Raw genomic sequence first — 69,404 nt, forward strand, 5'->3', positions numbered from 1 at the left:
TGCGCAGCTCTCCCTGTGCCTGACGGTAAAAGCCACACCTCCGAGGGGAATAGCCACAGCTCCTTCGGGAGAGGGATTTTAAAGAAGCAAAATAAGTTCTCCTAGGAATAAACCACCTTGAGACTGACATCATAAATAACCACTTTCTGGGGACAAAACCCTTCGTGGGCCAGGCTGCAGGGAGGCCAGAAATGTGGGATCCCCACCTAAGGAAACCAGCTCTAGAAGCCTTAGAGGCCAAGCCCTTGGAGGCAGTGTTAACTTAATTCACACTTATGCCCAAGTTCCAGCACATGCAAGCACCTGGGGTTGGAGAGATGATTTGATGTCTCTGCTGGGGAAGAATCAAGCTGGATCTTTTCCTTACCTCTGCAGCTTCCCATGAGTGATGTTACTGCACAGTCTTTGAAAAGACTGATGATATCAACCCCAAGCCTGGAGAAGAAACCTCCTCACTAGGTGAATACTTACTTAGCTGGCTGTAATACCTGTCTGTGATTACACAGAGGAGTGGCACTGCGGGAACAGGAGATTGCTCACAGAGAGCCTTAACCCTCTCAGCACTCACCCAGCCTTCTAAATTATGATGGGGACACATGTGGCTCTGACTGGGCAGTGACAATGCCATTTTTACAAGTGGGTTTTGTAAGTCAGCATCATAGCTTTAAAGAATGGACTCAGTGGATGTCCAAACAGAAACTGCCAGAAATAGGAAGCATATAAGGGATTTTAGTTAAAGAAAATCTGTCTTGCAAATCTCTACAGGAAGCTCAGATCTCATTTTTTATTCTCTTTTCTTGGTGAGAAATTGTACTTTCGCCTATGCAGGATTCCACCTATGACCATCCATCTTTTGGGAAGCTTACCATCAGTTCCTTCCTTCTGGATATTTTCTGTACTTCCCCACCTGAGAACTCCTTGTCTGGGGTTGAAATCAGCCCCCGCTGAGCTCCTGGTATGGATATCAAAGAAGTTTGATGCAGACCATCCTCTGAAAAAGCTCAATGACAACTCACAGGAGAAACCTGGATTTCCACTAGTCCAGGTGCCAATGGATGGGGTGGGATGGAGGGAGGGGGGAGAAGAAGAAGCAGAATCATTTGTGGGAACATGATCTCAGTTGCAAGGAATGGGTGATTTTTCAGGTCCCTAGTTTTGGTCTCTTCCACTTTTTCCCTCCTTCTGGCAGTGGAGGACATCATGCCATCACCAGAGAGTTTGCTCAGCACCCAGAATCAGAACCCATGCCTCATCCCTTTGGTCACATAACTCAAAGGGTGCTTTATAAAGCAAAAGCCACAATCCTGAACAAAATACCTTTATTGGATATAGAGTTTGGTTTCATAATGAGAATATAGATTTCTTTTTTTTTTCCAAAGGGCATTTATCCACTAATATAAAAAAGCCTGTATTAATGGAAAAGGAAAAGGGGGAGGGGGGGGAAAGAAGAAAGAAACATAAAAGGGGGAGGGGGGGAAAGAAGAAAGAAACATTCCTGATTTCTTTTTTTTTACAATGTGCCTGGAATCTTCCTTCTTTAAGAAAAGGGGAGGGGGGGGGGAAGAGGGGGAGAAAAATAAAAGAGAGAAATCTTTAGAAACACAGCTGATGTCTTCCTTTTTTTCCTGGTAGTTGTCTGGGTTGTTAACAAGGCTACTTCAAAAGGCCAAGACTATCTTCCAGCACCCTGCTTCAGGAGTTGTTGGGTTTTTTTGTCAGAAGCAACTGATCCCAGCAAGCCCTGGAAAGCAGCTGCATCTCCACAGTCACAACATGTTTGCTCACCCATCCCCTTCCCTCTGGCCACCTCCATGAGGCAGAAGCACTATCACGACAGTGAGAAGCACAAGCATTAGGCAGGGAACCAGCTTGTCGTCAGTTATCTACAGTTATCTACAGTGATGAGTTAAAGTAAAGGGGGACTGTGAAGAATGAGCCTGGATTGTTAGGTCTCCCCTCATTTTGGCTCTGGTTACCTGCTTTTTACCCACTAGGAAGACTGGGTCAGTTGAGATAACATCAGGAATTATTATCTGCATGGTATTAATAGCAAAACAAACCTCCCCCTGGAATGGAAGGGGTGGGTTTGGGGTTTGTAAAGGATGACAAAGACGAAATTCAGAGAGCTGAAGGGCTCCACAAAAAGCAGGTTTGAGGAACCTGGGGGATACAAAGACTAAAGGTGCAGAGCAAACCCAGCAGGGCTCGGAGGCGAGCGTGGGACATCCCGTCCCCCAACACTGCCTCGGCATCTCCACCACCCATGGGAAAAGAAAAATGGTTTACCTTAACAAGCCGATCTGTTGGGTTTGGGGAGGGGGTCGGGGAGGGGGAGACAATTGATAAGGAGAGCTCCAAAGCAAGCCGTGCCTTGAAAATGCCCTGAAATCCTGAGTCACTTTTGAACATTGCTTATTTGTTTTGGTCTTTACCCGCTTGGTAAGATCTGAGTCCGGTCTCTCCCTCCCGTCGGCATCCCGGGAGCAGCGGCCAGAGACGGGGAGGGAAGGGGGTTAATAATTATAGGGCAACTATTGGAAATTAAGTACAGCCTCGGAGAAGTGGAGGGGGAAGCAGGAGAGGAAAGGGATGCCGATGTGGTAAAGCCTCCCATGTACCTGGGAGTCGAGCATCAGGGAGGCATTGAGGGCCGGGCCGAAGCCACCACTGGCGACCAAGGAGCCACTGAGGCAACCCACGGGGCTCTCCCGGGCCGCCTTAGGGGCTGCCCCAGCGGGGCTCTGCTTCAGCCCCTGGGCGAGGATGCTCTCGATGCTGAAGCTCCTGCCCCGCGGGCCGTTCTTGTGCGATGGGGCGGCGGCGGCTGCGGGGGCAGCCGGGGCAGCGCCGCAACAGGATGGACCCCCGCGAGGAGCCGCTCCCCCTTCCCCGCCCGCTTTGGGAACCCCTCCATCGCCCGAGTCCTCCCCAGTATTCCCCTTGGCCCTTTTGGGCTCGTCGGGGCGAGCGGCCGGCCCCGGTTGCTCCCCGTCTGCGGGGGCAACGCTGCTCTTCACCTCCGCTGGCCCCGGGGCTTTGGGCTTCCTCTTCCTGCGGCGGTAGTTGCCGTTCTCGAACATGTCCAGGCAGCGGGGGTCCAAGGTCCAGTAGCTGCCCTTACCGGGTCGTCCCTTCTCCCGCGGCACCTTGACGAAGCAGTCGTTGAGGGACAGGTTGTGACGGATGCTGTTCTGCCAGCCCTGCTTGTTGTCGTGGTAGAAGGGAAAGCGGTCCATGATGAACTGGTAGATGCCGCTGAGGGTCACCTTCTGCTCCGGAGCTTCTTTGATAGCCATGGCGATGAGGGCGATGTAGCTGTAAGGGGGTTTCTGCGGGGGGTCCTGCCGGGAAATGGTGCCGCCGGGGGCGAAGCTCAAGGCAGCTGGGAGATAGAGCATGGAGGTACTGCCCATGGGGGAGAGGTGGCTGCCGTAGATGTGGCTCATCGCCGGGGGACTCTGAGCTCCGGGGCTTCCCACTTAGAGCCGAGAGAAGGGACGGGGAAGGGTAGAAACCTGGGACGAGTCCACCGGGGAGCGATTTGTGCGAGCTCAGATCCCAGTCCTGCCTGAAGGAGCTCGTTCTGCCTCTGTCCCTGCTTCATAGCTCTTAAGGAAAAAAAAAAAAAAAAAGGGAGAGAAAAAAAAAAAAAAAGACGGGGGGGGGGAGAAAAAAAAAAGTTAAATAATTGTTGTAAGTTTGCTATTATATGTTGACTTAGCACTGGAAAATAAATTGTCTCTGATAAACAGTCGTTTGTGTTCTCAGCCCACCCACATTAATTAAAATTTCATTGCTACAAAACTCCAAGCTCTCTCCACGTGTCTTGCTAGTACCAGCCAATGGTCTCCGGGTTATTCCTTCATTTGTTTATAGAATTAGTCTGTTGATAAGTCTGCCCACCCAAGTCGAATCAAGCTGTGTTTATTTGGAAAAATTTCCGGGCACCCAATATATAAACGCACTGATCTGATGTTTGAAATATCACGTCCACCCTTTGACGCTGCAAACACAGAGAGCAGAGCAGGATGTACGCTGCTGGAGCTCGGGGAGGAGCGGGCAGGGATCCCCGCGGGAAAAGCGGGGCACTGGACAACGTGAAAATTAAATAAATGGAGGGAAATGGCAGGGGGAAAAGGGAGATGGAGGGGAGAGGAGAGGAGAGGAGAGGAGAGGAGAGGAGAGGAGAGGAGAGGAGAGGAGAGGAGAGGAGAGGAGAGGAGAGGAGAGGAGAGGAGAGGAGAGGAGAGGAGAGGAGAGGAGAGGAGAGGAGAGGAGAGGAGAGGAGAGGAGAGGAGAGGAGAGGAGAGGAGAGGAGAGGAGAGGAGAGGAGAGGAGAGGAGAGGAGAGGAGAGGAGAGGAGAGGAGAGGAGAGGAGAGGAGAGGAGAGGAGAGGAGAGGAGAAAAATGGATTGTCTGGAATCCCGAGAAAGAGGGGGCTCAGGTGTGAGTGGGCTCTCTGGCCGGACTTTGCACATCCCGGAGCGGGGATACAGCTTGGGGGAATGTGTATCACCCACCCTCTTCTCCAGCCTTGCACAGCGACAGGCCACCAGAAGCCAGCCCTGGATCCAGCCCCGGGGGCTGCAGCGAGATTCAGAAAAGGGGAATTTGGCAGGAGAGGGAGGAGGGTCAGTATTTGTGGATGCGGGCCTGTTGCTTTATATTATGTACTTTCCTGTTTATACCAACGAGGGGGATTATAACAACTTTACAAGTGCACACAGCTGGCCGGTGCTTACATTAGGAATTTGTGATGCTCTTTTTCTGTATAAACGCCCAGGTTTGGGGCTGTGTTTTCGGGACGGGGCGGGGGGGTAAGGGAAGAGGGGGTGGTGGCTATTGCGTGGGTGGTGGCTATTGCGTGGGGGGGGTTTGTTTTGTTTTGGGGGGTCTACTTATATGTGTTTGGGGGGGTATTATTATTATTATTACTTTATTATTAATTGACTGATGTAAAAACAGCTTTAATTTGAGGCTACCAAAGGATTCCGATTCGGTTGCAAGCATCCGCCGTCTCCCCAGCCTCCCCCTGCACCTCAGACCTGCTTGAGACCCGGTTCCGCAGAGCACCACTTCTCCGGGGAAGGGAGGTCTGAGGGGAATCCCTTCCTCCTTCAGAGAGAAACATCCCATCCCAACTCCCACGACCGTGGTGGGATTTTTATCTGTCAGGGTAAGAGGTAAAAGCCGGGCTCCGGGGTGTCCCCGAGCGATGCACACTCCCAGATCTCCCTGTATGCTCTCCTTCACCTTTCCCCTTCATCAGTGAAGATTCTCCCCCACTTCTGCTCCCATCCTGCAGTTTGCCCAGCAAACCATCGGGCGAAGCGACTTCAACCTCGGGGTAAAAATCAGCTCCGTGTTTGTCGAGCCGCTGATGAATCCTAAAGTTGTCGTGAAAGCCTGGGAAATGCAGCCAGGGAGGGGGAGGGAGGGAAGGAGGTGGCTTCTCGGGCTCTCGGGCTGGGGGATGTCCCCGCTCACTGGCTGGCCCTACTCATGGGAGGGACCCCTTTCCACTCTAACACCGCCCTTGCCTGTAATGTCGCATCTCTCCCCCGCCGTGCACACCCCCGGGAGCTGCGGGACCCATCCGGCGTGCGAGAAATTTAATGAACTCCCAAATAAATCTAAAGGATGGAGGCAGAAGAAGGGTTCGTGATGGGGAAGGAACTCCCATCGTCTCGACAGTGGGGATTAGCACCGCCGGGCTGTCTCCACACCCTCTTAACATCCTCATCGGGGAGGGATGGGGCAGAGCCCGGGTCATCCTCCCGACGCATCCTTGGGCATCCTGTCGGGGGTCAACCCTCTAGCCCCTTCCTCTGCCCACCTCGGGGAATCCCCTGCTTCTTGGACACCCGAATTATTAAAATAATAAATACTCGCGTGTACGGCAGCAGACGGGCAGCACACGGGCTCCTGTTCACTCCCTGAGCTCCCTCCCCCAGTAAAATTCTTGCTTCCTCCTTGTTTTGCCCTCTCGGCGGTAGGAAATCCGTGGAGGCGGGGATGCGGCTTTTCTCTCTGCTCCTTCTTTCCAGCTCATGTCCTGCTTCTTGTCCCAATCCTGCCTGCGGCATCGCGTTATCCACCCGAGAGCAGCCCTCGGAGAGACTCTGACGGCTGCGGGGGAGAGGACGGGAGATGCGAACGGCGCGGCGGAGGTGGGGATTGTGTTCTTGTTATCCTGGCTCTTCCTCTGAATGGGAGAAAAAAAAAACACAACTGCGGAGCAAGCGGTGAAGACGCTCCTGGACGCGTTTCCCCTCCTCTCCAGCTGACAAACCCCTTTTAAAGCAGCAGCGAGGAGAGAGGGGTGGCGCAGGGTGTAGATCCGTGCTCTCCACTCCTTGCTGCATCCCGGCCCCGGGAGGAGGGCGGGTGTAAATCAGTGCTCCCCATTCTTGCTGCATCCCGGCCCTATGGCGGGGAGCAGGGGTGTAAATCAGTACTCCACACTCCTAAAGCTTCCCCAACAGGGAGGGAAGCAGGTGTGTAAATTTGTGGTGCCCTCTCCTGATTTTATCCTCGCCCCGTGGGAGAGGGGGCAAGAACTGTAAATCGGTGCTTCCCGCCCCTCATGCATCCTGGCTGAAAGGGGAGAACAGGGTACAAATCCGTGTTTACCACTCGTGCTGCAGCCCGGCCTGAGTCTCCAGGAGCAATCCCACCCCACCACCCCCCCCCCCTATCCCTCCACGCTGTGCACAGTGCTGCACAGTTTGCAAGGTTGATCGATATCGACCCAGGGTTAGGAAACACGATAGTTTCCAGGGGTTGGGGGCTCCATATTGACCCGGGGTTTGGGAGTCTGTTTCCTTCTCTCCAGCCTTTCAGCCCCTGCTATGAATTTTCTGCAAAGCCCCTTCCGAACTGATAGAAAAGTCAGAGGCCTTCCCCAGAAATACCCTCCTCCTGTGTGGCACATTCCCATAGCACCGCAGAGCTCTGGGGAAGGTGGGATGGCTTGGAAGGGAACACATCAGTAGCCCCATGCCTTGGCTGTACAGAGGCCTGAGGGGGCTTCATAAGAGGTAATGTTTTATTCAAGTCCTGCAGCACCAGAGAGAGGATTCCTTGGTGGGGAGGGGGGGGTGGGGGCAGGACGGGGAACACACAAGACACACTCTGCATAGGGAACTTCCTGGTAAGGATGAGCTGGAAAACCACTGTCGCTTTGCTTCGTGACACACGGAGCTGTCTCAGGTTTTGGACGTGTTTACAAACCCTTAGGTTAATGGCAGTGCACAAAGAAAAGTATGAAATAAAAATTTTAAGAATGAAAAAAAAAACCAAAAAAAACCCCAAAATCCATCTTCACCCACCACCTGGAACCGTGTTGGGTCCCAGTCCGGTGTAATCGGCTATGCAGAGCCCTCAGCCAGCCTCCTGGGACAGAGCTTGCCCCTTCTGATCTGCTCGGGGTGGGGCTTACTCTGGTTCTGCTGCTGCGAGGGTCTGCAGGGCCCGATCCGGCCGTGGCTGTTTGCAGCAGCTACCCTGTGCCTTCCTCCTTGCTTTCTGTCCCGGCTGAAATCACCTCCTATCGCATTATCGACCTCCATGTGTCAGCTTTTAAATACAGCCTCGAAAAGATTCCTCCACACCCTCTTTACTCTCATCTCGTCTTCGAAACCAGCCCGCCCAAAATTAATGGGAGGGTGGAGGGGGGGAGAGTTGTTGCACTTGACACAGAGAGACAGATGTGGTCTGATCCCTCCCGCCCCCCCCAGAATAGGTCACAACAAAGGGACGAGTGTCCCTGACCCGGCTGTGGTTCCCGACCCGTGAGAAGGATTTGATCCTGCAAATTCCTAGAGCCGCACTGTGCTCAGCACCTAATAGAAAGGCTCTTCTTTTTCTGACAAGCTCCTGAAATCCTGGCATCCTGAAAACTTGACAGCTCTGAAGCTGGAGCACAGCAGGGCGAGGAGGGGTAGACGGGTTGAGATCAGCGCCGACCCCAAGCGGGAGCATCCCACCAGGACGAGACAGGAAAAAAGACACCGACAATAGGTTGAGGGACGAGAAGGGACCCCCAACGCTGGGTCAAGCTGCACCCACTCGCACCCAGGAACTGTCCAGCAGCAGCCGGTTGGGGAGCAGCAAAACCCCGGTGGGGTGCTCTCTGCACCCAGCATTTTGACCTGACTGTCCACATCGCGAAGAAGGGCCCTCGGGTGCCCAACGGCTCTAGCCGGCGTGGGAAAGATGTGAGAGCAAGTCGGGATTTCTCGATGCAGGTGGGAAGACTCACAGCAGCCACCTGACTCCAGACTCCTCCAGAGGTGGAGGGAAAGCAAGCACCCACCCGGGACTCCCCTCCAGGAGAAAATCAAGGGGAAAGTGGGAGCTAGACCAGGGAAGGTTTCTCCCCCACTCTTTTACCCAATTTATTTTCTTTTTACCCTTTCCAGTCTATTTATTTCCTTGACCGTTATTTTTTTTTTACCCCTTAACCTGTGTATTTTCCCTCTTAAAAACAGAACTTTGGGTTTGCTGCATTTAAAAAAAGAAACAAAAAACAACAATAATAAAAAAACCCTCTCCACAGAGCCAGGAAAAAAAGGCAAGAGTTTTAAAAGAATGTTCCTTAAAATACAGATCAAGAGAGGCTTAGACTTTTCTTTTTATTATTTAAACACAGAATTTCGATGCTTTTTGCCATTTTTCTAACGCGTGCCGAATTTTCCCAATCAAACCCACTGCCTATCATCGATTCTAACAGGATCTAACCGCTTCTTCAGCCAGCCAGAGTTACAAGGAGTACTGAGAGAGGTGGAAGTGGAGCACAACTGGGAAGTGTCCCCGGGAAATGCTGGATGGCTGACCCTCTGCAGGGTCTTGGGAAAGCCGCCGGCATCCAGCGGCTGGGCTCAAGGAGTCCCCAGGCTCCTAAACTCTGTTTTAGGCTTTACTGGCATTTCCATGCCTTCAGCGTTGCTGCTCCCAATCGCTTCTGGCCTGGGTTAAAGCTTCTCTAACAGGTTAAAGACGACTTAAGAAAAAGGCACTACATCTGTCAGTGACTGGCATTGCGAAAATGAGCTTAAAATCAACAAAGAGGTTGAAAACAGCCAAATCTTCACAAGGGAGAGGATTTAAAAGCTTTAAATGATTCTGTAGTGAGCTTTCCACCTTACTTTTAGACTCCGCAGTGAGCTCGGATTTAAAGATCGCTGTTACTACCCACACCTACTATTAGCCTTTATTTTAAAAGACGGATTTAGTGTGTTTTCTGCCACGGAAGGAGCCGGCTCCGGATTCTGGAACACGCGAAGTATCGCTCGAGGTGCCAGTAGGCGGGGATGCAGCAAGGGGAGCAGGGACACCTCCTCCCCACCGCTTCGTTTTCCCTGTACAGGCCTGAGAAATGTCCCTATATTTCAAGATGGCCAAGGATCTGGGATTGGAGGAATAGCTGGGGCTCAGGGCCGACCTCCCCCTCGGTGTTTTATTTGTTTGCCTTCCCGCAGTTGTTTAATTTGCAGCCCTACAGGTGAATCAAACATTTTATCAGACAAATATCCACTAGGAGAAACACTAGACGAACGACTTCGCTTTAGATTTTCTGCATAAAGGAAGGTGAAGGGAAGGGGGGAAAAAAAGAAAACAAAAACAAAACCACCACACACCTGCAACCCACCCCCCCCACACACACATGTACACAGAGAAGCGCCAGACTTGGAGCAGAAAAAAACAGCATGGATTTATTTTAAGGTAAGTACAACAATTAAGACCACATAAGACAAACGAACTTTGAAGCAGGTTAAAGCAAAAATAGTCCTTAAGAACGGTCACGGTGCAATCTATTTTACAAAAACGTCACACATCGTAAATAAGAAAGAAAAAAAAAGTATCAGATACTTCAGGGTTTTTTTTTGCTTGCAAAACAAAAAATCCACCAGCAAAGAAAAAAAAAAAGAAAAAAAACAAAACAATAAAATAAATTATTTCCTCGTCTTGCACAAAGAACACCTCTAAAAGGAAAGAAATTCTATTGCATAATTGTACATAGAGGAAGAAGAAAAAATCACTTGTCATTAATTTGGAAGTTAGGAATTGTTGGGCGAGACAGAAAAAAAAATAATAATCCAGTGAACTCAACTTTAAATATTATATTAACGGCTCTGAAAAAAAAATGTCAGCCTGATTAGAAATCCACACATTTTTTACAGCACAACAGAGAACTTAAAAAATACCCAGGACATATATTTATATATATATACTTTTTTTTTTTTTTCCTTTTAAAATGTATAAATGGTCGCTGCAATATTGGTCCATAATTTATGGGCTTTTTTTTCTGAGACCCCCTATACTTTAGCATATAAAATTTGCCACTTTTAGATAGACATATATATATATATATAATTATCCCTCTTTTTTCCTTTCTTTTTTTTTTAGTCAGTTTTGGGTGGGTTTTTCTTTGGTTTATTTTGCTGTTTTGGGGTTTATATATATTAGGAGAGATTCCTCCCCCCCCTCCCCCTTTTTTTTTTTCCAGGTAGGTTTTACTTGCCAGGAAATTTCAGGAGGCCCAAAAATGGAGGGTTGGAATCTACAAACTCTGTGGGCCCCAAGTCCACAGGGAAGCTGTCAGATTAGTTTTGTTTCCTGCGTTTGAAGCCTTTGGTGCAGTTTTATTTCTCCTGGTTGTTTTTTTTTAATAATTATTATTAATGATAAAATAGTTGCCTTTTTTTGTTTGTTTGTTCTTTGGTTTTGCTTTAGTTGTTTTTTGGGTTTGGTTGGGTTTTTGTTTTTTTTTTTTGACGGATGGCCCTAGGCTGGAGGGGGTAGGGGGAATCGCGGCTATTCAGTACTTAGTGCAGTCGTAGGAGTAGGGGGTGGCGTGGCGGTATAGGGAGGGCGCGGATCTGTAGGGAATCTGACAGGCGGAGTTGCTGCTCACCTGGTGATCGCTGAGCGAGGAGCTCTCCATCCCCAGCCGGTGCGAGGTGAACATTTCCCGAACGTTGGGGAAAGTCTGCTGTTGAGACCCAAAACTGTGCCCGGACAGGTGGCTCAACTCAGCCCCGTGGTTGAGGTACCAAGAGGCGGTGGGTTGCGCCCCAGCAGCTGCCGCCGCCGCCCCTCCGCCGTGGGGATGCCCGGTACCCAACGTACCCTCCTGCCCCGACGGAAGACTGAGGGTACCGAGGGGCGATGGAGCACCAGTGGGATGCTCGGCCAGCCCTTCCTCCAGCGCTGCGGGGGGCACGCACATGTGGCCCGGCCTCTCGCCGCTGTAGAGGCTCATAGCCCGCATACTGCAGTGGTAGCTCCCACTAGTGTCCAGGGCCTGGCTACACGCCGCGCTGTAGCCCGACGGCTGCCCCGCTGGGTACCCTAGTGCCATACCGGCACCCGTCCTGCCCGAGGCGGCACTCACCGGGCTGAGATCCCCCGCGGGAGAAGTCCGCAGGGTCATGATGCTCTCCACGCTGAAACCTGGGAGTCCGTTCCCGGCGGGATGATGCTCGGGAAGTGAAGCCTCCGGGGAGGCGGCGGCGGCGGGAGGTGAGGCGGTGCTGCGGGGACTGTCCCGCAAAGCCCCGCCACTGGCCGGGCTCAGCGTCTCCACCTTGGTGATCACTGGGAGCTCGGGAGATGCCGTCTCGCTTTTGATCACCACTTTCTTCTCTGAGGCCGGAGCCGAGGCGGAGGAGGAGGAAGAGGAGGAGGAGGCTTCCTTGGAGAGGTCGGTGCCGGGCAGCCCGGAGGGTTTGGGCTGCTCCTTCAGCAGCCGTTCCCGGGCCTCCTCTTTCTCCTTGGAGACATCCTTCTTCTTGAAGCGTCTCCGACGGCGTAAGAAGCTGCCGTTCTCGAACATGTTGTAGGAGTCGGGGTCCAGGGTCCAGTAGCTGCCCTTGCCCGGCTTCTTGTCGTCACGGGGCACCTTGACGAAGCACTCGTTGAGGGAGAGGTTGTGGCGGATGCTGTTCTGCCAGCCCTGCTTGTTCTCTCGGTAGAAAGGGAAGCGGTCCATGATGAACTGGTAAATCCCATTGAGCGTGATCTTCTTGTCGGGGGCGTTCTGGATGGCCATAGTGATGAGCGCAATGTAGCTGTAAGGTGGTTTCACCAGGTCCTTGGGGGCTGCGGGTTGGTGGGGGTGGTAAGGTCCGTAGGAGCGCCCCATGCCCGCCGCATACTGCTCGGCGTGGCCCGAATAGACGCTCATGGGGTTGCCCATGCCGCCGTACGTCCCCGCCGTCCGGTAGTAGTTCTGCTCGCTTAAATACGGCACCACTCCCAAAGCGTTGGGGTCCGAGACGGAGTAGCGAGCCTGCATCATGGAGAGGGGCTTCCCGCGGCCGGGCAGGAGAGGAAGAGGAGGAGGAAGAGGCTGGAAAGGCCTCACCCCCCTTTGCTGAGAAGGATTAAGGGAGAGAGAGAAAGTGTCTCAGAGATGAGCTAAATCCCAGCGTGTCCTCCTCTAGCAGCGGTACCGCAGCAGCATCCTTCGGGTCGCCGAGGGCACGATGGTCTCTGGTGGGCTCTCCCTCCCTCTTTATGACTGTGATTCTTATATACACACCTATAGCTTGCGCTGCTGCGGAGCAGGAGGCGGGGACCGCGCAAGGGATGTCGTAGTGGTGGTAGGGCGGGGGAGGGGGCAGTTCGTCTTACCGAAAAAAAAGAGGAAAAAAAAAAGAAAAGGGAAAAAAAAAAGAGAGAAGGAAAAAAGGGGGGGAAATGAGAAAAATCTGCCTTGCAGAAAGCCAGCTCTTGTCACAACCACGACCCGAAATCTTGCGGGGCCCCGGCGGCTCCTGGCGAGGGGGGTTTTGGGGGTAAGGGGAGGGGGGAGGGCCGCCGAGCTCCTCGGCCGCGCTGCTGCTGCCGCCGAGCTTCCAAACGCAGCCCGCGTCGCCGGCGCGCTTTTACTGCCCGCTGACCCCGCCCCCTGCCGCCGCCGCCAGCCAATGGCCGGGGGCACTGCTGCTAGCCCAGCCAATGGGAAGCTGGCGGTGACGGCAGCATGCGGACGGCGAGTGCGCGCCCTCACACGCCAGGGCTCCGCCACACACGCGAGCGCGCCCCCGCCTCGCCGCGCTCCGGGATGATATAGACCCGCTTAAGAAGTTCTATACATTCGCCCCCCGGCTCCACTGTGTATGACTTTTAACGTTTTAGCCCCCAAAAGTGGCTCTGTCCGGCGTGGGGCTCCACTGGTCATAGCTACCTTCCCGCGCTCTTCACCAAAAAGCAACTTTTCATGCGTTTTTTAAAAGCCAGATTGACGGGGGGAGTCGTGACACAACGTTTATCGTCCCGCAGTGCCGGTATAACGGTGTCAACGGGATGGGCAGGTTCTTCTTTTTCCCCATATATTTCCTAGATATTGTTATTCGAAGCAAAATCGCCGACCAGGGAAAGAGCCGGTGGCGAGTGGCATCTTATCCCGCTTTGACCCTCGCACCCAGGTGGTCCCAGATCCTTCTGCCTCTGTGAGGAAGTTTAGAGATATTTCGGGTTTTTTTTTAATTATTATTATTATTTAAAAATAAGCAAAACTCGGAGAGTTTAAGTGGCCTTTTTTTTTTTTTTTTCGTTCCGGCCGCTGAAGTGAATTTTCTTCTGCCTGTGAAATCCGCCCCGCTGCCTTTTCCCTAATGAATTCATTAGGGGCAATCAGAGCAGGACAATTAGGGACGCATGGTGACCAAGTGTAAACTTGGATATTTGGGAAAAAAACTGCTGCAAGCTGCCCTGTCCCGTCGGGAGGAAATCTGGATCTGCCTAGCCAAGGGAGAAAAGTGGAAAACAGAGATTCTTCCTCTCCAAATTCAGCTCGGCTACAGAAAAAAAAATATATACATATATATATAGTCACTGCAAAATCGATTCGAGCCCTAAGAACCCAAGATAAGGTTGAAATTAATTAGCTGTCACTTGGGCAGGCTCCTGCCTGCTGCCTCCCCCGAGCCCGGCAGATTTCTGAGCGGTCATTTTTTGGTTTCTTACACTATAATTCTGCCTTTCCCTCCTTGTAATTTGTGGGGTTTCGTAAGGCTTTAAAGAAAGTTATTTTCCTCTTTTTTTATTTTTTTCCTTTTTCCTCCCCAAAGGCGGATTGTGATTTTTTTTTCCGCTGGCTGCTGGAATGGAGGGTCCTTTCTCTGATCCCGGCCGGGGCGGTGGGGACGGGATCGCGGCCGCTTCTGGTCGTGGGAACGCGGCCGTGATGGTAATTACCGGAGAGTTTCTTAATAAGATAGGAAACGAATTTATCCGATAACCGGTGTGTCTGAGGGGAAAGCCCTAAAATCTAAGATGTAGCTCTTTTACAAGGAAGCGAAAAATCATCGGCTGTGGGAAAAAAATATGGATTGAAAACTTTTGCGGGAGCTTTGAAATTGTTATTTAATGTTGATGGAAATAAATGTAAGTGTCCTGGGAGGGTTTCGTCAACAGAGCAAATGTCCAGGGGGATAGTTTTCAGGAAAGCAATGAATAAATTCAATGAGATGTGGTAATATTTTTCGTGTAAATATACGACTATCGAGAAAACATTATCTTTTTTTTTTTTTCTTCTTTACTTTTTTCCTCTTTCACTGTTGATTTTTGAACGGCTTCACATTTGCAGCACTCATTTTCAAAGAGATCGTACTTTTGATTAAAAATTAGGTTGTTTTCTCAGCACACTCAAGAAGACGTGAATCTTTAAAAAATGTAACTTCTTAAAAGGCAGGAAATTTTCACTGCAAAAGCTTGTCGGAAGCTTCCCCTAGAGCTGCCCCTTCCTAGAAGCCTGGGACGCTCTCGAGAAATAATCATAACCTTGCTGGAATCTTACCTCTGCTCGGCTGCAAACTTTACAGAGTTGAATTTCTACAGGGAAGAAAAAAAAAAGGGGGGGGGGGAAACCTCAACAAAACCAAACAAACAAAAAACTCAAACTCAACAAAAATACACACACACCCCGTCAAAAAAAAACACCCAACAAACAAACAAACAAAAAACCCCACCAACAAGAAGAACTCAACAAACCAACACACAGAGAGGAAAAAAAAAACACCCCACAACAACAACAGAAAAGAAAACCCAACCCCAAAACTCAACGGCACCCGTGTTTGTATGTTGCAGCTGGGAACTGGGTAGAGACTTAAGGAACGGGGTAGGAAGAGCCCGAATTTCAAATTGCAGAATGAGAAAGGAAAACATTCTTAGTATGAAAAATAAAAACATTCTTATTAGTAAAAATAGCCAGTTTTCAAACGAGCGAGAGGGAAGAGAGGAGTCATTCCCATCAAGAGAGCGCTAGGCAAGGGGGAAAGATCCTCTCCTCTCGCAGACACGGCCGGTCACTCTCTCCTCCGCGGGTCTCCGGGAACGGCTTTTGCTCTAACTAGCGGGACAAACGGAATGTTTTCGTCCACCGCTTTTTATTTCCCTTTGGTGAACCCTCGAGAGCAACAACTTGGGCCTTTCCCTTCCTCTGGGGCTCTCCCAGAACCGGCTGCCCGTGCCTCGGAGCGGATGGGTGCTCTGTGCGGTGTCGGTGGCCGGTCCCGGCTGCGGGCGCTGCGCTCACCTGCCCGCTCCGGGGGCTCTGCGCGGCGTGTGCTGCCCTCCAGGGGATACACAGGGCTTTGCACCGCCACACCGGCACCGCACCGGCAGCGGCTGCCCTCGCCGGGTCCCCCGGTTGTGCGGGGGTGCAGAGTGAGGGAGGAGGAGAGGGAGACGGAGGGATGGGGGAAGGAGACGAGGGGGAGATGAGAGAGAGGGAAGTGGGAGAGAGGATCAAAGGAAGAGAGAGAGTGAGCGAGGAGACAAAAAGGAAAGACGAAGAAGCACGTGAGACAAAGGGAATAGGGAATGGGAATAGGATTGAAAGAAGGTATGAGAGTGGCAGAGAAAGGAAAACAGAGAAAGGAAGGAAGAGGGAGAAAAAGAAGGAAATAAGAGAGAGAGAAAGGAAGGAAGAAGAAAAAGAAGGACAGAAGGAGAACAAGAGAGAAAGAAGGAAAGGGTGAAGGAGAGGAATGAACGGGGGAAGGGAAGCCTATTTTCACTTGTCAGCATTGAACCCCAAGCAGTGTGGTGTCACTTGATCAGTGCTTCTCTTTGGGTGACCTTCAGCCTGCATTACAGAGTAACAAACGATTCCCACAGTACAAGGAATTCTCTGGATTGTCCACAGGGTTTGTATTAATCTGGCACTGTCTTTTACTAGATGTTTCCCCAAATTGAGGCAGTAGCTGCGTTTTATCTCCTGTATGCAAGCCCATAATCTTTCATTAACCTATTTCACTGGAGTATTTTATTAACTTTTATAAAATGGATAATAAAAGTGATTCAGACAACTTTCATAGACTAATTCACTATATAAGGATCTTAGTAGCCCTCTCTGTTTTCCTCTGAAAGGAGGTTTCCCAGCAGCATCCATATGAGATGCACCAGGCTGCTACAACTGATCACAGGATCCCAGAATTCCAGCATTGTGGGAGCTGGAAGGGATCTCTGGAGATCATCTAGTCCAACCCCCCTGCTAAAGTGAGGTCACCCACAGCAGGTTGTTTAGGATCACAATGTCCAGGAGGGTTTGGAATCTTTCCAGAGGAGGAAACTCCACAACCTCCCTGGGCAGCCTGGTCTAGTTCTCTGTCTCCCTCAGAGGAAAGATTTTCTTCATGCTTGGGTGGAAAATTATGCTAAAGGTGTGACAGAGAAGACCCTGGAAAAGTAATTCAGAGCAAATTTCAGACCCGTAGAATAAAAGCAGAGAATTAAGCCAGCGGAAGAGACATCACCTATCAGCAAAGTCCCTGCTTGCTTAATGTCAAGTACTCTGATTTCTACAAAACCAGCTCAGACTCTCTCATTTGGAAGCTGAAGCCATGTAAGGAACAGCTTTACTGAGCATCTTGAATGTTGGAGGGAGATGTAGGTGGTCTGTTAGGATCTCAGCCTCTCTTAACTGTTAGCACATTCATTAATGGCACTGTTGCTACCTCATTCATTTTCCTTTCCTCAAAGGAGAGGAGGAAGAGAGTGTGTTGGAGTGGAAACAAGTCCCATGAGCTGGAGCGTGGTGATTTTGGGTGACAGCAGACATACAGACAGCATTGGCTCTGGCAAGTGGGGAGCGCAAATCACAATGCTGACTTACAGTGAGGTTGTAAATTGCTCACCAAAGGCCCGAACCCCAGCTCCCCACAGAGATATCAAAGTCACTGGGAGTTTTCCGTGAGTAGGAAGTGGAGGAATGAGCTTCAAACATTTAGGCCCAGCTCCACATGGGTGGTCTATTATGCCTGGATGGATTCCCACTGGCTCCAGCAGCACTCTGAGGTAGTGAAAAAGGCTCTTCCTAAATGCACCTCGTTGCAGAACTTGGGCTCTAAGTGCTTTTTTTGAATGCTTGTGAGGGACTTTGGTGGAAAGGTGAAGCCTCAGGCTCACTACAGCTGCTCCACAGCATTTAGTCCAATGCGTTGATATTACACACATAGTTGGAGGGGTGAAAGACCCCTGAACCCAGCAGAGTCTTGGCCTTTGATTTGCACTGTGTAAAAAAAAAAGCCCAGTTCAGCCATCAACAGCAGCCACAGAGAGAAAAGGCATTCACATTTGCCCAGCTACATCTGCAACCATTCAGAGAAGAGCATCCGAATTCGTTCCGCTTTTTGGTTGGCAGAGCAACAGTCAGCTCTGACAGTGTATTGGTAGCATCCAAGCCAAGCAGATTAGGAAGCAAATTTGAAAGCCATTTCCCTCCCCCTTCCTTGACACACTTTAAAATAAACCTTCATTTCATTGTTCCCATGACCCTTCCATCCCACTCTGCTCAGGAATGTTGGGATTCTCAATGTCCTCCTTCTTCTTGGGGTAATTGTTGAAGACATTAATTCTATAAACAATAAATCATGCACACAAATAATTTGCTATCCTATTAAATGCAAACGAGAAATGTACTTTGTGAAAGACAGCAGACTCGGAATCCCACCTAAATCCTGGATGTTGCTTTATTCATAACTGCAGAAATTCTAAATGGAAAAAAGTAATTGATTTTGGAGTTGTTTTATGAAAAGTGGATGATTGAAAGACCACAGGGTTTTTAGAATCTTGGGAAGCATTCCTGTGATGTCAGTGGTGGATCCATTTCTATGTTTAACTTCAGAAATGTTGGTGATGCTGTTTTAAAGCTTGGGGTGAGAGACCACTCACGTATCTCACCCTGGGCCTGGGCATGAAGGCACTTGACAGTGCTCTTGGCATCTGCCCTCCAACAGGCACTCTCAGAGGAGGGAGCCTAAGCCCTCACAGGCACATTTTGTGTGAAACACACAAGGGGTGATGATATTAAACTAAAAGAGGAGATTCGAACTAGACCGAAGGGAGACATTTTTCATGTACAGGGTGGTAAGGCACTGGCCCAGGTTGCCTAGAGAGGTGGCAGATGCCTCATAGAATCAACCAGGTTGGAAGAGACCTCCAAGGTCATCCAGTCCAACCTGGCACCCAGCCCTAGCCAGTCAACTAGACCATGGCACTAAGTGCCTCATCCAGGCTTTTCTTGAACACCTTCAGGACCATTCCACATCAGGTGGTTTGGGACTTGGAGCAACCTGATCTAATCAAGGATATCCCTGCTCAGTGGAGTGGAGCTGGACTAAAGGTCCCTTCCAACCTAAAGCATTCCCTGCTTTCATGAAATAATGTTTTTCCTCAGCACACGTTCCCACATGAGGCCTGAATCCTGAGGAAAAGTCCCTCCATTAACCTACAGATTTAGTCATGGACTTTAACACCGCAAGAGAAGGAAACACTTCCTTAGGAGTAGCACTTCCCTACCCTGCACAACCCAACTCCCGCCATTCCCATTTCTCCCCCGCGCTTCGCTTTGTAGCCTTTTCGACCCTTCCACGCCGCCGTAGAGACAAGCGGGACGGATGGGGCACAGGCAGAAGCTCCTCCCCTTGCTGCTCCGTCCCCGCCGCCGGTGGCGCCGCCATGGAGGGCGGCGTGCGGCTACGCGCGGGTGAGCGGCGTGCGTGGGGGGTGGGGCGAGGAGCGGCGGCCTGCTACGTCACGGGAGGGCAGCGCGAGCTCGACCCGTGGGCGGGGGGGGGGGGGGGGGGGGGGGGGGGGCGGTGGTGATGGCAGCGTCCGGCGGCGGTCGTAGCGCTCCCCCGTGAGGCGCCTGCTCGTCCCCTCACCTCTGCCTTCCTCCAGGTGCTTCCAAATGGGATGTCCGGGAGAAGGTGTGGGAATACCTGGAGAGCAGCGGACTGGCCGATTTCCCGCGGCCGGTGCACCGCCGTATCCCCAACTTCAAGGTACGGCGTCTCGCTCTTGCGGATCTGGGCCGCTGTGCAGGATCGCAGGATGTCAGGGATTGGAAGGGACCCGAAGAGATCATCGAGTCCGTCTCCGCTGCCAGAGCAGTTCCATACAGTCTGTCTTAGGTCACAGAGGAACGCATCGAGACAGGCGTTGAAAGTGTCCAGAGAAAGAAACTCCACAACCTCTCTGGGGAGCCTGCTCCAGTGCTCTGTGATGCTTACACTAAAGAAGTTACCCCTTGTGTTGAGGTGGAACCCCCTGTGCGGCAGTTTACTGCCATTGCTCCTTGTCCTGTCACAGGGAGCAAGATGAGGTCTCACCGGCACAGAGTAAAAGCCAGAGGAGAGCCTCCCTCGATCTGCTGGACTCTTCTTAATGCATTGCAGGATCCCATTGGCCCTCTTGGCTGCAAGGGCACATTGCTGTCCCGTGAGCAACTTGTTATGCGCCAGCACTCCCAGGTCCCTCTCACGGGGCTGCTCTCCAGCAGATCAGCTCCCAACCTGTACTGCTGCAGTTTATTATTCCTCCCCAGGTACAGGACTCTGCACTTATCGTTGTTGAACCTCATTAGAATCATAGAATCAACCAGGTTGGAAGAGACCTCCAAGATCATCCAGTCCAACCTAGCACTCAGCCCTAGCCAGTCAACTAGACCATGGCACTAAGTGCCTCATGCAGGCTTTTCTTGAACACCTCCAGGGACGGTGCCTCCACCACCTCCCTGGGCAGCCCATTCCAATGGCAAATCACTCTCTCTCTGAAGAACTTCCTCCTAACATCCAGCCTATACTTCCCCCGGCACAACTTGAGACTGTGTCCCCTTTTTCTGTTGCTGCTTGCCTGGCAGAAGAGGCCACCCCCCACCTGGCTACAATGTCCCTTCAGGTAGTTGTAGACAGCATTAGGTTCCTCTCTGCCCAGCTCTCCAGTCTGTCCAGGTCTCACTGGATGGCCGCACAGCATTCAGCTGTGTCAGCCAAGCCTCCCAGTTTGCTTCCTCAGGGAGGAGCAGGGCCTTAGCCCAAGCGTTCTGCCTGCATCCCTGCCTGTTGCTACAGCCCTCAGACAGCTGGGAACAGCACCTCCCTTTGGGCTGAGCGGGTGGCTGGGGGATGACAGAGGGTGGCAGAGCTCTGAAAACCACCACAGTGCACCTGTATAATCCATAGCGAGTAAAGAAATACAGCTATGTGTACCTGGCAAGACATGGCAGGTGTGTGCAGCATTTAAGTCATTGGATACCACATCACCTTATGAGTGTGACAAATATGGCTGGGAAGACTGATGCAGTCAAAACTGGATCTCACTCTGCAGTCCATTGGGATGGAAAGAAGAGGTCACCCATCTTGTAGGGCTTAACCTAGAAACATAAGAGTGTGCTGTTGAAATGTGAGCGGTGACCAAGTTATTGCTGGCAAAGTGTGGGTGAGGATCCCTTTCTGCTGATCTGGCTGCCCTGTGTGCTCAGTTTAACAGTTCTGGAAAAGAGGTAAAACTTCTGAATTACTCAGGGCACACTTTACCAAAGAGAACTTTTTTTAAGCTCAAGGTGTGCAGCCACGTATCTGTCATGTATTGAAGACATGATGACCAAAATGGCACTGTGGGGATGTGTGTTGGGTGTTTTAGCCCATGAGCAGCTTTAGGAGATGGGCTCTGCTTTTGCTAAGGGACTGGCAGGCACATTCTACTTTAGTCTGGTGCTGAGGTAAGAAAGGTGCATGAAGCAGGTGGAGAAGGCCTGAGGTTTATCTTACCCTATAGCAAGGGGATATCAAGAGGTTACAAGAGGCCTGTCTGCTCTGCTGAGCTTGAGCATCTTCATTAAGAAGGGAATCTTCTGAGGCCAGTGTAGCCTCTGTAAAGAGAGAACCTTGTCTGGAAATTTTTCACCTAAGAGAATCTCTGTGGCCTTTGTTTAGGGGAATCTGTGTTTCTTGACTAAAAAGGCAAATTAGTCTCCAGCTTTGAATTAGATTTGAATAAAGCAGGCAGAAGATGCAGGGATCTTCTGGTATTGAGGGCTGCGTGGCTGACCTCAATGATCTTACAGGTCTTTTCCAACCTAAACAATTCCATGATGTTGCATTAATGAGGCACTCAGCATTCATCCCTGGAAATGTTCAGCAAGTGTGTGGACATGGCACTTCAGGACATGGTTTAATGGCCACGGTGGTCTGAGATTGATGATTGGACTCAAGTCTTTTCTAAACAAAACAATTCTGTGATTCTATCTGTTGGTATATGGTTTCCCATAAAGAACATCACAGAATTAGCAGTATGCCCCTCATTTAAAATCTGGGGAAATCAGCTTCTGTAGGTTTCCCATCTCTGCTGTGAACTCCTTGGTGATGCACTGGTATCTTGTGAAAACAGGGTGCTGCCCATGCTGCGACAAGGCTTCTGGGTTTGCAGGAGTTCAAAGCTGCCAGTACTGTGAAAGTAAACCCTGATGCTCCCCAGAAGAATGCTCGCTTTCTAACACTGGAAGTAAGTGAACACGCTCTCTTCTCTCTTGATCCCTTCCTGCACACAGGGTTCTCACCAGGCTTGCTGCTCTATTAAAGATCTGGATATATTCAGCAGAGCACATGAGATTAAGGTGGATCCTGACAAACCTCTGGAAGGCGTTCGTCTGGCTGCACTGCAGGTAATGTCACCTCTGCACCCCTGAGGAGAATGGGACAGCACTGCAGCGCTTGGTGGCATCTCGTGGTCCATGCCTGCTGTTCTCCAGCAGGAGATTTAGCAGCCTTAAGTTTCATGGGGTTGGCCTTGGAAGGATGTCTTTGTTTCTTTGCCAAATGGTGAAGGGACAAGTAGACTTTAGGGGATAATTAATACATTTCTGTGCAGCAATAGCTCTTTCACCATCATCATAATCTTACTCCTCAAAACACAGAGAGTAGCCTTGCTTCAAATTATGTTTGTCACAGGACACACTAATCTCACACCTGTGCATGTTCACTGGCTGATATGTGGCTCACTTGTGGACATGCAATTTAGATCAATAGGTATGTCTTGCATCTATTTCTTAAATAAAATATTCCCTGGAATTCCTCTGTGCTGGAGGAGGATCATTCCACAGGCACTACACAATCAAGAAGCAAACTGCTCTATAGTATGACTGACCACGTGGAGACCTATATAGGATAGCAGAAATATTTCTTTAGCTCCCCAGCTCCTTTTAATGTGATAACATCTTGTTTACACAGGCAAGGAAGACTCTGTTGGTTCCCACACCCCGTCTGAGAACTGGACTCTTCAATAGGATTGTCCCACCTCCAGGTGCAACTAAGGAGATCCTGCGGACATGTGCCACATCTCAGGTAGGAGTGAAGAATGGATAAGGTCTGAGTTAACCTGTTGTGGTAGTCCAGGCAGAAGCTGGCAAACCAGATACTACCTGCAGTACTGTTCTGATGGAATGTTATTCCTGGGTTTGTGCATACATAGAATCATAGAATCAACCAGGTTGGAAGAGACCTTCAAGATCATCCAGGCCAACCTAGCACCCAGCCCTAACCAGTCATCTAGACCATGGCACTAAGTGCCTCCTCCAGGCTTTTCTTGAACACCTCCAGGGACAGTGACTCCACCACCTACCTGGGCAGCCCATTTCAATGGCAAATCACTCTCTCTGTGAAGAACTTCCTCCTAACATCCAGCCTACACCTCCCCTGGCACAACTTGAGACTGTGGCCCCTTATTCTGTTGCTGGTTGCCTTGGAGAAGAGACCAACACTCACTTGTCTACAACCTCCCTTCAGGTAGTTGTAGGCAGCAGGCTATTCATTCACCATAAATATTTTATTTATCCTTTAATCATGAGGAAGTTTATCTTTTTTTGGCCAGTTAACAGAATGATGTCAATACTTTTGGAGTGCTTTTTGGAGCATTACAAGCTGCTTCCATAGGTGAGCTAGCTCTTTTGAGTTTCTAATAGTATTCCTTTTATTATTTGAGCTAGTGAACCCTCTAAGAAATATTTTAGTGTTTACAGGTTTTTCCTGGTCTGGTCGATTAAATAAACAGGAAAGATCAATTCTTTTAAAATCCTAAATCTAAAGAAACATCAGTTCTGTCATTCGAGTCAGAAAGGTGCAAAAATGCATTAAAGAGTTTTCTGTTAACAGGTCTGTTGGTGCCCTCTGGTGTTACAATATCATATCGTACAGCTGAAGCCATTTGGCAGAGAAACCTGCGTTAGTTTAGACACATCTTTATTTGGTATAAACCCATAATTTATTCAATATAAGTAGCCCAGCTGTGTTGGTTTTATTTCTCTCTCTCCTACTCAAGGCAGTAAAGTTCTGCAGTAATTCTGTCCACAACTGGAAGTTGTAAACAAGTAGTAATTAATAGTGACTTTCTGTGTTGGAGGCTCTATTAAAGTCATTAACTAATTAGGCTTTTCAGGGTTGAAGAGTACTTCTGAAAGAGACTTATCTCTTGGCCTGCTTTAGGCCTCATCTCTGATCTGTGATCTTGGCACCATGTGTCTGTCTTTTTTCCCCCCAGCCGAGGTGGCGGATGAATAAATGGTATCAGCAGTTGATATTTACAGAGCACTGTGCAAACAGTTCTCATCACAGTGCTGTGAAGTGGATAGGAGGCATTATTACTGATAATCAGCCACGAATAACTGACTCTTTGGATTTTCTGCTCTACACAGAAATTGGGCTTTTCATTGTGAGGACTAATTTAGCACAGAGCTGTATCAGTGTGAGAAGAAGTCACATTGTGTTCCACATATCAAGAGTACATGAATCACTAGATAATTTTTTAAAGTTCTAAATCTCTGGTGTTTGAAAAGCAAAGTAAACACCAGTTTTAACTTGTGCAGCTCTGGACAGAGTTTTGTTAGGATATGTTCTTTAGAGAGGAGCCTAAAGAGGGATGGATGGGAATGAGCAGGGAGAGCATGAACTCAAAGAAGGACAACAGGGTTACATAAGGTTTTATTTTGCATTTATCAGAAACAATGTGGGGTTTGTTCACGTGTCTTAAAAGGGTTTGATAAAGATAACTTACCTTGGCAGTGATGTGTTCTGAATGATGGTTACACAGAGTAGTGTTGAGGAATGTATGCTTGGAAAGCACATGCACAGTTTTGGAAGGTGCTTTTAGTGATAGAGGTGTGGAGAAACAGGCAGTGCAGTGTGAAATGGAGAGTGATCCAGCTTGTGTTTCATAGAATCATAGAATCAACCAGGTTGGAAGAGACCTCCAAGATCATCCAGTCCAACATAGCACCCAGCCCTAGCCAGTCATCTAGACCATGGTACTAAGTGCCTCATCAAGGCTTTTCTTGAGCACCTTCAAGGATGGCAACTCCAGCACCTCCCTGGGTAGCCCATTCCAATGCCAATCACTCTCTCTGGCAACAACTTATTCCTAACATCCAGCCTATACTTTCCCCGGCACAGCTTGAGATTGTGTCCCCTTGTTCTGTTGCTGGTTACCTGTCAGAAGAGACCAACCCCCACTTGGCTACAACCTCCTTTCAGGTAGTTGTAGACAGCAATGAGATCACCCCTGAGCCTTCTCTTCTGCAGGCTGCACACCCCCAGCTCCCTCAGCCTCTCCTCATAGGGTTTGTGTTTCAGGCCTTTCACCAGCTTCATCGCCCTTCTCGGGACACCTTCCAGTACCTCAACATGTCTGTTGAAGTGAGTGGCCCAGAGCTGGACACAGGACTCAGTGAAGTTTCAGTAAAGCACTTTGTGCAACTTCAGGCAAACAGCTTCACATCTTTACACAGTAGCTGTGTTTACATTAACTCTGTGATTTGTATGTGAGCATTTAGGGATTTGTAGTGCTTTGATATTTCTTATGGCTTCAATTTGCATACTATAAGTTGGTAGTAATAGAGCAGGAAGTGTTCTTTGCCCTCATTTTTAGCAATAGACATCCAATAAAGGGTTTCAAAAGAGCAAGATTTTGATCCTAAATAAGTAACCTTGTTTAAAAAGGTGCTCACCTCCCTTAGCTCTCCTTGAAATGTGCCAAGATTCTTGTCACTGTAGTGAATCTATTCTAAGATTCCCTAGAGGATAACTTTCCAGGCTTGTACAGCTTGGCTATACATGGAAGAAACACTTGGAAACATGGGGAGTGACTTGAATTTATCAAAATATTCTGTATTTCTGCCTCGTTGGTTGGAAGGCTTTGCACCCTGGAAGCCTAAAGTTGTGTTTTTCTTGCAGGGGATAAAAGAATACAGCGTTCCTGTGGGTCTTGATGGGAAAGCACGAGTGGACTTGGTTGTTGTAGGATCAGTGGCTGTCTCTGAGAAAGGTAAGATAAAGCCTTGCAAGCTTTTCAACAGGATGGTCTCAAGTCACAGGTCATGATGTCAGTGACTACACTGCATGTTCCCTTTGGCAGAACCAAAACCAAACACACCTCTGGAACTAATTTAGTCTTGAGTTTGGTCTCTGCTGTGTGACAAGTCACTGATACCAGTCCAACCAGAAGGAATCAAATCCTGCTTTATAACAGCAACACCAGGAGTTAGTGTGCAGAAAGCAATGGGATTTAGAGCATGTGGGCAAACAGTTTCTCTTCAGTAGAATCATTCAGGCAAGCTATCGCTTGTTTGGGTTTTTTTGTGGGTTTTGGTGTTATTTGGGTTTTTTTAAGAATCAAAGAGGGCTCCCTGTTCAGAGGATGTGCTCTGCGTTTTTCAGCTGGCTTTATTCATTGCCTGAAAATTGTTTTTGTCTGTGACCCAGACTCCTCTTTACCCACACTAACCTGCGTTTGGCATGAGTGGAGTGATCTAATTACCATGGGTAAATCAGCTTCTGTGTTAACTGAATTGGAATAAAATGGGTTATTCTGAAAGGGAGGCTCCAGAATTCTTTAGGAATTCATTGAAACCAATCTTCTACTTCATTTCAGACTACAAGGCAAATTACATTCTATGAGAAAGGCTGATCTGAATTTTTCCAGAGTCACAGTCCTTTTCTTGGATTTTTTTGCAGGCTGCTTAGTTAACTGTGTGCATTTAAATTACCAACCTTTCCACTCCACTGCTTCTGTGTTCACTCTCTCTGTTTACATATTTTAGGCTGGAGAATTGGGAAAGGGGAAGGTTATGCAGATATGGAATATGCCATGATGGTGTCAATGGGTGCAGTACAGAAGGATACACCTGTAGTTACAGTTGTACATGACTGTCAGGTAGGTTAAAACGTCTATATTGAGTGATTGGCATTGGAATGGGCTGCCCAGGGAGGTGGTGGAGTCAACATCCCTGGAGGTGTTCAAGAAAAGACTGGATGAGGCACTTGGTGCCATGGTCTAGTTGACTGGGTAGGGCTGGGGGATAGGTTGGACTGGATGATCTTGGAGGTCTCTTCCAACCTGGCTGATTCTATGATTCTATGATGAGAATGGTGCACAACTTGGTGAATTTATTTTTAACTGCTTACAAACCTCTTTTTTCTTCTAGGTGCTTGACATAGCAGAAGAGCTGCTTGATGATCATGATTTAACTGTGGATTATATACTCACTCCAACAAGAACTATCAAAACTAATTGCAAACGACCAAAACCTCAGGGAATAATGTGGCATAAGGCAAGTTACTTCTGCTAATAGTGTTTTTACTGGTACCAACATTCTCTGAAGTCTCCTTTTTTTTAACTTATAAACACTTTCATTGTATTATAATGCTTAGAAAAGGAGCAAATGTGTTTGTCAGATGAGACAAAACAGCAGCATCTGTATTCAGTGGTTTTTAAGTGTTAGTAGTGAGGAGGAGAAGTAAATTACCAAAGCTGAGGTTGCTGTAAGAGATGGATTAGAAAATGAGAGCCTCTGGAAACGTCATTATCCATCAAATCCAGTGTGGGTTTTTAAGACAGGCGTCTTTTCTTGTAGTCATTTGTGGTTTAATGGTCTGTGTAAGCTGTGGGGCTTTTCCACCTTTTGTGTTTCATTCCTTAGTGCTCACTGAAATGAGCTCTGGTCATTTTCTGGAGACAGTCCCACAGAGTTTTCTGTGGAATGGATGGGATATGTGCTGCTGCTCTGGTTTTCAAAGGACAGTGTGACCTGGTGGCTCGTACATTGCTGGCTATGTAGTAGATGGATTGGGTTAACTCCAAAGGATAGATGGATTTTTGGCTGGAGCTTCTTTTCAAGTGGAGGAGTACTGACTGTATACTGCTTTAAATCAGTTATTGCTGTGTGGGTTTGGCTCACCCTAGCCCAAGACTGTCAGAAACTTTTAGCAGATTCACAAATGCTTTCAGAAAAACATTTAGTGAATTGTTTTACTGGAAATTCCTGCTGGGAAAACTTGGTCATTAGTTTTTCATTCCTAAAATCATCCAGTTAGGGAGCAGACACAATCCTACATGATTGAGTAACAGCAGGGAACACTGAAATGAGGAACAATATATCCTTATCTCATGGGAACCACTGAGGAATCACTAGGGAATACTTCTAGGGAAATCAGGAGTTCTTTGTTAAGCATTTGCCAAGAGGCTTAAAGAGTTAAATGTGTTAAGGTAACGTATCTACAACAAACAATTTGAGCCAGTACTATTTTTATGGTGGGAGAGTGTTTTACCCTGACTGTGGTTGAGGGTTTGAGGTTAGAAATAAATAAATAAAGGCTCTGTCTGCACCAGAGCATTTTTTCCATTGAATTATTTTTGAGTCATAATTTTTTTTTGCAGGATATTATTGAGTGTAATTGTTTTGAGGGCCTACCCCTAGTGCTCCATCCATTTTGCCAACATACTTGTGATTTCAGTCTGTCTGTATTGGTGTCAGTCTTCAGTCTCAGTAAGTGGCCTTGCTAACACTTTTTTCCCCCTTTTTTTTCTGTATGGTTCCCTTTTATCAGGGACATTTTTCAACGTCTCTTTCAGGGCCTGTTGAGTTTGTGTGTGATTTTTTTGCCATGAAATGTCAGTCAGTGCCAAGTGTTGTATCAAATTCAGTGTTACCTTTGCATTTATTTGCTTCTCAGAGAAAAAGTCAAGGTCAGTATTATAATAAATGCCTCAAATTAATGAAGTTATCTCCCACAGCTCTACAGTAGTGATATTGTCTGGAAAAAAAAGAGCTCTCAGTGAATGTCTTCCAGGGAAATTTCAGTGAGAATGGAGCACATCACACAACTGACCCTTTATTTAAGTATTTCAGTGTTGATTTAAGACCTGAAACTGCTTTTGGGCTATTTTTTGATAACAGTATTGGAGAACACAAGACAAAGCAAGGATAACTGTGGCATTTTGTTGCTTTAGGTCAAGAACAAAGTGCTGTGTCTATATGAAGATGACAATATCTTAGCATTATTCTTTCACAGAGAGATGAGCAATTTGTCTATGTTCTGCATGTGCATGAGTTGGTAACATTGTTTAGCTCTTACACAGAGTGTCTTGGAGGTGGGAGGTCTAGTTAATTGGCAGGGTGTTAAAAATGCAGGATTTGATATGGGCTATTTAACTGTTTGTCCTTTGGGTTTTCCTGGCTGCTTCTGCATCCTTTTCTCCTTCAAATCCTGGCTTTACTGGTGCATTCCTGTTCCTCGGAGCAAAACTAAATGAGCTAAGAGGCAGTGAGTAAACAAATTACCCACTTCTAAATATGGTATTTTGTCAACAGAAAGGAACTTAACTTCATTGTTAAAATGTGTGATGCCTAAAACACATTGCAGAAAAGTTGATCTTTCAGGAACGTGGCTGGATCAAGCCAAGACAATGCTTTAAGAGTTTTAAAGTAAAGGTGTTTGCAAACACAGGATTACAGCTGAGCCTTGTGGTAAAGGATGTGCTTTCCTGAAGCTCTTAGGGTAGAGAGCTGTCATTACACACCTCTTTTGAGCTGAAAACAGAGTTAGAGCAAACAAAATGCATGTCTCCAGGCTGGATTTCTGTGCTTTAAGAGGTCCTGCCTTTTCTTGCATTTTTTTTGTTTGTTATGTTCTGTCTGGGAAAGAAGTAGATAAGGGGATGGGGTAAACAGTTGTTCCTTGGTGAGTAAATGGTTCCCTTCTTGAGCTGGCATGACTTAGCCTCAGTTGCCTTCTTTCAGTTCACCTCAGTGCAGCATTTCCAGCTGAGCTGTTTCTTGCTGTTGAGGCAGTGTGTTCTTCCAGACAGGAAGAGGTGAATTACTTGCTGTGATTTTTACTTTTCTTGTTTTGTCATGGATTTACTGCTTAAAAAAACTTTCAAGGAAGCGTATTATTAATACCAAAGAAGTATCATCAGTATCAGCACTAGACACTCTAGAACATTTCTAAATACAAAAGTAGTGCTGGAGTGTGTCTATGAGTGAGTTTTCTGCATCTGAGTTCAGGGGTCTGAGAAATGAGTTTGTGCTCTTGGAGGGCAGCAGGAGCTGTGAAGAGCTGAGCATTCTGGAAAACTTTATTTGGATACCAGTGGAGAATTATTTGGCTTCATCTGTATTGAAAATCTAACCCATTGTTTCTGGGAACTCTAAATTCATGAAACAGCTTAACTTCCTCATTTAGTATTTTGTATGAGTAGCTGTGATCTTTATCTGTGACACTGTCTATTATATTAGTCACAATTACAGAACAGAATCACAGGGTCGTTTTGCTTGGAAAAGAAACCTTTAATATCATTGAGTCCAGCCATTCTCTAACTCTCTGAAATCTGGTGCTAAACCATAGCCCTCAGCACCACATCTCTGTGGCTTTTAAACACCTCTAGGGATGGGGATTCAGCCAGCTCCCTGGGCAGCCTGTTTTGAGAACCCTTTCAGTGACAAAGTTTCTTCTAATGTCCAAGCTAAACCTCCCCTGGGGCAACTTGAATTTGTTTTCTCTTGTCCTATCACTTGTTATTTGGGAGAGAAGACCAACTCCCACCTGGCTCCAAGCTCCTTTCAAGGAGTTACAGAAACCCAGAAAGTCTCCCCGCAGCCTCCTTTTCTCTAGGCTGAACAATCCCAGTTTCCTCAGCTGCTGTTCATGAGACTTGTTCTCCAGGCCCTTCACCAGTTCATTGCCCTTCTCTGGACCTGCTCCAGCACCTCAATGTCTTTCTTGTAGTGAGGACAAAGAAGAGAGGTTTATGTAGTTAGTGGTAGTGAGGATTCTGAAGTTATTTGTGCTGTGCCTATTTTAAATTGACACTATACAGACCAATTAACATATTTGGGTTCATGAAGAGAGAAGTGAGAGCAGTTGGTGGAAAAATCACTGCATTATAGCAAGCATTTCCTTCTGTTTTTTAAATCATTCTTTTGCTGAGAATTTTAGAGTAGGAAAAGATTTTTCCTGAAGTGACCTGAACTGGGGGTAATCCCTGAGTGTAACGTTGAAAAAGTTCAGTATTCAGTGGCAGAGATGGAAACTATCTGACAACAGCTTCTGATCAGTGATTGAATATTGGAAAGTAAAATGGTCTTGTTTTACAGCTCAGAAGAATCACACATTCAGTCTGGCAAAACCTTCAGCAGGGACACAGCATCGCTATCAGTAGAAAACTGCTGTTAGTTTAGCCAAGGTTTGGTTTTGTTTTGGTTTTTTGAGGGATAGCTGTGAGCAGGGCAGGCTTCTGCGAGCGGTTAAACATCTCAACACCTTTGCAAATCTGACCCTTGCAGCAGAGTCCATGGAATCATTTTCTTGCTGATGGATTCCAAATGTGGGTTGCATAAGTTTTTCCTGAGGGACACTAGCAGACTTCGTGGGCTGCCAGCTCAGTATGCCCTCAGATTGCGTGCACATATTTGGACATTTTGTACCAATGAATGATAGAGTGTTCAACTCTGCTGGCCCGTCCGAGCTCCCTTGGCTTTGACTCTGCCTTAAACTCCTGTGAGCAAAGTGCTTCTTCAAACCAGCATCTGATCAAGGGGACAACACGAGAACTGGGCTCTGCTTAAGGCAGTCTTGGGTCAGAGACCCTTTAAGGTAGCCAAAGATGAATCTTTCCATCACCTTCCATCCTCACTACTTGAAAGGACTAGTGATCTGCTGCACTAAAGATTGCTTGCTCTTGTTTGCAGCCTTCCAGGGCAGGACAGCAGCAGCAGCAGCTGTCTCTGTCTTAAGCCACATGGTCTCTCAGTTGGTGTGCGCAGATGAGTGGCTACATGAAGCTGAATTAAACAGCAGATCTCTCCAATCCATAGCTGTCCTTCCCTCTTCTGCCCTACATCAGCCTCTGCTGCCAGGGAAATCACAGTAGTGTTTGACTTGGCCTGCTCTGTATCAGGGGTCAGCATTACTCATTCTGTCAGAGGACAAACACATCTTTCATTTTCCCCAGCAAAATATTGAAAGTGGCCTGCGTTCACTCTTCTGGAATAACCGAGGTGGAAGAGGGCCCTGACGTTCCAGCAGAGATGTTGCAGAAGTCCCTCTGCCGCCACATCGTGTTGGGACCAAACCAGGTGTCGTGAGAGTGGATGCTCAGGGTTAAGTGCTGGGAGATTTGCGTTGGCACTCTGCATCCAAGACTCTGTTTTCTTCAGGTTTCTGTTAGAAAGGGGCCACGTTTCCCTTCTCAACTCCTTCCCCATAGCCACGTAGTTGTGTGCGTGAAGAACCCTGCTGTCCCTTTCCCCAAGGCTTTCCAAGCTATGGCAGGGAGTGGGCAGGATTGTTAAATGATTAATTGCCTTTAGTGGAGTTATTTTTAACCTGGATCCTTCAGTTACTGAGTTTATAGCACAGACCCACAAGCACTTCTGTTGGAAAACCCCAGAGGGCCAAAGTATGGAACTGGCCTGGGAATTGGTGGTCAAGGAATAATAGGAAACTTCTTCAGCTGGTTTTGCTGCCAAAGACAATCATTTAGCTAAATCCCAACACTCAATACAAAGTTTACAAACACCAGTAAATGGTTTGGCCTTGACTTTACGGGGATGAGGGAGCAAGGGAAGAAGCTTCCACTGCTGGGTTTGCCCAGGTCTACAGAACTGGATCAGCCAGAGTTGGGGTAGAACCCAAGTCTCAGTGTCCTGGCCTAGCCTAAAGCAGTAGGCAAGGCTAAGGAGAAGAAACCAACCGGCACAGGACCAAGAAACGTGCAGCTTATGTGAAAGAGAGGAGGAATATCTTTGGCCTGTCTCCACATGGAAATAAATCATTGTAGTCCTCCTCAGCTCACAAGACAAAAGAAACTTTTTGCATGATCGTAATTAGCAACACATTGTACTACCACTGGGTTCTTTTGTTCGCTCTTTGCAACAGAGCAGAGCAAGCTTTTTCCTCTCCTCTGCCACCCACTACCCTCTTTGCCCTTTTTGCTCTCACCCTCTGCACCCCAAAAAAGCTAGTGCATCGGTGTTGAATTGAAACTCTGAAATCCCAAACTGAGTTTCTGCCTTTCCTCAACATACAAGTTGGGGGGAAATAAAGATTTGGAAGGTTTGGCCTAGCTGAGAGGTTCTCCTAGACCCCAGGGAGAACAGCCCTTAAGGTAAATCTTCTGTCTCTCTCTTGTGGCAGAAGGGTGGCAATTGACAGTGTCAGAACTTGTCTAATGCAGGCGTTTTTTTGTTTACAGAATGTTTTCAGTTACAAGAAATTTTAAGTGCCAAATCATCCACCTGTGTTGCTTTGGCACTGTAAAGGCTACTTATATCTGCACAGGGCTGGACCAGAGGTAATGGTAAGTCACCTCATGGTGGTGTTTGATGAGCAGAGCTTCAGCCCTTATGAAAAACAGCAGTTTGTTACAGAGATGCATGCTGTTGTAACTACATCTTCCAGAGTATGAGGGAGCCTCAAAGAGTAGCTCCAAGAGCTTCAGGTAGATGCCAAAACCTACTGGTTAGTGAGAGAAGAGGCTGTGCCAAATCCTGGCCAGTTGAAGTCTCTTAGAGAATATGCCAGTCCCCTCCATCATCTAAAACCTCTCCTTGATTTGTCCTTTAAAGTCTGGGAGTCCCAGAGATTATCCTTTTGATGCCCAAATACTCTGATTTCCACCACATCTACAAAGTGCTGAGGGTTTGCCCTTAGTAGCCTTGGTCTTCCTAACTAAACAGCCAGTCTGTGCCTTCAGAACTGAGTGCAGTTTCAGGGCAAAGGGATGTGCACTCGGTAGAAGATTGAGGTTGTGCTTTGGACTCAGGAGCGATTAGTTGCATGAGAACAGAACAATGTTTTTCCTGTTTTAATTAGCATAGAACTTACATTTCACATACAGATTTGACAGAGGACAACAAATGTTCCTAATTGTTGGCCAGTAAAAACAGAGCAAGGTGGCTTCAGCTGTTGGTTTGATGTTGTGTTGCCCAGGGAAGGGGAGTTTGCTGTCAAACCAGCACTTGGAATTCTTGGCTGAGAAAAACAGGTGAGTTCAAGAATCTACAGAGGAGTAACTCTTCAAAATCTGAAAGTGACATGGTACCTTTCTGGGTGCAGAAGCTCCCAGAGCCCCAGACAAAGTCCTTGCCTCTCTGTACTGTCTGAAATTGTTCTCAGTCATCATTTGCTTTTTTAAAGGACCTAATCCCAAACACCTTTTCTCTGGGTCTGCAGTTTGGCAGAATGAAAGTGGCCTCTGCCCATACCAGTTATTCCTGTTCTGCTGTTTGGTATTGTATTAACAAAGTAGAGCTAGGACAGGCTTTGTGCAAGTTACATTTTTGTTTAGTTCAGCCTCAAATAAAGCCTGCTTTTCTGCTCCTCGGAAGAGGAGCCCTGGAAATGTTTCTGTTGACTGACTTTTGTGTTACCTAAACCTAATGTTGCCCTCCAGTTTTACTCCAGCACTTCAGAGCTGGGCTCTGTTCCCTAGAGATTTGTGAAGTTCAGACATTATGAGGTGCAGCCGATCCAGATTCACTCTGTAATTGTAGCACCAGGAATTCAGGGGCTCAGAGGTGTGAGAGGTCTGAGCAGGGAGATCTGTAGGCATAGTCTATCCAGTGTATGCTGGATTGAGTGTGGGCTACTTAGCTTGGGTCTCTGCTAGATCAGACATCACTTCCCTAGGCCCTGTTTTGCTCCCTAAGTTTAAGAACTGGATCTTGTGTTGATGGATGTTCTGTTTGTCCAGCAGCCAAGTACGAATTATTCCCCCTTCCAGCTGCAGTCTGAAAGCCAAGAGCTGGACCACATGAGCAAGGGAACCACTGCATTTCCTGCCAGTCACCAAGCACAGCCTGGGGCATCTCATGCCTGAGATGGATGGGCTTCAGCTGCTGAGAGGAAGAGCCTGTCCAGAAAAGCTGCTTGTGAACTGGGAGTTCGTAGAAGGGATAGAGGGTTCAGAGTTTGGAAGCGTAGTGTCCAGGCTCTCTTCCGTTCAGTGATGCAGCCCAGCAGACTGGTGTGGGATCTGATGAGTAGCTGCGGGTGGTGTGTGAGGGCGGATGACAAGAGGGAGGCTGTGGGGATGTGCCACAAGCAGAGAACGTGCCTCCAGCTGGGCCCACACTTGGAGGAGCCCTGCTACAAGGCACGCTCCCCAGCTGCAAACTTCACACCATCAGCCCTCCCCATTGTGTGACCCAGCCTACGGGATATCCTGTTTTGAGGGGAAAAGAGCACGAGGAGGTCTGTGGAATGACAGGGCCTGGTGAATTGTAGGCATGTGAGATTCTGCCAGAGCAGGAGCACAGGCCCTTGCTCAAAGCAAATATTAAGGGATAACAATGAGAATGCAAATCTGAAAGTGCTCTGATAAATAAATGTCAAAACAGAACAGTTCTGAGTTCAGTTTTGATTTTCCTGCTGGATCTGCATTGTGCTGCTTGCTTAAAGAGTTGCTGGTGTTTATTTTTGTCCTGCAGTGTGTATTTAGGGAGCAGTGTCAGAATTGGGCTATTAATTAGTAATGTTTTGAGTGCTTCAAATGGTAGCAATAGAGGTTCCTCTCTTCTCCTGGCACATGGGTCCTGATGGCTGTCCTCTCTTTCTGGAAGGCGAGAAATCTCATCATTGTATCTGTCTTCCTCCTTTTTAGGTCAGCTATGAGATGCTGGAAAAAATCCCCATCCTAAAGAGTCTTCGCTGCAAAGAGAAAGAGGCTGGCAAGGACGTTACCCTCAGAGACGAGCGCTCAGACTCGGCACACTCCGACAGGCCAGCAGCCGTAGATGAGCAGGCAGCGGCTGAGGGTGCGAGAGCTCAGGCTGCTGCAGGCTCAGCTCAGCTAGGACCACACTCTGTTGAAAGTGATGCTTTAAGTCCCAGCTTAGAGGGATGTGGCACAATAACTACTGTGTACGTGGGGAACATACCTCCCAGCCTGAGAGTGAGCGAGCTGAAATGCGCTTTGAGGGAGTTCCGCGCAACTCCTTTACGACTCAACTGGCAAGGAGCACAGCACAGGGCTTTTCTCGATTACAAGGATAAAGCAGCTGCAGAGAGTGCTGTATCCTCTTTGAAAGGCTTGAGCCTCAGGGGCAGTACTTTGCGAGTTGAGCTGGCCAAGAATCAGAGAAACAAAGGGCAAGTAGAAATCAATAGTGAGTAATGAGCGTGAATAGAGGGGAAAAAGAAGCACGCTTGTGTTGTTTAGTGGGAAACCAACCTAAACTTTCACGGCTGTTAGTGTATCCTCTGCTTTATGCAGGCTAAACAACGATGCAGAGCCAGCCCTTCAGACAAATGAGGTAGGTGTACATCTCACAGCTGGCTTGCCTACCTAACTCCTGCACTTGCACCTGCAAAGTGTGTTTGTCAAGATGATGGCACAGGGGCCAATTCTGTAGATGGTTACAAGTATCCACACTCTGTGTATTTGTTTTTCACTGCCAGTAGGTTGATTTGCTGTTCAGTAGGTATGTTTGTTAGGCCTGGATCAAAACCATGCCACTCAGTAGCTCTGTGCAGCTGAGTGTAGCAAGGTGGTTATGTTCTGTCATCTAAAGGTTGTGCCTGTATATTTGTACTCCTGAGCTTAAAAGCCAGCAGCAGAAAATCTCTCTTAAGGGTTACAGTTCTGTTTACTAAAAAATTGGGAGTTTTCAACATGTTTTTCATAAAAATGGCCTGAGGGAGAAACTACCTTTTTTTGTGCAATGGCAACACTGTTCAGCCACTGGTTCTAGTTATAGCTGCTAACATCAGGTGGAAGAAGTGGAGCCCATTTCTCAGCTTTATTTTAATTCAGTATTTTATAAGCCTTCTATTTCTTACCAGTTTGGTAAAGGAAAGTGAAGACTTTTCTCCAAAACACTTGGTACCTTTTTGTGGGATACAGATAATTGTAAAATAGATGCTTTTCTTTCTTGTTTTATTTCTTAGAATTTGATGTAATTCCATTGCCTCTGTTCCTGTCTTGATTTCCACGTTCCTAGTAGGTTTGAAACCTAGCAGTTGTAGCTACCTTAAAAGTATCTGCAGGGTAATTTTGAGTGTGGGTGAGTGATAAGAGATCCAAATGTAAAAAGCTTATTGTGCAGAAAGTGTAAGAAATCCCTTGAAATCTATATAGTAGCAAATGAATTATAATGTTGTGTCAACATAGTATGTCTAATTCCTGCAGGTTTGATAAAAGTGCCATGGTTCATTTGATTTGATTGGTTGGACTGGGTGATCTTGGAGGTCTCTTCCAGTCTGGTTGCTTCTATGATTCTTCTATGATTCTATGATTGCAGTGGAAATGAAAAGCAGACAGGCCACGATGAGAATTTGTGGGTGACTAGTATGGAGCTGTTTAAATAGTTGCTGGAGATTATAGCAAAGCCTGTTCCTGCTGTGCCTTCATCACCACCAGCATGATCTTCCTGCACCCATCACATCAGGCAGCAACGAGGGTCAGACAGCAGCACTCTCAGAGTGCTATCAATTACTGTCTTGGTCAGTGAGATTTGCACACATGTGAAAATTCACCTACAGTGTAAAGGAAAAGGATGATTTATTTGGTGTAGCTTTCATTACATTTTTCTCCCCCTTCAGTTTCCTATTCCTGAAAAACAAGTTGAATTTTGGCTGAACCATCCTCTCTAAACAGAAGCACTTTTGCCATCCATGCTGGGCACGTAGTCAAAGTAAGCATCTAAATGGATATTTTTTTTTTTAACTATGAGTTGGAAACTTTTTTTAGCCAGAGGGTACTGTTAAGTATATTTTAAGCATGTCATTATGCGTCAAGGGTCAGGCATTTTCTACAGGATTAAATGCAAAGTTCTCATCATTAGCATGGACTCTGCAGAGAGGGGCTGAAGGAGAGTGTTTCTTCAAATCTTTGGAAGGTCCCACGAAGGAAAAGTTGCTGAAAAACAGTAGTGTGGTGCTCTAAAATACTCTTTTCCCCTCCCCCCCCCAGCTCAGAACTATTTTCAGTATCACTTAGTCTGAATTAAAACATGAGTGCTGCACAGTTCTCTGCATCTTGTCTGGGTAGTGGAGCACTTCAAGGGGAAGAGTGAGGGGTTATGTTACTACTTAAACATACTCATTACATCATGAGCTTAGAAAGTGGAGGAAAGAAAAGCAGACAAATAATCACTGCTTTTCCTTCCAGATGATGGCAAACTAAGTAATGTGATCATTTGGTGTTATTTTTGACTCTTGCAATACAGCTTGCTTTGGTGAAGATGCCCAGGTGACCTCAGCAGTTAAAAAGGAGTTCCTCTGCCAATGAAAACTTCCAGCATCTCAATCTTTCTCAGATTGAACCAACACTTTCTGCTCAGATTTGTGGGAATTTCATCCTCTGCCATCTTTCCTTTCTTAGCATCTGAAGTTTCAGTGCAGATATGTTTACATGATAGGTAAATGTTCTATTTTCTCTCAACACTGTGCAGTCAGTGGCTGGGTTTGGCTGGACAAATACATCTGGATTATTTTCTGTTTGAAGCTGTGGTTCTGCACATAACCCACAGTCTGTGCTAGGTCTGCATCCAGGTGGGCAGATCTCTTTGGATCTCTTCCAGCCTCTCCCTTTTTTTCTCTGTCATGTATCATGAGGCCACATTTCCCAGTGCCACCTCATATCTTCTTGCTTTCTCTATAGAGAATTAATCATCCAAGCCACAGTATGGAGAAGGCAACTAGACAGAGGCATGCAGCTGTGGTTAGAGAAGATAAATAATTACTGTAAGCTTCAGCACCATTCATTAGCATTTTAAGAGGACTGGAATAATGATGTTGATGCTATAATAATTGTATTTCCAACTTAAGAGGTCAGGTTTTGATCCAGGTTATTAATAAATAACAAGGTTTTTTGGTCCTTGCCATCTTAAAGTCGTTAAAGAGTGTTTTTAAGTCAAAGTGGCAACAGATCCAGGTCAGAGTTTGGCAGCCTCATGCAAATCCATCTGCCTGAGCAACAGCTACTGAAGTGCAAGTCCAAGTTAATTTCTGTCATCTCTGCTTCAAGAACAACAACTTGCAGGGAAGGAATTGGTACAGGCAGCCATTGAAAGCCTGAAGCTGCAGAAGGCTCACCAGGATTCAGAGGTTCTGCAGAGGGTGTTTTTTTAGGAAAGAGTTGGATGGAGGCAAGTTAGTCGTACTTGGATACCACCTTGGAGTTGCTGTAGGATTGCTACAGACAAGAGAAAAATGTTAGTATTTATGTTCTACAGCAAAGCTGTTCAGTGAGCTTACCTGTGAGGACAGCATAGGTCATGCCTTTGAAAGTGTGTCATGTTTCCCAGGGTCAGGGCTGGATTCAATCTTGTTCGCCATCTTCATGAACAACCTGAATGAAGGGGCAGAATGGACCCTCAGAGGACTACTGGAGAGAGTCCAGCAGAGGCTGTGAAGATGCTGAGGGGACTGGAGCACCTCCCTTGAAAGATTAACCTGGGGCAGTTTAGCCTGGAGAAAAGCAGGCTAAGAGGGAATGTTCCCAATGCTCAGCAAGAGCTAAAGGGTGAGGGGAGAGAGGATAGGGCTAGACTCTCTTCAGTAGTGCCCAGTGACAGAACAAGGGGAAACAACACAAGCTGGAACCCAGGAGGTTCCCCTTGAACAGAAGGAGAAAATTGTTTGTTGTGAGGGTGCTGGAGCCCTGGAGCAGGCTGCCCGGAGAGGTTGTGGAGTCTCCTTCTCTGGAGAGATTCCAAACCCACCTGAACACTGATTCTGGGCATCCTGCTGTCGGTGACCCTGTTGTAGCAGGGAGGTTGGACAAGATGATCTCCAGAGGTCCCTTTCAGTCCTTGCCATTCTGTGAGTCTGTGATGTACCAGCACAATAGGAGTTGGAGCCTGTGGACTCTGGAGTCAATGCAGTTTCTGTCGTGGACAGACAGCAAGGGAAGCTGTGACAAGGATGGGGCCCTTCCTGCTCCTTGGGAATTTGCTCGTCTGTAGCTCAAAGCCATTTCAATGCAAGATGCTAAATTGCTATTTAATGAAATAATGCAAGACTGCTCAAGGCACACGCCTTCATGGCTTTCTGGTGTCTTGAGCTCTTATGATGTGGATTTTTTTCCTGTGGGCTGACCAAGTTCATACTTGAGGAAACGACAGATTTTGAAGGAAAAGTGAATGGGGTAGCCTGTTTCTCTTAGATCTATTGTTTCAGGCTCTCTGCATGCTCAGGAAGACGTTGGTTGTACATGAGTCAGTTCTGACTTTTCTCTAAATCCACAAAACTCTCAAATACAATAAATTTTAGTGAAACATTGGACTGTGGCCTCATGATGAAACTCAAGGAACTGAAGCCTGCTTATGCTTTACTTAGGCTTCATCTGGTCCAAAGCAAGATGTTTTACTGACTATCAAATTTATAGGTGGATTTATAGACTAAAGAGGCTTTAAATATGAGAACCTTTACTCAGGTGTTAATGCTTCATTTTGGACCTGTTGTAGTTGTGACCCTACTGTTAGTGGGACTGTTGAACTTGGTTATGTATACATAGATACAGTCTGTGCCTCATCTCAGATGGGTACTGGTCCTTACCTCTTGTCTTTCTTGCTGTGAAACACCACTTTAGGACTTCAGAGGCCTGAGTGCTTCAAGCCAGTCCTTTGAAATGGTCTTTCACTGACTGCTTGTGCCTGGACCAGTGGGCAGAAGGTATCTTTATGCACTTCAGTCTTTTTCTATAAGGACATTCTTCTCAAGACTCTCATGTTAAAGCCATCTACAGTGACAAAGAAATGCCTGGACCCTGCAGAAAGGTCTGAAATGCTGTTGATAGATGAGTAGTCTGTTTTTAATAGGGAATGAAGTGATCCCTAACACAGACTTGAGTTCAGTTCACTTGCAGCAGCAGAGAAGCCGACGTTTCACTGCTGTGTGATGAGAAGAAATGTTCAGCAGTACAATGGGAAATACTTTACTGAGCCAACTTTGTTCAGAAGTAATTAAAAATGAGGCCTTTCTATTCTCTGTGAAGCCTGATGTCCTCCTTTGTCATGTGGCTCAGTGCATTCTTTCCAGCTCCTTTCATGGCACAAACAAGTTGAGATGTTGTTATTGCACACCCCTGGTTTTGAGGGTTCAGTGGGGAAAGATGCTGAACAGCTCGAGAGGCTGATCAGTGTGAGCAAACCCAGCTCTGCTCTCCTGGCAGCTGGGAGGGGGTGGGATCCAGCAGCGACCACCCTAGGTGTGATGTGAGCTTCACAGAGCAATTCCACCACTCTTCTTACCCTCCCTTATGGGAGAGAAAACAGCATTGGGTGAATGGAGCCTCTACCAGCTCCTTTCAGCTCGAGAACGTGGTCACTTCAGAGGGGATTTTCCTTTGTTGAGTGGTTAGTCACAGCGTGGTGTGTGGCACAGAGCAGTGAGGCAAGAGGGTAATCTGTTACCAATAAAAGCGAGGTGGCCAACTGCCACTCGGCGCTGAAAACTATACAATCATTAGGGTTCTCCTTCAGACAGCTATGTCCATGCGTTTCCTGGAACGAGGACAAGGCCACACAGATTCAATCCACAAAGGCAGCAGCCAGTAAACAAGCCATGTTGCTGTGTAGTCTTCCCTTAAGTGACAAGAGTCAGAGATTGTTTGTTTCCATGGAGAGAAAAAGGGGGGTAAATAATCTTACCATCTGGGTGGGAAGGGGATAGAGCCCTCTCTTGGGTCCCACAGCCAGGTCTTCATCTAGTCCTTCAACATCTCCAGGCCTATCAGAGAAAGCAGTTTTCACAGACAGGGCCTTTAGCTTATCTTTGGAGAACAATAAGATATGTCAGAAAAGGGGTGGTTAAATATTTTCTTCAAGTTAAGGCTTTTTGGGGTTTTTTCACTTCATCATCTTCTCTTGCTCCAGAAGGAGAACCAACTGCTACGTAGATGAATGTTGCCATTGAAGGCTCTAACACCGGAGCTGCGTTTTCCTCCCTGAGTGCAGCAAGGAAGGGAAAGGAAAAGCATGCAGCAGGCCTGGCTCTGGAGGAAACATCTGTGGCTGTGGCCACGTTACCCTGGCAAACATGTCCCTCTGTGAGGTAGGCTGTTGTGTCTGAAGACTTTTATTTCCTCGCTGCCATCTATTAAATATTATCTCCCTGCAAGAAAAAGGCAGCATTTCCCATGTTTTCATGGGCAGTGTCTGTGATGGCTGCTGTAAACATCATGAAACGTTTCCCTGCTTCTCCACTGACATAGGTATGAAAGTCACTGCTTTTCATCTTACAAAGCACTGCAGAAATGTTTAGGGTCGTGTATCCTGCCATTGTTCTGGACTGGGCATCCCACTGAAGTCACTGGGAGAAATGAGTTCAGGATATGGATCTATCTAGTCAATCTTTATAGTGGCCCTGGTAACATCCACTTTTTACAGATGTGGGGAAAAGGATGAAGGCAGAGATGGCTCCTGATACACTAGATCCAACTGGTGATTCCTGCTACTGCAGAGAACAGACTGGAGACTCATCAGAAGTTTGAGAGTGATAAGGCACTGGAACAGGTTGTTCAGAGAAGTTGTGGAGGCTCTAAGCCTGGAAATATTCAAAGCCAGGATGGGGCTTTGAGCAGCCTGGTCTAGGAGGAGGTGTTCCAGCCTATGGCAAGGGAGTTGGTACCAGATGACCTTTAAGGTGCCTTCCAACCCAAACCATTCTATGATTTTGTGAAAACCACTCAGCAAAATCACCCCATAGCATAGTGGCCTTTGGACTTTTACCTGATGTCCCATATGGAGCCTTGTTGCTTCTCAGTGGAGAGCTGCAACATCATGGTCACTCCACCCACACCCCAGGCAACCCCGCTGTGGCTGGGAAACATATGATCCTGCAGGTCCTTACGACATTCCAGTCAAGCCTCTTTCCAGTCCAGGGATATAAACTGCTGGCTCTCACCCTGCAAAACAAGACATGAGCTAGCAACTGAGATATTTCTCCCAAAACATGCCTCCACCAGAGGTCTAGCAGGTCACGTTAAGTGTGTCAAGGTCCACCCATCACATGCAGAAACACCTGGAGCTAAACCAGGGTGATTTTCTTAAGGAATAAAGCAAACATACAGGACTCTTAGAGGGGAGGAAAAAAATAGAGCAGGGAATGAAGGGAAACATTCATGAAATGGTGCAAAAGCTTCTACATTTCTAGGCATTAGCATTTCTATTGCTGCCACTCCTTAGTAGTTCTGAGCGAATAATTGTTCAGACAAGAGTACTACTTACATTTTTCCAGAGGGATATCGTGTTTTCAGAGTGGTTCCAGGCACCTGCACTGCTCAGACTCTGAGGTGTGGTGTTTCCAGCTCTCTGAAGGAGGTGATTAACTTGGGTAGCTGTTCCACACTGGCTTTGCTTTACCACCACAGAGAAACACAATTGCCTTGGCAAGTTCTGCTCCAATGAACTTTTGGTGCTCTTAAGTCCCTGCAAAACTTTCCAGGCCCTGTCGTCTTGCTTTCCCAGGTGGATTTGCTTATTTTTCCAGTGATTAGTCTGAAGCTGAACTGAGCTGCAGGGCTGTAGTTTCTGTGCCATTTTGGGTCTTTCAACTGTTGCTTTAGATAAAGAAATGTTCTTTCAGGCAGATATATTGACACCAGTCTAAGAACTACTGAAGCCAAGTGGCACTGTCAAAGTCCCCTCACCTCTTTCCATGATAAAGTAGAGATGCTTTGTCCTCCAGAATCATCATTTGCTCTGATGTTTGTATCAGTGGCCTGCAGGTTTCTTTGGCTCTGTCAGAGCCTGCAAGAATGACACAGAGAATCACTCTGGTTGGAAAAGGCCTCTCAGATCATCAAGTCCAATCATTATTTAACTCTACCAGGGTCACTACAACACCATATTCCTGAGCACACTATCTAGACTGCTTTTAAATACATCTAGACATGGTGATGCAGCCACTTCCCTGGGCAGCCTGTGTCAGCCTTTGACAACCCTTTCAGTACAGAAGTTTTTTTTCTAATGTTTAAACTAAACCTCTCCTGGCATCACTTGGTGCCATTTCCCTTTGTCCTATCAGTTGTGACTTGTGAGAAGAGGTCAGCACCCACCTCACAACATCCTCCCTTCAGGTAATTGTAGAAAGCAAGAAGGTGTCCCCTCAGCCTCCTTTTCTTCAGACTATACAACTCCAGCCACTCCTCATAAGACTTATTCTTGAGACCCCTCAAGAAGTGACTGAGAAGAGGAACTTCATGTTTATGGCACATGAAGGATCTGCAGATGTTTATGGCACATGAAGGATGTGCCTTGTGACAATTGAAGTAATTTAAAAGTTGGAGTTACAACATTTGTCACAAGTTTGGTGGAGCAGAGCAACGTGTGATAATGAGAATTGGTCTCAAAGAGCCTGTGCAAAAGAGATCTCCATCCCAGAAGCTCAACGGCAGTGAGGTTTATTCCTTAATCTTTCCTTGCTAATATTCTGATTTTAGTTTCTTGCTAAGCAAGATGAATACTGGCAGTGAATGTTATTTAACAAAACAGCCCAGCTGCATGCCTTTCCTCACTTGTTGAGCCAATCTGATAATTGTTTCTATGAATAACATCAGCTCACGATTGCAGAGCTGCTGCTAGCACTCAGGACATCTCCAGCTCATCAGGGCTTCTGCTTTAGCTGGACACAAGCTCACCTGAATCGTGTATTTTGTCCCTGAGGGTCACTCCCTGTGACAAAGATTTCAGGGCAGACATGCAGATGCAAAGCCCACAGAGGCACACCAGCACTGCTTTTTCCTGCAGAGGCTGGGGTCAGGCTGGTAAATATGCATGGAAAGGAGATAAATGTGCAGGTGTGGTCTTCCAAAAGTATTTCAGTGATGTAGGAGTCAAAAAGCTCCTTTCCAAGAGTGATAAACAACCTACGTAGGTCCTGAGATTCTTGGAATTGAAGGAGAAATCAGGCACCAAATTATTCTTATAGATGTGAGTCTTTACCTGCTAAGAAGCTGAAACCAAACTTAGAACCTGGCCTTCCAGATAGCTGGTTAAGATCCCAGGAGGCTCTTCCTACCAGTTATGTCTCTGAAGTTCCCAGTTCTCTGCCAGTCTGAATAACCAGCTCCATCTGAGAGCATTGTGCACTGTGCCTGTATTCAGGGGCTGCTTCATGCTATCCCAAGCCATGCATTCCCATCTGTCCCACCTGAGTGTGCATTAAGCCTGCCCATGAAACATCCCATAGACCAGTTTCTCCTGGCATGTTCCATCACAAACCTAAAGATGCGATAAGGAGACATTCGCCTTCAGCGCTCCGCATGCCAGAAGAAGGAAAAAGAAAAGAGCCTTTATTTTTAACACCCACCTGGTGGAGAAGAGATGAGAAGCAGCCGGAGCCAGAATCGGCCAGAAGCACCACTGGCCAAAAACCGCGGCCGGGCGAGGAGAGGGGGCGAGGCGCTGGTGGTGCCGCACCGCCGCCGCCAGGTGGCGCTGCCGACAAGGGAACGACGACTCCCGCCCCCTTAGCTCCGCCCCTCGGTGCTGGCTCCGCCCCTGGGCCCTCCACCCCGGGTCCCCTGGAAGCCCCCCCACATACCTCAGCTGAACCTCGCCGTCTCTGTCACGGATCCTTCCGTTTAGATCCACCCTTCCCCGTTCCCCAAGAGGCTCCCTGGTGCTCACTCTGCCAGATGCTGCCCTCTGAAAAGAGCCACAACTCTCCTCGAAGGACCTCCCTCCCCAAATACACAGCCCCCCGCCAAGGGGGACCCAGCCCTGGGTCTCCTTTTGCGCGGGCTTCACAGTGCGTGTTCGCGCTTCGGAGTCTCAGCACGGTCCCACGCTCCCTCAGGTTCCCCCCCGCAGCACTGTGTGACCTCTGTAAGCAGCCCTGGGAACACAAACCCAGGCAAAAGTGGCAGCTCTGTGGTGACCCTGCAAGGATGGGAAAAAGCACTCAGGGAGGAGCAGGGGGAAGCGTTGGACCTCACAATGTTCTTCACCACCCAAGTCCTTGATAGGACAGTACATGACCTCGGGTGCAGCACACCTGGGAGCCCCCAGTCCTCCTGAGCCAGAACAGTTTGTGCCACATCCTATCTCTCAACAGGCTTTAAAATTCCAGCCTGGAGAAAGTTCAAGGGTCTGCACAGAGCATCTGCAATAAGAAACTCTTTCCTGGAGTAAAAACACAAGTCAAAACCCCGAAGGAAGCTGTGGTGGTGTGTCCCCTACAGACTGAGGAGTGGTTGAGGAGCAGAGAGAAGATCACTGATACTGAACTGAACCGCAGCAGCTAACCACGGACAGATCTGGACCATTCCATGAGCAAAGCTGCTTTTCCCAGCACACCTCTCCCTCATCTTCTCCTACACGTCTGCAACAGCATTTCTGATCAATCTTAATTCTCCTGACCTCCTACAAGGGCCCAACCAATCCTGCAAGCCTACAAGTGAAGCTTGCACAAAGAGATCGCTTGTGATAGCAACTGAGGCGGGGGAAAGTTTGCCATCCCTTGGGACAATATATGCAGGGGGAAATAAAGTTTGTCTTGTGCAGAAGAAGGTCTCGGGGCAGCAGCCTGTGGAGGTTTATCCTCTGCTCCCTGATGGAGGTGTCTGAGATGGAGAACTGTCTGTTTAGACTGCGCTCACTGGCTTGAGGAATATATGGCGTCCACGGCATGTGGTGGCTCTGTTTTTCCAGGTTTGGAAACCAATGGGAGGGAAAAAAATCAATCACCTCTACCTTTGTTGGGGAAGCAGTTATCATACCCCTTCAAGCTGGGACCTGAGGCTTGCCAGGTATCTGCTTCCCCTCTCCAGCCGAGCTGTGAAGGCATTGGCACTGCAGGCAAACAAGTGAAGCCAAAATTAACCTGAAGGATCAGAATGAACCTTAAGAGTGACAACGAGCTTTTAAGAAAAGAAGAGCCACTCAGCAGAGACTCACCTCAGTCCTGCACCTATATCTCCGCCATACCTTGCACAGATATGTGCTTCAGGAACAAAAGAAACCTCCGGTTTCAGTACATTAAAACAAACAAACAAAAAAAAAGAGGCAGCAACACAGGAATGGGCACACAAGGACAGGCGATGGAGGCAAGGATCCAACCCAAAAGGGCATAAAACCAAGGAAAACCCAATGAACGCTGCCAGGTTGAGTGCTGCTAGCTTGAACAGACCCTACCCTCTTAAAAAAACCCAAACCACAAAAACAAAGAACCCAAAAAAAACCCCAACCTTCAAAAGAAAAAAAAAAAAACCACAAAGCAAAGCAATACCCCCTCAAACAATAGCAACCCCCCAAAAGGGCAATAAAATAACCCAAAACAACAACAAAGCCCCGAAAAAAACAACAATACAAAATACAACAACAAAAAAAATCTCAATAGAACGACAATACCTCCTAAAAGAGCAAAACACCCTGCTCTGAGAAATGCCACCACCAGCGCTGCCAAAGCCTTTCCCACCTGCCTTAATAGCTGTTTTTGTTGTTGTTAATAGCTGACTTGGCTTTTAGTTAACCTAACTACACGCCCCTAGGCTAACTGTCGTGGAGTAGTGTAAGCTCCCTGGATAAGTACAGTAATACACCGCCAAGAAGTCGCATCCATTTGCCTGCATCTATTATTTTATGTGCATGCATATCCATTTTATGAGCGTTGATACAGACATATCGGCCGGCGGACTAAAGCAAAAGTTCCTGCATATAGTAATATCATTAATTAAACCAATTAACCCCAAACTTTGCAGGGTACGACCTATTTTTCCAGTGATCCCGGCTCGTCCCCCCGCTGCCTGCTGTCTTCCCTTTGCTTCCCAGCTCAGAATGGTGATGCTGCAGGAGCTCATCTTCTTAATTTTTATTATTTTCTTTCTTTCTTCCTTTCTTTTTTTCCTTCTTTTATTTTATTTTCTTCCCCCCTCCCTCCTATCCCCCCCTGCGGGAAAAGAACTTTTAGGGCTTTGCGTGGCCGTTCTCTGCGGAGGTTCCGCAGAGCAGGGGTCGAGGGCGGTGCGGATCGTGGGGAAACTCCAAAAATACCTGGGGTGGAGAAGGAAAGAAAAGGAGAAAGAGGCTCCACTCCTGCAGCCCTACGCAGAGTAAGAGGCAAAGAGCTGTCAAATATTGCCCTTCTCCTCGGAGAAAAATAATAAAATGGAATAAGACTAAGAAATAAAAGATAAAATCAAGAATCGCCTCCGGTTTTCGTCCCGCCTCGTTTCATTATCTTCGCGTTAAGTATTTCCGCGCACAGAAAGGAGGAACCAGCCCGGGATCCATCAGGAGCTTCAGCCAACCCCCAAAAAATGCAGCTTGCACCGAGATGAGGAATCAGTGCACCAAACGCAGAAAGGTTGGCAGCAGCCGGGCCAAGCTTTCCACGGGTCTTTCCGGCGCCCTGCGGAGCGCTCCGCGGAGCCCACAGATATAATTAAGCGTGTTCCACCGCATGCTCGTTTATTTGCTGCTGATACAATGGTGAAGCCCACGTACAAATAACATACAATGTTTTATTTCGGTTCGAGGTTTTGTTGCCTTTTTTAAGGGATAAAACGTACACAAAAAGGGCTGGGCAGGGGAAAAAAAAATAATAACCCACATAATTACAATTTTATACAGTGCAGAAACGATTAAAATAGGTGTCACCGAACTGTACAAAGTTGGGGGGGGGGGGGAAACAACAAACAAACGAACAAAATCCACCAAAAAAAAAATAGAGTGGGGTTGAGGGAGGGGAATAATCCTTCATTATATATATATTTCTGTAAAAACATATGGAGGCTTGTCCATGATTGGTTTCAAATTTACAGAGGTTAACTAAAAAAAAAAAAAAAAAAAAAAAAAAAAAAAAGAAAACAGACCCAAAAAAAAAAAAAACAGGAAAAAAAAAATCCAAAATCTATACGGCAAATATTGCCAACAGTTTCCCCGATTTAACACTGATCGACTGAGACTGCTCCTGTCTCGATTATTATAGCAACAACAACCAAAAAAAAAACACAAGGATGAAGAATAAATAACAGAATGAGCACGGCTGTCTCTTTTCAAAGTGCCTTTTCCTCTCTGCTTAGGGTCGGAACCTGCAGTTCTCATGCAGGTCCCCCCAAAAGATATTAAGAGCTAATAATAATAATAATAATTAAAAAGTCCCTCTAAGAGACTGTTTTTATTCCCCATTGACAGTTTGCCGGCAAAAAATACGAATAAAAAGACCGTATTTCTTGGAAGAAAGGGCTCGAAGTGAGATGGGGTAGATGGGTTTGGGTTTGCCTGCTGTTCTAGAGGTGCAGTGGTTTTGGAGTCGGGGTCTTTTACAGCCCCCCCAAACACCTACCAGCTGGGCTGGTGGCATCGCTAAACGCCAATCCCCCAAATTAATCAGTAAGTTAATTTATATTATTTTAAGAGAAACATTCGACCTTCATTCATCAAATTCTTAACCCAAACTTGCAGTCAGTGTTGGGGTTTGGGTTTTTTGGGATTGGGGTTTGGGGTTGAGGTTTTTTTTCTGGAGGAGTCGACGGGGCGTAAGGGGAACTTCTTTTTCGTTCTTTTCAATCCATCCGGAAGCGAAGAAGCAGAAGATGAAGGCGGCAGAGACTCTACGATGAACGACCCGTGGTGTAGGCCGGGTCCTGCCGGTGCTCAGCCCCGGGGCCTCACTCCTCGGTCCCCCGGGGGCTTCTGTCTATACCTCCTGAACAACCGCCCCCTCCTTTTCCACCGAGAGGGTCCTTGGCTGGTGGGGGGGGGGGGGGGGCTTGGAGCCCGGGTCAGCCCTTGCCGGCCCCAGGAGGTGTTTTTTCCGTCCCGTATCACATAACGCACGGCTTGATGTCCTGGTATGTCACTTGTTGGTGGTAATAGGAGCCGCTGCCCGCTGAATGCATGGAGGAGGAGGCCATGGCGTTGAAAGAGAAGACGAATTCCTTTCTGTCGCACATGCTTGGAGACTGGGAATGATACCGCGGGATGCCTGCGGGACGAGGCGGGGGGAAAGATTGTCAACCATCGGCATTATATTTAGGAAAGGAGGTTGAGGGTGGGGGAGAGAGCAGCCATCGGGGGTGCGAAAAACAACCAATTAAACAATAACAAACAAAAAAAAGCCCCACCAATAAACTAAAAATCCCAAATCCTGATCTCACCGCGGAACGGGGTCTCCTTTTACATGGATACAAATATAAGGCCACTCCTCGGGCGCGGGCAGGTGCGGAGGAGGAAAACTGCAGCCCCAAGACAGTGCGGCCCAAAGAGGCCTCAAGGAGATGGGGTTTGGTTTGGGCTGAGTGTAAGTTTGGCTTGGGTTTTGTTTGAACTTGATTTGGTGTTTTCTTCTTCCCCATTTCCCCCTCTTGAAGGTGACGGCTGCTTTTTCCTACCCGCGGAATTTCCGCTGGGTGCGGAGCTGGGAAGTAATTTGCTTCACCGGGATCCGGGCTGAGAAGCCGAGGGTGAAATGCCGCAGAGAACGGGGCCGTTTCGGCCATTCCTATCATCCCCTCGGGACATGAAAACACCCAGAAATATTGGGGTGTCCCGAGGACAGCAGCCGCCTGGGGACCCTTCTCCCCAGGGACACGCTCCGGCGTCGGTAATTTGAGTGTTAATCTGGAGCATTTTGGTTAAGGCCATGGGCAGGCTCAGTGGCTCCTTAGAACGGATTTTTTTCTCTATTTGACAGTGGATTTGGGTGCTGGGATCCAGGACCGATCCAGGGAGAGGAGGTTACCCTTCAGACTGGTCCCAGCACAGGTCGGCTCGATGCTGTGCTTGAGTTCAGCCACTCCGCACCAGCCTGGATGATGCTTTTTCCCCTCTTCGAGATTTTGACCCGCTCCGTTCCACACCCATTTCTGCCAGGCGCTTTCCGCTCCCCTGAAAGCCCGGGATGATGTGCCAGGTCCCCTAAAACCTGCCCCTTCACCCGGCCGCAGCTCCCAGGGAACTCCCTCGACCCTGTGATGAATTTGGGCCGCAGGACAGATCCCAGTGCTGGCCTCGTCCCTCCCGAGGCCTCCTCCCATCCAAAACACCATCTGCCCACTCCTCTTCCAAACGCCAGGGCAAATTACCCCCGACAGCCGCATCCCGAGGCTAGGGGTCCCGGGCCACTGATTTCCGCATGGACGGAAGGCAGAGGGAGGCGACGTGCTTGGAAAAAAAATCCCCGGGAGGAGCTGGTGGTGGCTGGTGGGAGGGTGCAGATGCCAGACACCTCAGTGGGGAGATACCCCAGTTTGTCACCCTCCAGGTCTTGATGGTTGTGAAAGCGGGACCCATCCCTGGGTTCGCCTTCCTGCAGCTCCCTGCCTGAGCCCAACCGGCCCTAGGCCTAGGGCAGCCCCAGGGGCACCGGAGCCCTGGAGCTCTGGCCCAGCCCCACAGCTACGGAAAGCCCTGACGGCTGCCCCGGGGAATGGAGTCGGAGAAGGGGGAGACAGCGGTTTCTTCCCGAAAGGTGCATTAAACCCAACCGGGGCTCTAGATCCACGCATGGATTGCCCGACCGTCGGTGGCAGCAGTCCCACGCGTGTCCGCGCCTTACCTTGTAGCTCGGCAGTGTTGTGGCTGTTCTGGTGTAGATAGGACTGGTCGAGGGAATGCGTGGAAAGGCTGGAGGAGAGTGGGTTGGCCGTGGGGTTGCAGGGCGAAAGGGGCTGCTGCTTGATGTAGGATGCGCCGGAGTTTAAGGCCGCCGAGGCAGAGGGTGCCCAAGCTGAGGCCGAGCTGGAATAAACCGAGTGAGGTTCCATCACTCCTCCGCCGGCGAGCAACGGTGAGGCGGGCACCGAGCTGTCGTGGTGCGGATAGTCTCCCGCCGAAGACCCAGTACAGCTGCCCATGTAGGAGTGCCCACCGTTGGCAGGCAGATGGGGCACGGAGTGTCCCGCCAGGCCCATCCCCTCCACGTTGCTGGATAGATGTCCGTTCATCATCCCCAAACCCCCTTCGAGGGAGAGGCTGTTGGGGGGGCAGGAGAGTCCGCCAGCCGAACCCTGGAAGCTGTAGCTGTCGGGGAGGTGGTTAAAGCTGAGCCCGTTCATCATGCTGTACATGGGCTTCAGCGCTTGGCATTTCCTTCGAAAACCGCGGGGGCGGCGGCGAAACGAGCCCTCCTCGAACATGAATTCGCTGGCCGGGTCGATGGTCCAGTAGTGGCCCTTGCCCGGGCGTCCCAGTCCCTTGGGCAGCTTGATGAAGCACTCGTTGAGGGAGAGGTTGTGGCGCACCGAGTTTTTCCAGCCCTGGTAAGAGCCTCGGAAGAAGGGAAAACGGCTCTGTAAAAACTGGTAGATCTCGCTGAGGGTCAGGCGTTTGGAGGGTGAGCTCTGGATAGCCATGACGATCAGGGCGATGTAGGAATAAGGCGGTTTCTCCGGCCGCCGGATCCCAGCGTTAGTCTTCTTCGTTTTGGGACCGGTGTTACCCGAGGATCCGCCGCTACCCGGAGCGTTGCCGGTGGCCCCGCCGGGAGCCGCGGAAGCTGTTTCCATGGCCGAGCTCTGCGGCTGCTTCTCGGCCACGGAGGACATGGGGCCGTAGCTGTTCTGCACCGGAGGAGGAGGGGGCTGAGAGGACAGAGCCTGCTGCACTTCTGCAGTCATCTACGGCCAGGTCCGCGGCGGCCAGCCCTGGCCCTCCTCCGCCACCCTCCCCCAAAAGCCCCCCCAAAAAGCCACGCTGCTGGGGGCTCGCCGACACTCACCCCCCAACACACACCCCCCTCAACCCCCGGCCTCCCCCCCGGCGGGATTTCTTTCCACCGGGAGACTTCACCCTCCGTGGATAAACAAATGGAAGCGGAACCCTCCCCACCTACCTCGCCGCCTTTCCCTCCTCCTCCCACTTTATCCCTAAATCCAAGCCCGGCTGCAGAAGGCGAGCGAGAGGCGGAAGGTCGGAGGGGGGGCCGCAGAGGAGGCGGGATGGGGAGGGGGGGCGGATGGAAGCGAGCTGAGCGCGGCTGCTGTGAGAGAGAAGCCGGCGGCTGCCGCCTCCGTCTGCCCCGCTGTCCTCGGTGGGCCAGGCTCCCGGGGCCTCCGTTAGAACCCCCCTGATTCCGGGCTCTAGCTGGGTTGGCTCTGCCGATGCTGTTGGTTGCTGCTTCCCATCTCGGTGGCTGTCGAGTCTGCCCCCCGTCCCGCCGCTCGCCTTTTACTTTATCTCTTGCAGCGGCGTCTGCCGCTCCTTGACAGACGTAAGAGAGGAGAGGAGATCTCCGCCCCGACCCGCTCCCCCACGCCCTCCCGGGCGGCCCCCTCCGCCGGCCTGTCCCGGCCCCCCTCTGCTCCCCGCTCCCAGCTGCTGCAGCAGCTTTTAAAGAGCCCTTTCCATGCCGCCCCGACCTACCCGGGGGCTGCGCGACACATCCCTGCCCATCCCCGGGGATGACACACGCGTGAATTAGTGGGGGGGCTTGTTCCACGCGTGACAGTGTTGTGCTGTGGAGCACCACTTCCTCTCCCTTTCCCCTTCCCCTCTTCTGAAAATTACGGAGTAGGGTGGGAAGTGGCCTACGCGGGACAGCGCGGAGCTTCCGCGGGACACCCAGGGGAGCGGAGAGGGCTGTCCGAGTGCGGCCTCCGCGTGTCGCGGAGTTTCACCCATTTAAAACCCCCTCTTCGTGCGCTCTTTTTAAGCTCGGCGGGCCCGGGCAGGATGTTTATACTGCGCAATGTAAACACGGGCTCGGGGGTGCTTTAATAAAAAGAAATCGGCGAAAACTTCTGCTGCCTCTCGAAATGCCCTTTTCTGCCTCCAGCGCCCGGCCGGCAACTGGAAACAGGCTCCGGACGCCACGCTTGCTCCGGGCTTGCTTTAGGGATGAAGGTGGGATGGTTATTCTTTCGGGTGCGGGTATATAAATCTACTTTGTTTGCTGTTGAATGCCCAGGAGCCTGATGTTCAGCTCCGGCAGATACCACGGGCACACATGAGGGGTGGGTGGAGGAGAATAGGAAGGCAGGGGGGCAAGGACCCCCTTTCCCTTTAAAAAACTCCCCACTCTTCTGAGCATCATCTCAACAGGAAAAGCTGTCGCTCAAGGTAAGTCGCTTACAAAACTTTGTCACATTCTTGTGGACCGCGCGTGGAAAAATCTGTGCTCCGACGGGGGATGTGAGAGGATGGGTGGATTTGAGGGTGGCTGCAGGAGCCTGGGCTTTCAGGGCTGCAAGCTGGAAGCTGAGCAGATGTGCTGGCTGATGCAGCCTGCTCGCTTTCAAGATTGGGAAAAGGAAGAGAGAAAGGAAGGGGGGGGGGGGGGGAACAGAATAAGAAAAAAAAAAGCGACACAGACCCACCCCCTCCCCACTGCAGGCCGCACCGCAATGCTCTGGGTCCATCCTGCTGCAGACAGAGGGGGAACACCCACCCCCCAAGCCCCTCCATCTCCCAGATTTGCTTTTAAAGTTGAGGTTGGGTTTTTTTTTAAATGATAATTCAATACCTTTTATAAGACGGGTAGATACCGATCGGGTTCACAAACTCCCCGCGTTATTCACGAGCAGTTGTGAGCAGCCTCCGGGGCGCCTGGCACATCTGTGATACAACCAAGAGGGATTTCACATCTGGGGCTTTTGGGTTTTGTTGGCTTTTTTTTTTTTTTTTTTTCCACCCCTCCCTTTCTCCTTCCCCTTTCCATCGTCTGCTCCATCTCCGAGAAATAAACCCCCCTACAGAAAGCACTGGCCCTCCTGTTCCCTGGGCATGGAGGGGATTTGCAGATGGAGACAGGCAGGGAGAACCCCATAGCAAATCCCAGGCTGGGGTTAGGTACCCGAGGAGAGAGTGAAAGACAGGGGGGGACACAGTTATTTCTGGAGCTTTTCCCTTTGGGAGGAGCAGAAGGGGCTGCTTCTGCTGCCCGAGAGGGAGCAGCCGCTATCCTTCCTGTCCGCGGCTGCAGAGCAGAGCGACTGCTCAGGGAGGGGTGAAAACCAACTCCAAAACCACTTTTCCGGGAAGCGATCACCTTTCCTGGGTTCTTACAGCCCCAGAGAGGGGTGGGTTTTGCAGATAACCCTCCCCGCTTCTCGATGTTTTTGTTTTTTCCCCGGAGGGAGCGCATCGAGTTTTGCTCTGCATCCAACCCCACCTCGAGCCGTGAAAAGGCTTATTTTCTTAGCTTTACATCGCCCTGCGACTGAATTCCCCCCTTCCCCATCTGCTCCCAAAAAATTCGGAGGTGAAACTCTAAACACAGCACAAACAGTTCGAATAGAACCCACGCTTAAAATCACCTCCACCGGCCACGATTCCACTAGGAAACACCTTCAAAACCCAAACCATTCCCCTGCAAAGAATAATAGTGCCTTCACGAGTGGCCTTTGTCACTCCTGCAGTATCTCTTAGGAGTGTGAAGATTTGTTTTCCGATATATGTATTGCAGCCAGCAAACGTTAAAAATGGAAATACATCCCCACGGCTTTCACAGGCCTCGCCGTGGGAACAGCAGAAACGCTGTAGGCTCTTAAACCGAACCAGTGGGTTGGGGAAAGGAGGCTTTTGGGGAGGAAAACGAACACCCTAATATATATCTGCTGTACAAGGGGGATGTTGATGTGGGAGGCTGGACTGACTTTGCCAGCCTTGAAGGGATGGAGAGGAGGGAAACCCGCCGCGAGAAGGGTCGGTGATGACACTTCCTCGCTTACAAATCTTCGGCGAAGGTCTCAGGAACACCTTCAGGTTCAAAACGGGACTGGGTTTTAGAAGGCGAGGGAATGATCAAGGTTCTGTGCTCTGGGTGGCACCGCAAATGAAGGGGGTCTCGCTTTGGCTGTTGTTTGTTGTGGATTTGGGCGGTTTAGCAGCTCCGAGACGCAGGAAAGGGTGGAAAAAAAAATAGAAAACAACTAAAATATCATTGAGGTCATCTAACCCCTCTAATCCCAGCACCGTTTGGAGCCCATTTCGCCTACCCGACTCCTCATATTCCCCACTACCACACCCCGGCTCTGAACCGCTTCCCAACCAGCTTCTTCCCAAACCCTCTCCCCTTCCCTCCCCCCTGAAACTGGGGCCGTGTTTTGTGTAAAAATAGACAAATCCGAGCTTTCTTCCTTTTCCTGCGCCGAAGGTATTTTTACTAGTTAATTGCTTAAGTGAAGTCAACTTTGCAACCAGGCCGGGTGTAATCCGAGTATGGAAATGTATATAGGTGGTATTGTTATAGGCGGGCTGGGTGCTGCTCGGAGAGGGGCCGGGGTGTTCCTGCCAGCCCAGACCACCCAGGGTGAGGGGAGTGACCGCCTCATGTCCCCCTCCCCGCCGCCCCTGCTTTGCATTAACACCACCCGCAGCACCCCCCTTCCCTTTTCCCCAGCACCAGCCCAAACCAGGTTGGGTTTGGGGGTTAGGGTTTTTTTTTTTGTGCGATTTTTTTTTTGCCATCCCCGTGGCCGCTGATCCCAAATCCGCGGCAAATTGATCCCAAAATGTTTATTTAAGGCACAGCGGATGCGTTCAAGTGAGAGGAGAGAGAAAAGGGTGTTGGAGGAGGGTGAACAAACTAAGGGAGAAATGGGATTTGGGGACACACATACATCCCCCCCTCAACCATTTTTGCGGGTTCTTCACATGACAGCGTTTTGCCCCACAATTTCGGGGGGGCTTTCCCCGGTGGTACTCAGAGCCCATCCCCGGCCTTTCGCAGCTCCGGGCATAGCCCGGCTTTCAAGACACAGCAGGACCCAGACAAAATTTGGGGAGAAAACAAGCCGAAATTGGGAGCGGGTGCAAAACAGAGCTACTGAGAGCGCCTGACGCGGCTGTGGAGAGGTGCGGGATGGTTGTCAGAGCCGAGACTCAAGCAGAAGTTCAGGTTTTGGCTTGGGGGTTGGGGAAGAAAAAGATTACATCCCCCCCCACTTTGTCTCCCCTTTTTTCCCCCCTCTGTCCATTTCCACACTGTCGTGTGTGTCCCCCCTCTCCCCCCCCCCCCCCCCCCCCCCCCCCCCCCCCCCCGCCTTCCCAAGCCCACATTTTCCGTGACGTCCTTCGATGAAATAGTGCAGCACAGGAATTTACAGCCTTCTTCAGCGCAGGATTTTGGAGGAATTTTCTGGCAGGACCCAGTCCCTCGCAGTACAAATCAGTTTCAGCGATAATAAGCTCCGAGCGCTACCACTTAGGCACAATCGCTTCCCAGAGAGATCTTCAAAATCTCTCCGAGTATTTACACCCCCGCTCAGACACTGATAGCTGGAATACTTTGTTCGGGAGAGATGGTTTTCGTTTTTTTTTTTTTTTTTTTTTTTTTTTTAAATGGGGGTGATTCTGATCTGAGGATCCTGGTACCGAGGGAAAACAGTGAGTCTGAGCAGGAGAGGAGCTGAGACACTGCGAGTGATGCTCCCGGTCACCCCTCAGCAATCAAAGGCGGTCCGAAGTGTAAATCCAGGTGTAAATCCAGACTGGCATTGCTGAGCTATCCATACTTTCTCAGACACGTTTTCTCCCCTCTATGGATGGAGCCCGGTGCTAGGGGTGCCCTCAGATCAAGCAACATCCTCAGGATGCTCCCCTCCCTCAGCTCCTTGGCAGAGCAGTATAGGACGGAGAAGAAATAAATAGCTATTTCCATCTTTTGTAGCCCCAAATTCTGATGGTTTAGAGGTAAAATAGGGACAATGTCAAGCAAACATTTCAATCCGCTGAAAATTTTTTTTTTTTGGGGGGGTCGCGAATCACCTCTAACCCTCGACGTGACCCAAAGCAGGCCGGGACGGGATGTCCCCGTTAAATTGGGAAGGTGATGGCCTTCCCCGGGGATCTGCCTTATTTCCAGGCTTCTTCAACTTGTCTGTTTGTTCGTTTTTCGTTGCTTTATTTCCAACTGTAACACAAAAGCCCATCGAAATCTCCCCGATGTGCCGGTACTAGCGAAAAAGGGAATTTTTATCATCAGGTAGGCGAGGGCCACCGGTTCCCTATTTTGGACTACTGCATCAAAGTCGTCTGCATGGAGAGTTGAGAAAAGTTAAAACGGAATAGCCCATATTAAGGAGAAAAGAGCTCTTTTCTGCCACGGGTACTAAAAGCCGCGGGGACGGTTTATTGCCAGATGAAATAAGAACCGCGCAGACGACTTCATCTTCACTTAAATATAGGGAGATGCTGAAACAAACCCGAAGGGTTGTGGGAAAGATTTGGTCTCTCTGACCTGCCTCTTGGGTGCTCCTTCTCGGGGAACAAGTGTGCCTAGACATGGCCGCCTGCCCTTGTCCCCTGGGGTCTGGGTGCCGTCCTTTGAGAGAGATATGGCCACGGTCATCCCGGTGACCACTGACGTAGAAACATCACCGGGCATCGAGGGGAAAGTGAGTGCGACACCCAGACACTCTCCAAAGCAAGTGTCCCTGAGGCCCGCAGCAACCATCATCCCGGTCGAGTGGGGAGCAGGCGTTGTGGCAGCAGAGTCATCCACGCAGGACGCTGCGGTCCCTAGTGGGGAGGGATGCGGCAAAAAGAGCAGCTGCTAGCGAAGGATGCTGAGGGCAAAGCTCCTCCGGGAGAGCCTGGCAGGGCTCGCAGCATCTCCGGGCCCTGGCAGCGACCTGCCCAACTGCGAGAAGGTCCCTAGAGCTTTGTCCCTCCAGTCTCTGCCCACGGCACTCCCGGCATCGGTCAGGTCCACCCCAGTTGCAAAAGAATCTTTTGCTGGAGAGATCTCTGGAGCATCTTTCGCGCGGGCAAAAAAACCCACCCGTGGGCCGTTTCCTCGTGTGCAGAGAGAGTGGCTGGGTTGTGAAGTGGCCTTGCAGCCCACGGCAAGTGCGTTTGTGTGGGGCTGCACCCGCCACGACAAAGGTCCGCGCCCGAGGTCGGATGGAGGGTGTGCAGCTCTCTTTGCCCCGGGGGATCCCACCCTGCCTGGACCGACGGCAGCCTGCGCAGTCACTGTCTGAATCCCAAGACAGCCTCCTGATTTTTTTAACCTTGTTTCCATAATAAACCTCGCATCTAACCTCAATTTCTAACCCTCCCCAACTCAAAGCGGGGGGAATTCGGGGTGCATGGTCACAGAAAAGGTAAAAAAAAAATCCATCTGCAAACAGCTGCAGTTCTCCTCTCCTTGCTCCCCTTTTTATAGAGACACAGGGATAGTTTTCCTTGGAAGCTGTCCCGGCAAACCTCCTCGTTTTCCATCGTTATTATTATTGTTTTAATAAGTAAACTCCCAACTAATGATACATGACTTAACTGGCGGACTCTAGCTGCTCTTTAAGGCAGTTAGCAGCACGGAGAGTTAGAGGACACTAAAAATTGGTTAACCTTTACTACCTCCCCAGAAAACCAGAAGAGATCCTCGCAAAACAATCCCTTTTGCACAAGCAATTTGCACATAGGTTACAATTCGAAGGAGCGATTTGTGTGTGTGTGTGTGGTGTGTGTGTGCGCTTTCAAAACTGTTCTACTGGGAACATCATGCTTGGTTGGAATTCCCGGGAAAGATGCTCAGTGGGTGCTTGAGATGTCTGATCCAAGGTGGGAAGGTTTTCCGCAGCACTGGTTGTTATGCCCCAAAGTTAACGGATTTCTTGCAGCAAAGCAGCTGCTTTTGGTGACAATCAGGCTGATAATGGGAGTAGGTTCATCTGTCTTGCCTCTGCTTATCTGGGCTTTTGGGGAAGGGGATGTGCGTGTGCAAGAGTCGGGGAGGAAAGGTAGAAAGAATCTTAACAAAGAAAGAATCTTAACAAAATCCCGACCGTATCTGGAGCAGAACTTACTAAAAATCCGACCAACGAACTCAGAACTGTTTTGGCTTCTTCCACTTTTGTAGAATCGCTGTTGAAATACAAACCACCCCAGGGCATTTTACACAGCACTCTCAGCTCCGCGCCCATCATCTCTCTTTCAAATCTTCTTACAATAGGCAAAATCGTTGTGCATCTAACTCCTTTGCAATTATTGGAAGCAAAAAATCCCTTTCTCCAGCAGGTTTTACGGGCTACCTGCGAGGAAGGATGCTGCCCAAGCTCTCGGGCTGCTGCAGATTGGTTTGTTTTTTTTTCGTATAGAATTATCAGCTTCTCATTTTCAAACGATCGAATTTGGGTGTTTCACTCAAAGAACGGCAAGCTTAGGGACTTCACCCCGCACAACGGTGTTTCCCCTACCGAGGCGGGGAACGAAGCCTCAGCCGCGGGGCCGTTTTGGAACTGGCGGTGCCCGACGCTGAGCCCTTAAAGTGCATCAAAATCTGCCTGCGCGTCTCTGGCCTCGGGGACGGGAGAGTCCGATCCATTCAAACCCTCTCCACTCCGTTTACAAGGTGTAATGTGGTGAGATTTGCTCTGGCATATAGGGAAAGGACATTTTCTTGATATTGGGGAGAGAGTTTAGAGCAGAGTTGAAGCGGAGCGCTGGGTTTGGTTTGTCCCACAACACTAGAATAAGAAAACTGAAGAGTCTCCAAATCCTGAAACAGGTATAAAGAGAGATTGTGCTGGAGCAGAGAGGACAGGAGAGTGAGGAAGAAGAAAGGCAGAACAGACATAACAACATACAGAGAGAGGAGAGAGTAAAAAAAGAAGGAAAAGCAAGAAAAGAAAGAACAGCAAGAAAGAAAAGAGAGAAGGAGAGGGAAGAAAATAAGAGGGGAAAGAAAGAAAGAAAGAGAGGAATGAAAGAAAGAAAGAGAGAGAGAGAGAGAAAGGAAGGACAAAACGAGAAGCAGAATATGAAAAATGATAACATATTTTTTAAAAGGCAAAAAGCAAAAAACAAAAGAAACCAAACAAACACTCCCCCAACCCCCCCCTCCCCCAAACCCCAGCTCCCCCAAAAAACAAAACCCAAAAACAAATGAAGAGGAATGACAGAGAAAGTGAGAGAATTTAAGACAGAATAATAAGGACCACGAGAGTCAGAAATGGAGAAACAGTGAAAGAAATAAATGGAGAAGCAGAGGGATGAAAAAAAAAAACGAGAAACAAAACTAGGAGAAATTGAAAGAGAAAAAAAAAAACAAACGAGAGAACGAGATAAAGTAGAAAGAAGAAAACCAAGAAAGCAAATTAGCAAGCAAGTAAGAAATCAAGAAAGAAAGAAAAGAAAGCAGGAAAGAGATAAAACAAGAAAGAAAGCAAGAAAGAAAATAGAAAGCACATAGGAGCACAAGAAAACAGAAAAGAAAGTCAGAGGAGGGGAGAATTAGGAGGGAACAAGTACGGAAGCAAAAACCTCAAACCAAGCAAGCAAGAACGAAAAGGGGAATTAATTTCCCGCAAATCCCACAATAAAAAGACACAGACAATATAAAATTTCCCTGGAAAACAGGGGTGAGCGGAGGGGGTAACGTTGCCGTGGACAGAGTAGAGCTGCAGTCCCAGCTCGTCCCTTCAGGGCCACCCCCGTGCCAACGCCCTGGTACTTGCTGCCCAAGGTACCCGTCTCCAGCAGCCTGGTGCCGTTTACTCGTGTCCCTGAACACCATAAAACGAAGGGGAAAAAAACCCAACTCCCCGGCTTTAGGTTTGGATTTGGGTAGGTGGGGAACTGGGTTCGGTGGTTTCGGATTTCCCTATTTTTTTCCCCCAGAATTGCCTGTGGGTGAGCCCGCACAGCCCTTGGGTAGGGACGAGAAGAAGATTATTTAGCACCTATTCCTGCCTGGGTTTTCCACTCAGCTCCTGCCCCGCGGCAGCTCCGCATCCCTTAAGCCCGGCTCAATACCCGCGGAGAATTGAGCGAGCAGCTCCTCGCTGACTTCCCCGACTTAGTAGGTGGCCGTGTATATTTTTGTTGAAGTAGTGTTTATGTTAATGAAAAAAAGGCTGAGATTACAAACAGACCACTGAATGACCAGGATCTTGCTGCTGGATTGGGCTAAGCTGTGGACTTTAAACCTTTAATCAGCTTTTGGGAGCAAATATGATGTTTTTCTTATTATTATTTTGAATTTATTCTTCATAGCAGAAAGCCTTTTGGGGATCTTTGAGGAGTATTGTGCCCATTCCCCTAGTTTTGAGGCTGTAATTTCCAGCATAGCGAGCAGGGATGGAGAAGGGTTGGAGGGAAAAGCATGTCCAAGAGTTAACCATAAACCCCAACGAAAACAAGCCCTGGGCTCCTGGAGGAGGGCAAGAGAAATGAAGATTCAGCTCACCCTCTCTGAGAGCTCTCTCTTTCAGAGAGCTTCCCAGGGGCAAATGGGAGTGTGATCCCCCAAAGCTTGGCTCCTCCAAATGTGGTGCGGATAGATCATGCTCAGTCTTTGCTGGGATAGAACCTGAAATCAGCTCCAAAATCTCCATAAAGTTACCCATTTAGTACAGCAAAAAGAAATACACATAAGTCCAGTCCTTTTACATGTTAATTAAAAAGAAATAAATTCACCAGTTTACATGAAATCATGACTATATGAGGGTCATTTTAGTGGGGAGTAGCAATAAACACCTTGTTACTTTGATTTCAGAGTCTGACTTTGAGGTCTCATTCTATTTTTCTTGAGAAAAACCTTCTCCAGAATTGTCTGAGCTCCCTGAAAAAAGAATCTTTATACCCCCTCCTGCATTTACATGCTTGAAATCTTGATAACAATAGTTAAAAAAAGAAAATTCAGATTTTTGTAGATTTTTTTTTCCCCTGCTTGACAACATTCCAGTGTAGAGGGATCCACCTTGGATCCTAGCGAGTGGATTTCTCCTTCCCAGGAGCTCTGCGTGCAGCATTTGGCATCTTGCTGCCTTTCAACACTTTCCTTTTGTGGGCAAAAGCTCTCGGCAGAGCAGCCTCTCCAGCAGAGCCAAGGCAGACCTGCAGGACTCGTACATTCAGATGGTTTACTACTGTTATGATTCCTCATTGACTGAAGCACATAGAAAACTGGAGCACTGGAAGGGGGTGCAGAGAAAATACAGGCTGAGGGAAATTTTAACATGGAAGGGAATCCAAGAAAACAAGGGGGAAGGGGGAAAATGAGAAACCCCCTACCTAAAATTTCCCTCGTGCAAAGGCTGTGCAGCACTACAGCTGCAGAGGACATTCCCCCCTGGATTTTGGGGAGCAAGGAGATTGCCAAAATCAGCTTTCTCTCCTTTAAAATATCTCTGGGGAGTCCAATCGTGTCCCTGTGGAGCTGAGAAATTCCAAGCATGGGACTTAGCATGACCACAGACAAGTTTCTTTGTTCTCTCTTTGCACCTGGAATTAGCTTTTACCCCGTGATACATTTTCTTCCCACATCTTTCTATTTTCTGGGGGAAGGAAAATATTGGGTTTTTTTTTCCTCGTTGGCATGAAGTGATTCTGTAGGAGGGATTTATTAGGGTAAAAAAAAAAAACAAAACACCACTAATCTCAGTCAAGTAGATGGTTTCTGGAGTAAATATTACTGAAAAGCAAGCCTGTGCTGTTAGAGACAGGTAGGCCCTGCTGAGGTGCCAGGAAAGGGGAGCAGGCAGGGAAGAGACTCCCCCAAACACACCATCCCTCACAGGGCTGGGCACTGTGGGCAGCCCCTGCACGGGGACTGCCTAAAGGATGGGCTCAAAAGGCTGTTCCTCAAATCCAGACACACACCGTGTGACACACACACACACTCTCACACTCTTAGGCTGCCTCCCCCCCATCCCCCCCAGCTCCTCTAACCCCCACATCCTACCACACTGCTCTCTAGAAGCACTAATGATGCTGCAGAGCAGCTATGCGGTGTGAGGCAAAAGCAGATGAAAGTGATGTCACATTAATGTCAGCTCACAACTCGAGCCCACACAGCCTTGATTGCTCTTATTAATCTTGCCAATTTGTCTGTCAGCACTTGGCTAATCCCTAAATAGCCTCCCAACAGGTGCTTTATGCTTCCGCCACATCCTTGCTCCCCGGCACCCCCCGGGAGCCCCGCTCGCCCTCCCTGGTGACACCGGCTTTCTCCTGTCCATCTGGGACCAGCTCTTTTCCCCCCTGGGAGGGCTAGATGGGGAGAGAGACGACTTTGCAGATGTTGTTTAGTCTGTCCAAAGAGGGGTGGGAGCTTTGGGCTTCCCAAAAGAAAGTGAAGACCAGGGGTTGAGGGGAAGAGAGGAGATGCTGGAGAAACCTGGGGGATGTGGCAGAGGGGAGTTACCTGGGGGTGAGCAAACCCTCTGCATAGAGTTAGCCTCACACTGTGATTGAAAAACACATTTATGGCACCCCCACCTCCTCAACTCAATTATCTCACAATAACAAGCCATGTTGCCTTTACATGTCATGCATTTAGTGGTTTTATTAAGTGGGGAGAGAAGAGGAAAACCAAAGGTCTGAGCTGAGGCTGCAGTGGAAGAGCCACATCACACAATTTTATCCCACACTTAAGCTGAGGGTCCATTATTTTCTTTACTGAGCTATCAGAAAACCCATCAGCTTAATATAGTGTCTGCTTAACCACAAAGAACCAGCCCTGTATTGAGCTGAAGACCCAAAATTATTGTGTTGCAAGGCTGAATCCTCCTAAGGTTGACACTTAATGCAGTAGTCTTAATCACAGAACACTGATTTTGTGTTTAAGACTACTAACTGCTACACCAAACTGACTGCTAAACTCTATTAGCTGCTAAAGCAGGGGCCAGGCTGCTCTCCTCTCTTTGCATTAAGAGGGGGAAGAAAAATCAGAGTTTATTCTGGTTTGGCAACTCTGCTGCATTAAAAGCTTCACACATAGATTATGAGCCTTGTGGATAGCAGAGGTCTCCTCCTGCCATTCACCTGGGAGATGCTCTGCTCTGGAAAAAGAGCTGTCAAACCCAGCTCCGGTGCTGGAGGCTCCTATTTTATATCCAAAGTTGGCTCAGGTTATTTCCAACTCAGTGCTCAGCACAGCAGGAAGGAAGAGCTCTCAGGAGCATCTTCAACTGTTTCTCCTGGAGCCTGCTCCAAAGTGTCACCAAGGGAAGTACAACCACTAATTGAGCTTGGGGCTGTTCATCATTAACCCTCGGTGCTTCAGATCAGCTCCTAAAAGCTGTCTGAAAATACCCCTTCATGCCTGCAAGCTGTTTCACTCCATCCTGACCTGGATTTATTATCAGGAGATGGATAGAGAGGTTTTTTTTTTTTTCCCTTTCCCCCCCTTTTCTTTTGGGTTTCTTTCTCCCCAGAGCATTTATTTCATCCAGTGGGACTATCCATCACGGTGTGCTGGAACCGACCTACGATCCAAGGATATTCTTAGGTACGCAGCATGTCAGGAAACGGCTAGCAGCCCTGCATGATGCAAATATTTGGACGACCAAGAAGTAGGAAGGATTGTCCAAATGTTTACTGAAGGCTGTTGATAGCCTAAAGATTTATAACTGGTGTCTAACGTCTGCCCTCACACAGCTCCTCCAGCAGGTGCATCGGCTTTCAACATGACACATGGTATGTGGTGTGCTTTGGGAAAGGGGATGCAGGAGAAAGCCAGTTTCACAGGTCTTGGCTACCCTGTTCCCAGCTGCTTGCTGGTTTAGAGCCCGTGGAGCAGCAAGGCAGGAGCCCAGGTACCATGCCAGTGTGCCCCTCATGGCAATTCAAACCATTGCTAACATCTCAGTCAAATCACAAATGTTTAGCCTGTTCAGTTGGAATTTCCTAAGCCAAAGCCAACCCTCTGAATGATTTAGGCACATCAAAATATCCCTTGTCACACTCCTCCAGTGCTGTGGTGGAGGAAATTCGTGACATTGTTCTAGTTATTGTTCTTGGCATTTCACTTCCTAATTTCCACCACAGGGATTTCATCTCTTCTCTCCCACAGTAAGCCCTAATTGCTGTTACAGGCATATCAGAAGTGCTAACAGACCAGATTTAACCATTTCTGGTGCTCAGATGGCTACAGCTGATGCAGACCTCACTGGAAAGCCCCACACTTATTGCCAGGCAGCTTCTACTCTTGTCTGTTCAGCCAAAAGGGGAGTAGACATCCAACATAGACCAGGCTGACTGACCAGAGCTGGAAATATTGCCAAGGAAAGATTTAGTACCTTCCTCAAAACTGGCTTTGGTGTCATCAAGATACTCCATCCAGTAACCTACCGTCCTGGTGCCACTACCTCAGAAGGTATCTGCATGATCCAAAGAGATCTCAGAGGGCTCCAACTTCAAATTTAGCTTAAAATAGGCTCATCATCAGCACTAGATCAGGTCAGATATGGCTTTGTACAGCTGAGTCTTAAAAATTTCCAGTGATAGAATGTAGGAGACATGAATATTGATAGTCTAGGTAGCAAAGGAGTTGTCAGTGCTCTTGTGTCTAACCAAGTTGCCAAGCCCTGCTATCACAGCAGCAACCTCTTTAGCTGTCAGCAAAGAGCCATAGAATCAACTAGGTTGGAAGAGACCTCCAAGATCATCCAGTCCTGCTACTATGTTACTGAGAAACAATATCCTACAAAACAAGAGAAATCAGCACTGATTTAGAATCATAGAATAGAATCATAGAATCAATCAAGTTGGAAAAGACCTCCAAGCTCATCCAGTCCTGCTACCACATTACTGAGAAGCAATATCCTACAAAACAAGAGAAATCAGCACTGATTTAGAATCATAAAATAGAATCAACCAGGTTGGAAGAGACCTCCAAGATCATCCAGTCCTGCTACTGTGTTACTGAGAAACAATATCCTACAAAACAAGAGAAATCAGCACTGATTTAGAATCATAAAATAGAATCAACCAGGTTGGAAGAGACCTCCAAGATCATCCAGTCCAACCTAGCACCCAGCCCTAGCCAATCAACCAGACCATGGCACTAAGTGCCTCATCCAGGCTTTTCCTGAACACCTTCAGAGACGGCGACTCCACCACCTCCCTGGGCAGCCCATTCCAATGCCAATCACTCTCTTTGCCAACAACTTCCTCCTAACATCCAGCCTATACCTGCCCTGGCACAACTTGAGACTGTGTCCCCTCGTTCTGTTGCTGGTTGCTGCCACCTGCCTACAACCTCCCTTCAGGTAGTTGTAGCAACAATGAGGTCACCCCTGAGTCTCCTCCAGGCTACACAACTTCAGCTCCCTCAGCCTCTTTGATTTGAGTTACTCAAGCCTGGTAACCACCTTTCCCTCCACTATTTTGCAAGGTTTAGGTCTGCTGGGAACATGACCATGTGCACTGAGCGTGCTGCAGGCACCCAGACCAGGAGCTTTCCTTAGGAACGAGCAGCAATCGCATCTGCTGCAGAGAAGCTTTTAATTCATCACAGCCCCAGACTAGCAGAGTTCACTGCCTGCTCAGATGGGGAATACAATGGTCCTATTGTTTTGCCAAGGGACCAGTTCTTCGTTGCGTGCTCTCGCATAAACTGTGTGTTTTCTATTTGTTACCTGACTCATTTCACTGAGCTTCCCAAGACAGGCTCAAGTCCTTTTCTTGCCCTGTGCTGAAGCAGGAAACCATCTCAGGTCGTGGGACAGACTATCAGTGTTACCTCTTTTGGTTTGTTTCAAAAAAGACCCCAAACAACAACCCAGAACAACTAAGAGAACTTGGTGTTCTCCTAGGGAGGAGAAATTGCGTAATAAAGTGTATGGAGGGGGGGAAAGTGCTAAAATTCCAAAGTCATCTGCTGAACTCGATGAGGGGTTTTTTATATGTTAAAAGAATTCAGCCCTGGGTTTGATGTCACATTCTCAGTGTGACCTTAGATGTGGAGTCATAACTCAGCCTAATCTAGACTTGTCTCTCCATCACCGTATTTCTCAACAGTTACCCACCAGTGCTGGAAATCTGTTTTCTGGGTGAGGATCTTGAGCCATCAGTTGGTTCCAAGCCAGAGGAATGCAAGGAAGAGCTGGTTCCATCTGGTAAATTGCCTGGTTGGTAGCTCCAAGTTCTCACTGGGGCTGCTGGCATCTGGACTGCATGTCCCAGGGACCAGAATTGCAGGTGTAGAAAGATCAGAGGCAGAACTTTATCTGCAAGAGAAGTCTCTTGCTTCTGCTAGTGCATGTGGTGCTTATCCTGTGAACAGTCCAAAGCTTTCCTAATGGTCATGCCAACCCTGCTTACACAACTTAGCTCTGAGCCTTGAGATTATGAGATTATGTTTGCACTCCACTGGGGATGTGCTGTGGGACTGGAGGAGTCTTCTTAGATGTTTCCTTCCATGGAGGCTGTCCAGGAGGATTTGATGTCGGTGTTGCTGGCTTTGCTTTTTCTCCAGACTGGCTCAAGTGTGTGGGGATGTGAGAGACTTGGTAAAGGAAATGGCAGGCTGGGCTTGGGGGGAATACACATCATCTTCCCACCAAAGTGCCTGAAGAAATTCCTTCTGGGTAGAGGATTCAGCCTCTCTCCCTGTTATCCTTCCATAGTGCTGGGCCTCTGAGTTGGGAGCTCATGCCTTCTTTCCCAGCCAGCTGGTTTGTGGGTGGGTTCTGACTTTTCAAATACTATAGATGAAGTCATTTTGAGGTTAAAATAAGGTAGGGTATAAGGTCATTATGGCCCAGAAATGCAATCTCAAACCCCTGATTTCCACATTCTCTGAACCTAGAAGCACCCAGATTGCATTGGGGGGGTGGGGGTGGAGTGGGGTAACTGCAGGCTTGATCTTCTCCAGCAGACAAGAGAATTTGCTCCTAACTTACTGTAGATCTATTCTTCAGACTCCACGCCAGAGCACTTTTAGGAGAGAAGGGCCAGAGTGTGTTGAAGGATGGAGGCCACTTTTGTGTTCTAGCATTCACTGCTCTCCTCTCATCTGGTCTGAAGCAGCTGCACTTGAAGCTGCTGGGTTTAGGTAGGTGTATGCTCCTTGGTGGAGAAGATCAGTTTATTTTTGAAGTCCTAACCCTCCCCAAGCCCTGAAACTTAAACGTCTCACATGGGCTCTTCTCACCTGCTTCTACTCTATGTCTCAACTTTTCTACTGAAGTCAAATGAGGAGAAGGTTGCAAAACCAGGAGGATTTAACCCAGGCTTAACCAAAGCAGGAAAAAAAAAAGGTGAGCTCACTCCCTGGTACTTTTGTTCCAGTGAGATTTGGCTTGGAGGCTGTGAATGATGGCATGTGGTGCAGAGCAGCATGGTCCTTTTAGCTGAGTATAATTAGATGTATTTCTAAAGCAAACCATTACTGACAGATCCAAAGCTTTTTTTATTCTACAGGATTTTTCCTGCCCCATCTGCCAAGGAACATGCAGGACTCACTCAGGCTCTGCTTCCTTGGAGTAAATCACAGCGTGGGGCTGCCTTATCTCAACCAGAGACCCTGGATAGGAATGTTGCACTGTCCAGCCTTTGGGCCACCCACCCCTGATCCCAGGCATCAGCATTTGCTCCAGGCCCAAGCTCTGACCCTTCAGAGACATATTTTTGTGAGGTCAGGAGGTTGGGTGGTAAAAGGGGAATGGGAAATAGCAAAGAGCTGGTTGAGTCTGGCTCTGCAAAGCAATTTCAGGGGGATGTTTACAGTGGCTGTTAAGTGCAGATTCGAACCTGCTCTCCTCTCCAGATTTGCTGCCCATCTGTGTCGTCTGCAAGCAAACATGCATTAGGTGCAGACATGATCCCAGCTTCAAAGTCTTCTGGATGAGGGTGGCCTTGGTCATGCAACTTGATCCAAGTACAGTAAGAAAGGCTCAGGTAAGACAGCCAGCTCTGTCAGACATCATCATAGCCTCATTTCCTTTGCAGAGCAATGAGGATGCTTTTAGCATGAGCTGCAACTGAGGTGCAGTGATATAGCCAAAAGGAAGCAGAAATAAGCAGAAAAATCCTCTGGCACACAGGAGAAACTCTGTCAGTTGGCAGCAGATAGGTGTCCACTCAAAGAGATGGAAATACAGCTCTGTGTATTGCTTTCAGCTATGGCATCGCTTGGTGATTCACCACCTGCCAGCTTGCCAGCAGAATTGATAAGAGGAAGTGTCCACTATCCTGGGCAACTGGGGTCCAGTTTTTGAAC

General features: G+C 48.5%; 4 protein-coding genes across 6 annotated transcripts; 1 reads left to right on the top strand and 3 right to left on the bottom strand.

The window, feature by feature from the left end:
* Nucleotides 1-1,885: 1,885 nt before the first annotated feature.
* On the bottom strand, nucleotides 1,886-3,524 carry FOXL1 (forkhead box L1). The gene has a single exon (XM_064160054.1). The coding sequence runs from the start codon at nucleotides 3,444-3,446 to the stop codon at nucleotides 2,532-2,534; it is 915 nt and encodes a 304-aa protein (XP_064016124.1). The 5' UTR covers nucleotides 3,447-3,524; the 3' UTR covers nucleotides 1,886-2,531.
* A 6,971-nt stretch (nucleotides 3,525-10,495) lies between these two features.
* Nucleotides 10,496-12,796, bottom strand: FOXC2 (forkhead box C2). Its single transcript, XM_064160053.1, has one exon. It carries the CDS (start codon nucleotides 12,302-12,304, stop codon nucleotides 10,823-10,825), a length of 1,482 nt encoding a protein of 493 aa, XP_064016123.1. The 5' UTR covers nucleotides 12,305-12,796; the 3' UTR covers nucleotides 10,496-10,822.
* Nucleotides 12,797-18,918: 6,122 nt separating this feature from the next.
* MTHFSD (methenyltetrahydrofolate synthetase domain containing) lies at nucleotides 18,919-38,465 on the top strand. 3 transcript variants are annotated; one of them, XR_010305998.1, is made up of 9 exons: nucleotides 18,919-19,000; nucleotides 19,195-19,298; nucleotides 21,845-21,958; nucleotides 22,524-22,637; nucleotides 25,518-25,608; nucleotides 26,384-26,496; nucleotides 26,768-26,893; nucleotides 35,227-35,878; nucleotides 37,167-38,465. XR_010305998.1 is itself a non-coding variant. In XM_064160057.1 (8 exons), the coding sequence occupies exons 1-8, from the start codon at nucleotides 18,973-18,975 to the stop codon at nucleotides 35,737-35,739; spliced, it is 1,203 nt and encodes a 400-aa protein (XP_064016127.1). In that variant the 5' UTR covers nucleotides 18,919-18,972; the 3' UTR covers nucleotides 35,740-36,782. The 3 variants fall into 3 exon arrangements, 2 of the variants coding, with proteins under 2 accessions (XP_064016127.1, XP_064016126.1); XM_064160057.1 differs by lacking the exons at nucleotides 21,845-21,958; nucleotides 37,167-38,465 and adding an exon at nucleotides 21,685-21,798 and having other exon boundaries at nucleotides 35,227-36,782; XM_064160056.1 differs by lacking the exon at nucleotides 37,167-38,465 and having other exon boundaries at nucleotides 35,227-36,782.
* Nucleotides 38,466-49,338: 10,873 nt separating this feature from the next.
* On the bottom strand, nucleotides 49,339-52,131 carry FOXF1 (forkhead box F1). The gene is made up of 2 exons (XM_064159776.1): nucleotides 51,072-52,131; nucleotides 49,339-49,499 (listed from the first exon to the last, which is right to left on the bottom strand). The coding sequence occupies exons 1-2, from the start codon at nucleotides 52,129-52,131 to the stop codon at nucleotides 49,339-49,341; spliced, it is 1,221 nt and encodes a 406-aa protein (XP_064015846.1).
* Nucleotides 52,132-69,404: the final 17,273 nt, after the last annotated feature.

Source organism: Pogoniulus pusillus, chromosome 20 (genome assembly GCF_015220805.1).
Source record: "Pogoniulus pusillus isolate bPogPus1 chromosome 20, bPogPus1.pri, whole genome shotgun sequence".
NCBI lineage: Eukaryota > Metazoa > Chordata > Aves > Piciformes > Lybiidae > Pogoniulus > Pogoniulus pusillus.

Bases quoted from the DNA above. Each gene is read 5' to 3' on its own strand.
- FOXL1 (XM_064160054.1), bottom strand. From the start codon at position 3,446: ATGAGCCACATCTACGGCAGCCACCTCTCCCCCATGGGCAGTACCTCC.
- FOXC2 (XM_064160053.1), bottom strand. From the start codon at position 12,304: ATGATGCAGGCTCGCTACTCCGTCTCGGACCCCAACGCTTTGGGAGTG.
- MTHFSD (XM_064160057.1), top strand. From the start codon at position 18,973: ATGGAGGGCGGCGTGCGGCTACGCGCGG. The intron at 22,638-25,517 runs GTAGGAGTGAAG...TTTTTCTTGCAG, and splicing joins GGACATGTGCCACATCTCAG to GGGATAAAAGAATACAGCGT. The intron at 25,609-26,383 runs GTAAGATAAAGC...TACATATTTTAG, and splicing joins AGTGGCTGTCTCTGAGAAAG to GCTGGAGAATTGGGAAAGGG.
- FOXF1 (XM_064159776.1), bottom strand. From the start codon at position 52,131: ATGACTGCAGAAGTGCAGCAGGCTCTGTCCTCTCAGCCCCCTCCTCCT. The intron at 49,500-51,071 runs GTAAGGCGCGGA...CTCGTCCCGCAG, and splicing joins CAACACTGCCGAGCTACAAG to GCATCCCGCGGTATCATTCC.